The sequence below is a fragment of the Zea mays genome, chromosome 2 (genome assembly GCF_902167145.1).
Source record: "Zea mays cultivar B73 chromosome 2, Zm-B73-REFERENCE-NAM-5.0, whole genome shotgun sequence".
In the NCBI taxonomy this organism is placed as follows: Eukaryota; Viridiplantae; Streptophyta; class Magnoliopsida; order Poales; family Poaceae; genus Zea; species Zea mays.
In genome coordinates, this window is record NC_050097.1 from 13,525,777 (window position 1) to 13,597,496 (window position 71,720).

General features: G+C 47.6%; 1 protein-coding gene, 1 long non-coding RNA gene, 1 other non-coding gene and 2 pseudogenes across 5 annotated transcripts; all 5 read left to right on the plus strand.

Annotated features, from left to right (window-relative positions):
• Positions 1-11,299: 11,299 nt before the first annotated feature.
• On the plus strand, positions 11,300-13,132 carry LOC103645996 (uncharacterized; annotated as a pseudogene). Its single transcript, NR_157402.1, has 5 exons — positions 11,300-11,358; positions 11,662-11,740; positions 11,951-12,030; positions 12,129-12,258; positions 12,813-13,132. The product of NR_157402.1 is annotated as an uncharacterized protein (transcript).
• Positions 13,133-13,714: 582 nt separating this feature from the next.
• On the plus strand, positions 13,715-13,788 carry TRNAV-CAC (transfer RNA valine (anticodon CAC)). Its single transcript has one exon. It is a non-coding gene; the product is annotated as a tRNA-Val (tRNA).
• Positions 13,789-15,610: 1,822 nt separating this feature from the next.
• Positions 15,611-16,648, plus strand: LOC103645997 (uncharacterized). Its single transcript, NR_157403.1, has 4 exons — positions 15,611-15,660; positions 15,742-15,795; positions 15,883-15,979; positions 16,259-16,648. It is a non-coding gene; the product is annotated as an uncharacterized lncRNA (long non-coding RNA).
• Positions 16,649-25,548: 8,900 nt separating this feature from the next.
• Positions 25,549-29,319, plus strand: LOC100382258 (60S ribosomal protein L3 pseudogene; annotated as a pseudogene). Its single transcript, NR_164614.1, has 7 exons — positions 25,549-25,875; positions 26,881-26,943; positions 27,103-27,211; positions 27,736-27,845; positions 28,005-28,299; positions 28,387-28,793; positions 28,876-29,319. The product of NR_164614.1 is annotated as a 60S ribosomal protein L3 pseudogene (transcript).
• A 2,617-nt stretch (positions 29,320-31,936) lies between these two features.
• On the plus strand, positions 31,937-38,726 carry LOC103645999 (importin beta-like SAD2 homolog). The gene is made up of 4 exons (XM_008670743.3): positions 31,937-32,138; positions 37,463-37,609; positions 37,760-37,883; positions 38,511-38,726. The coding sequence occupies exons 2-4, from the start codon at positions 37,540-37,542 to the stop codon at positions 38,707-38,709; spliced, it is 393 nt and encodes a 130-aa protein (XP_008668965.1). The 5' UTR covers positions 31,937-32,138; positions 37,463-37,539; the 3' UTR covers positions 38,710-38,726.
• The last annotated feature ends 32,994 nt before the right edge of the window (positions 38,727-71,720 follow it).

Genomic DNA, 71,720 nt, shown 5'->3' on the forward strand with positions numbered 1-71,720 from the left:
GTGAATTCTCCTAATCTTGCTCTCGGGATAACCGGCAGGGTACAAAATGTAACCCTTGTTATCCTGAGGCATGGGAGCCTTGCCCTTAACAAAATTAGATAATCTTTTAGGAGGGGCACTAATTTTGACATTGTCTCCCCTTTGGAAGCCAATGCCATCCTTGATGCCAGGGCGTCTCCCATTATAGAGCATACTTCTAGCAAATTTAAATTTTTCGTTTTCTAAGTTATGCTCGGCAATTTTAGCATCTAATTTTGCTATATGATCATTTTGTTGTTTAATTAAAGACATGTGATCATGAATAGCATTAATGTCAACATCTCTACATCTAGTACAAATAGATACATGCTCGACGATAGATGTAGAGGGTTTGCAAGATTTTAATTCTACAACCTTAGCATGTAACATGTCATTCTTAGTTCTAAGGTCGGAAATGGTAGCATTGCAAACAACAAAATCTTTAGCCTTAGCAAGCAATTTTTCATTTTCGATCCTAAGGCTAGCAAGAGAAATGTTCAATTCTTCAATCCTAGCAAGTAAATCATCATTATCATTTCTAAGATTGGGAATTGAAACATTACAAACATGAAAATCAACCTTAGCTAATAAGTTAGAATTCTCATTTTTAAGGTTGTCTATAGTCTCATGGCAAGTACTTAGCTCACTAGATAGTTTTTGACATTTTTCTACTTCTAGAGCATAAGCATTTTTAACCTTAACATGCTTATTATTTTCTTTAATAAGGAAGTCCTCTTGAGAATCCAAAAGGTCATCCTTTTCATGAATAGCACTAATCAATTCATTTAATTTTTCTTTTTGTTCCATGTTAAGGTTGGCAAAAAGGGTACGCAAATTATCTTCCTCATCACTAGCATTATCATCACTAGAGGATTCATATCTAGTGGAGGATTTAGATTTAACCTTCTTTTTGCCGTCCTTTGCCATGAGGCACTTGTGGCCGATGTTGGGGAAGAGAAGTCCTTTGGTGACGGCGATGTTGGCGGTGTCCTCATCGTCGGAGGAGTCGCTAGAGCTTTCGTCGGAGTCCCACTCCCGACAAACATGGGCATCGCCGCCCCTCTTCTTGTAGTATTTCTTCTTCTCCTTCCTTCTCCCCTTCTTGTCGTCGCCCCGGTCACTGTCACTAGATATAGGACATTTTTGCAATAAAATGACCGGGCTTACCACATTTGTAGCAAACCTTCTTGGAGCGGGGCTTGTAGTTTTTCCCCTTCCTTTGTTTGAGGATTTGGCGGAAGCTCTTTATGACGAGCGCCATTTCCTCATTGTCGAGCTTGGAGGCGTCGATTGGTTGTCTACTTGGTGTAGACTCCTCCTTCTTTTCCTCCGTCGCCTTGAATGCGACGGGTTGAGCTTCGGATGTGGAGGGATCATCAAGCTCGTTGATCTTCCTCGAGCCTTCGATCATGCACTCAAAACTTACAAAATTCCCGATTACTTCCTCGGGGGTCATTAGTGTATATCTTGGGTTGCCACGAATTAATTGAACTTGAGTAGGGTTAAGGAAAATAAGAGATCTTAGAATAACCTTAACCACCTCGTGGTCATCCCACTTTTTGCTCCCGAGGTTGCGCACTTGATTCACCAAGGTCTTGAGCCGGTTGTACATGTTTTGTGGCTCCTCCCCTTTGCGAAGCCGGAACCGACCGAGCTCCCCCTCGATCGTCTCCAGCTTGGTGATCTTTGTGAGCTCATCTCCTTCGTGTGCGGTTTTGAGCACATCCCAAACCTCCTTGGCGCTCTTCAACCCTTGCACTTTGTTATACTCCTCTCTACTTAGAGAGACGAGGAGTATTGTTGTTGCTTGAGAGTTGAAGTGCTCGATTTGGGCCACCTCATCCTCATCATAGTCTTCATCCCCTACGGATGGTACCTGTGCACCAAACTCAACAACATCCCATATACTTTTGTGGAGTGAGGTTAGATGAAATCACATTAAATCACTCCACCTAGCATAATCTTCACCATCAAAAGTTGGTGGTTTGCCTAATGGGACGGAAAGTAAAGGTGTATGTTTAGAAATGCGAGGGTAGCGTAGGGGAATCTTACTATACTTCTTACGCTCTTGGCGTTTAGAGGTGACGGACGCCGTGTCGGAGCCGGAGGTGGATGTCGATGAAGAATCGGTCTCGTAGTAGACCACTTTCCTCATCCTCTTTTTCTTGTCCCCACTCCGTTGCGGCTTGTGAGAGGAAGACTTCTCCTTCTTCTCTTTGTGTGAAGAAGATTTCTTCTCCTTCCCTTTGGAGGAGTCTTTCTTCTCCTTCCTCTTGGTGCGGGACTCTCCCGATGAAGTGCTCCCGTGGCTTGTAGTGGGCTTTTCGCCGGTGCTCCCGTGGCTTGTAGTGGGCTTTTCGCACCAAGAGGAAGGAGAAGAAAGACTCCTCCAAAGGGAAGGAGAAGAAATCTTCTTCACACAAAGAGAAGAAGGAGAAGTCTTCCTCTCACAAGCCGCAACGGAGTGGGGACAAGAAAAAGAGGATGAGGAAAGTGGTCTACTACGAGACCGATTCTTCATCGACATCCACCTCCGGCTCCGACGCGGCGTCCGTCACTTCTAAGCGCCAAGAGCGCAAGAAGTATAGTAAGATTCCCCTACGCTACCCTCGCATTTCTAAACATACACCTTTACTTTCCATCCCATTAGGCAAACCACCAACTTTTGATGGTGAAGATTACGCTAGGTGGAGTGATTTAATGCGATTTCATCTAACCTCACTCCACAAAAGTATATGGGATGTTGTTGAGTTTGGTGCACAGGTACCATCCGTAGGGGATGAAGACTATGATGAGGATGAAGTGGCCCAAATCGAGCACTTCAACTCCCAAGCCACAACCATACTCCTTGCCTCTCTAAGTAGAGAGGAATATAACAAGGTGCAAGGGTTGAAGAGTGCAAAGGAGCTTTGGGACTTACTCAAGACCGTGCACGAGGGTGATGAACTCACCAAGATCACCAAGCGGGAAACGATCGAGGGGGAGCTCGGTCGCTTCCGTCTTCGCCAAGGGGAGGAGCCACAAGACATGTACAACCGGCTCAAAACCTTGGTGAACCAAGTGCGCAACCTCGGGAGCAAAAAGTGGGATGACCACGAGGTGGTTAAGGTTATTCTAAGATCTCTTATTTTCCTTAACCCTACTCAAGTTCAATTAATTCGTGGCAACCCAAGATATACACTAATGACTCCCGAGGAAGTAATCGGGAATTTTGTGAGCTTTGAGTATATGATCAAGGGCTCGAAGAAGATCAACGAGCTAGACGATCCCTTCACATCCGCGGCACAACCGGTCGCATTTAAGGCGATGGAGGAGAAGAAGGAGGAGTCTACATCGAGTAGACAACCAATCGACGCCTCAAAGCTCGACAACGAGGAGATGGCGCTTGTCATCAAAAGCTTTCGGCAAATCCTCAAGCAAAGGAGGGGGAAGGATTACAAGCCCCGCTCCAAGAAGGTTTGCTACAAGTGTGGTAAGCCCGGTCACTTTATAGCTAAATGTCCTATTTCTAGTGACAGTGACAGGGGCGATGATAAGAAGGGGAGAAGAAAGTAGAAGAAGAGATACTACAAGAAGAAGGGCGGCGATGCCCATGTTTGTCGAGAGTGGGACTCCAACGAAAGCTCTAGCGACTCCTCCGACGACGAGGACGCCGCCAACATCGCCGTCACCAAGGGACTTCTCTTCCCCAACGTCGACCACAAGTGCCTCATGGCAAAGGACGGCAAGAAGAAGAAGGTTAAATCTAAAACCTCCACTAGATATGAGTCCTCTAGTGATGATAATGCTAGTGATGAGGAAGATAATTTGCATACCCTTTTTGCCAACTTAAACATGCAACAAAAAGAGAAATTAAATGAATTGGTTAGTGTCATCCATGAGAAGGATGATCTCTTGGACTCCCAAGAGGACTTCCTAATCAAGGAAAACAAAAAGCATGTTAAAGTTAAAAATGCTTATGCTCTAGAAATTGAGAAATGTGAAAAATTATCTAGTGAGCTAAGCACTTGCCATGAGACAATAGACAACCTTAGAAATGAAATGCTAATTTGTTAGCTAAGGTTGACTCTCATGTTTGTAATGTTTCAATTACCAATTCTAGAGATAATGATTTACTTGCTAGGATTGAAGAATTGAACATTTCTCTTGCTAGCCTTAGAATTGAGAATGAAAAATTGCTTGCTAAGGCTAAAGATTTTGATGTTTGCAATGTTACTATTTCTAACCTTAGAAGTGAAAATGATATACTACATGCTAAGGTTGTAGAACTAAAATCTTGCAAACCCTCTACATCTATCGTTGAGCATGTATCTATTTGTACTAGATGTAGAGATGTTGATATTAATGCTATTCATGATCACATGTCTTTAATTAAACAACAAAATGATCATATAGCAAAATTAGATGCTAAAATTGCCGAGCATAACTTAGAAAATGAAAATTTTAAATTTGCTAGAAGTATGCTCTATAATGGGAGACGCCCTGGCATCAAGGATGGCATTGGCTTCCAAAGGGGAGACAATGTCAAACTTAGTGCCCCTCCTAAGAGATTGTCTAATTTTGTAAAGGGCAAGGCTCCCATGCCTCAGGATAACGAGGGTTACATTTTGTACCCTGCCGGTTATCCCGAGAGCAAGATTAGGAGAATTTACTCTAGGAAGTCTCACTCTGGCCCTAACCATGCTTTTGTGTATAAGGGTGAGACATCTAGTTTTAGGCAACCAACCCATGCTAAGTTGCCTAAGAAGAAAACTCCTAGTGCATCAAATGAACATAGTCTCTCATTTAAAACTTTTGATGCATCTTATGTTTTGACTAACAAATCCGGCAAAGTAGTTGCCAAGTTTGTTGGGGGCAAACACAAGGGCTCCAAGACTTGTGTTTGGGTACCCAAAGTTCTTGTTTCTAATGCCAAAGGACCCAAAACCGTTTGGGTACCTAAAGTCAAGAACTAAAATTGTTTTGTAGGTTTATGCATCCGGGGGCTCAAGTTGGATACTCGACAGCGGGTGCACAAACCATATGACAGGGGAGAAGAAGATGTTCTCCTCCTATGAGAAAAACCAAGATCCCCAACGAGCGATTACATTCGGGGATGGAAATCAAGGTTTGGTCAAAGGTCTTGGTAAAATAGCTATATCTCCTGACCATTCCATTTCCAATGTTTTTCTTGTTGATTCTTTAGATTACAATTTGCTTTCTGTATCTCAATTATGCAAAATGGGTTACAACTGTCTTTTCACTGATGTAGGTGTCACTGTCTTTAGAAGAAGTGACGATTCAATAGCATTTAAGGGAGTGTTAGAGGGTCAGCTATACTTGGTAGATTTTGATAGAGCTGAACTCGACACTTGCTTAATTGCTAAGACTAACATGGGTTGGCTCTGGCACCGCCGACTAGCCCATGTTGGGATGAAGAATCTTCATAAGCTTCTAAAAGGAGAGCACATTTTAGGACTAACCAATGTACATTTTGAGAAAGACAGGATTTGTAGCGCATGCCAAGCAGGAAAGCAAGTTGGTGCCCATCATCCACACAAGAACATCATGACGACCGACAGGCCGCTTGAGCTACTCCACATGGATCTATTCGGCCTGATTGCTTACATAAGCATCGGCGGGAGTAAGTATTGTCTTGTAATAGTGGATGATTATTCTCGCTTCACTTGGGTGTTCTTTTTGCAGGAAAAATCTCAAACCCAAGAAACCTTAAAGGGATTCTTGAGACGAGCTCAAAATGAGTTCGACTTAAGGATCAAGAAAATTAGAAGCGACAACGGGACGGAGTTCAAGAACTCACAAATTGAAGGCTTCCTTGAGGAGGAGGGCATCAAGCATGAGTTCTCTTCTCCCTACACGCCACAACAAAATGGTGTAGTGGAGAGGAAGAATCGAACTCTATTGGACATGGCAAGGACCATGCTTGATGAGTACAAGACTTCGGATCGGTTTTGGGCCGAGACGGTCAACACCGCCTGCTACGCCATCAACCGGTTATATCTACACCGAATCCTCAAGAAGACGTCTTATGAACTCCTAACCGGTAAAAAGCCCAATATTTCATATTTTAGAGTCTTTGGTAGCAAATGTTTTATTCTTATTAAAAGAGGTAGAAAATCTAAATTTGGTCCTAAGACTGTAGAAGGCTTTTTACTAGGATATGATTCAAACACAAGGGCATATAGAGTCTTTAACAAGTCCACTGGACAAGTTGAAGTTTCTTGTGATGTTGTGTTTGATGAGACTAACGGCTCTCAAGTAGAGCAAGTTGATCTTGATGAGATAGGTAATGAAGAGGCTCCATGCATCGCGCTAAGGAACATGTCCATTGGGGATGTGTGTCCTAAGGAATCCGAAGAGCCTCCAAATGCACAAGATCAACCGTCCTCCTCCACGCAAGCATCTCCACCGACTCAAAATGAGGTTGAAGCTCAAGTTGATGAAATAGAAGATCAAGCAAATGAGCCACCTCAAGATGACGGCAATGATCAAGGGGGAGATGCAAATGATCAAGACAAGGAGGATGAAGAACAAAGACCGCCACACCCAAGAGTCCACCAAGCAATTCAACGAGATCACCCCGTCGACACCATTCTCGGCGACATTCATAAGGGGGTAACTACTAGATCTCGTATTGCACATTTTTGTGAGCATTACTCCTTTGTTTCCTCTATTGAGCCACACAGGGTAGAGGAAGCACTCCAAGATTCGGATTGGGTGGTGGCGATGCAAGAGGAGCTCAACAACTTCGCTAGAAATGAGGTATGGCATTTAGTTCCACGTCCTAATCAAAATGTTGTAGGAACCAAATGGGTCTTCCGCAACAAGCAAGATGAGCATGGTGTGGTGACAAGGAACAAAGCTCGACTTGTGGCCAAGGGATACTCCCAAGTCGAAGGTTTGCTCCTAAGACTGTAGAAGGCTTTTTACTAGGATATGATTCAAACACAAGGGCATATAGAGTCTTTAACAAGTCCACTGGACAAGTTGAAGTTTCTTGTGATGTTGTGTTTGATGAGACTAACGGCTCTCAAGTAGAGCAAGTTGATCTTGATGAGATAGGTAATGAAGAGGCTCCATGCATCGCGCTAAGGAACATGTCCATTGGGGATGTGTGTCCTAAGGAATCCGAAGAGCCTCCAAATGCACAAGATCAACCATCCTCCTCCACGCAAGCATCTCCACCGACTCAAAATGAGGATGAAGCTCAAGTTGATGAAGTAGAAGATCAAGCAAATGAGCCACCTCAAGATGACGGCAATGATCAAGGGGGAGATGCAAATGATCAAGACAAGGAGGATGAAGAACAAAGGCCGCCACACCCAAGAGTCCACCAAGCAATCCAACGAGATCATCCCGTCGACACCATCCTCGGCGACATTCATAAGGGGGTAACTACTAGATCTCGTGTTGCACATTTTTGTGAGCATTACTCTTTTGTTTCCTCTATTGAGCCACACAGGGTAGAGGAAGCACTCCAAGATTCGGATTGGATGGTGGCAATGCAAGAGGAGCTCAACAACTTCACTAGGAATGAGGTATGGCATTTAGTTCCACGTCCTAATCAAAATGTTGTAGGAACCAAATGGGTCTTCCGCAACAAGCAAGATGAGCATGGTGTGGTGACAAGGAACAAAGCTCGACTTGTGGCCAAGGGATACTCCCAAGTCGAAGGTTTGGATTTCAGTGAAACCTATGCACCCGTAGCTAGGCTTGAGTCAATTCGCATATTATTAGTCTATGCTACTTACCATGGCTTCAAGCTTTATCAAATGGACGTGAAAAGTGCCTTCCTCAATGGACCAATCAAGGAAGAGGTCTACGTTGAGCAACCTCCCGGCTTTGAAGATAGTGAGTACCCTAACCATGTTTATAGGCTCTCTAAGGCGCTTTATGGGCTCAAGCAAGCCCTAAGAGCATGGTATGAATGCCTTAGAGATTTCCTTATCGCTAATGGCTTCAAAGTCGGCAAGGCCGATCCTACTTTATTCACTAAAACTCTTGACAATGATTTGTTTGTATGCCAAATTTATGTTGATGATATTATATTTGGGTCTACTAACGAATCTACATGTGAAGAATTTAGTAGGATCATGACACAAAAATTCGAGATGTCTATGATGGGGGAGTTGAAGTATTTTCTAGGATTTCAAGTGAAGCAACTCCAAGAGGGCACCTTCATTAGCCAAACAAAGTATACTCAAGACATTCTAAACAAGTTTGGGATGAAGGATGCCAAGCCCATCAAGACACCCATGGGAACTAATGGGCATCTCGACCTCGACACGGGAGGTAAGTCCGTGGATCAAAAGGTATATCGGTCGATGATAGGTTCTTTACTCTATTTATGTGCATCTCGACCGGATATTATGCTTTCCGTATGCATGTGTGCAAGATTCCAAGCCGACCCTAAGGAAGCTCACCTTATGGCCGTAAAACGAATCTTGAGATATTTGGCTTATACTCCTAAGTTTGGGCTTTGGTATCCTAGGGGATCCACATTTGATTTGATTGGTTATTCGGATGCCGATTGGGCGGGGTGTAAAATCAAAAGAAAGAGCACATCGGGGACTTGCCAGTTCTTGGGAAGATCCTTGGTGTCTTGGGCTTCAAAGAAGCAAAATTCGGTCGCTCTTTCCACCGCCGAAGCCGAGTACATTGCCGCAGGCCATTGTTGCGCGCAATTGCTTTGGATGAGGCAAACCCTGCGGGACTACGGTTACAAATTAACCAAAGTCCCTTTGCTATGTGATAATGAGAGTGCAATCAAGATGGCGGATAATCCCGTCGAGCATAGCCGCACTAAACACATAGCCATTCGGTATCATTTTCTTAGGGATCACCAACAAAAGGGAGATATCGAGATTTCTTACATCAACACTAAAGATCAATTAGCCGATATCTTTACCAAGCCTCTTGATGAACAAACTTTTAACAAACTTAGGCATGAGCTTAATATTCTTGATTCGCGCAATTTCTTTCGCTAACTTGTACACATAGCTCTTTTATATACCTTTGATCATGTCTCTTTCATATGCTATGACTAATGTGCTTTTCAAGTCTATTTCAAACCAAGTCATAGGTGTATTGAAAGGGAATTGGAGTCTTCGGCGAAGACAAAGGCTTCCACTCCGAAACTCATCCTTCGCCGTCACTCCGAGTCACTCTCCATCTTTGGGGGAGAAAGCAAAAGGACTTCGTCTTTGGTATAATCTTAACTCATTTATTTATGACCAAAGGGGAAGAAAGTACTTCGAGGGCTCTAATGATTCCGTTTTTGGCGATTCATGCCAAAGGGGGAGAGAGTATGAGCCCAAAGCAAAAGGACCGCACCACCACCAATTTCAAAAACTTAGTTTTTCAAAAGAGTATTTTCAATTGGTATCTTATTGTGTTCAAAAAGGGGAGAAAGTAGTATTTCAAAAAGGATATATCAAAACCCTCTTGAACACTAAGAGGAGGATCTCATTTAGGGGGAGTTTTGTTTAGTCAAAGGAAAAGCATTTGAAACAGGAGGAGAAAATTTCAAATCTTGAAAATGCTTCGTAAAATCTTATTCATTTACCTTTGACTATTTGCAAAAGAACTTTGAAAAAGATTTACAAAAGAATTTGCAAAAAACAAAACATGTGGTGCAAGCGTGGTCCAAAATGTTAAAAATGAAGAAGCAATCCATGCATATCTTGTAAGTATTTATATTGGCTCAATTCCAAGCAACCTTTGCACTTACGTTATGCAAACTAGTTCAATTATGCACTTCTATATTTGCTTTGGTTTGTGTTGGCATCAATCACCAAAAAGGGAGAGATTGAAAGGGAATTAGGCTTTCACCTAGTCCCTAATTAATTTTGGTGGTTGAATTGCCCAACACAAACAATTGGACTAACTAGTTTGCTCTAAGTGTATAAGTTATACAGGTGTCAAAGGTTCACAACAAGCCAATTCAAAAGACCAAAGTTGGGTTCAAAATAAAGAGCTAAAGGCATCCCGAAAGGCTTTCTGGTCTGGCGCACCGGACTGTCCGGTGGCGCACCGGACAGTGTCCTGTGCACCGGGGGACCTCGCGCAGAACTCCTCAGCCTCGGGAATTTTCAGAAGCCGGCGCGCTATAATTCACCAGACTGTCCGGTGTACACCGGACAGTGTCCGGTGCTCCAAGAAGACGCGACTCTGGAACTTGGCAGCCTCGGGAAATCATAACGGCTGCTCCGCTATAATTCACCGGACATGTCCGGTGTACACCGAACTGTCTGGTGTAACTGCGGGGCAACGGCTACTCCGCGCCAACGGTCTCCTGCAACAGCAATAAATGCGCGCCAGAGCGCGCAGGCGTCAGGCACGCCAATGCTGGCGCACCGGACACTCTACAGTACATGTCCGGTGCGCCACCGGACATCCATGCTGGCCCAGAAGTCAGAACTCCAACGGTCGGCATCCAACGGTTTGATGACGTGGCTGGTGCACCGGACATGTCCGGTGTGCACCGGACTGTCCGGTGCACCATACGACAGACAGCCTCCACCAACGGTCATGTTTGGTGGTTGGGGCTATAAATACCCCAACCACCCCATCATTCATGGCATCCAAGTTTTCCAGCTTCCAACCACTATACAAGAGCTAGCATTCATTGCAAAGCACACCAAAGAGATCAAATCCTCTCCCAACTCCACACAAAGCTTTAGTGACTAGAGAGAGTGACTTGTAGTGTTCATTTGAGCTCTTGCGCTTGGATCGCTTCTTTTCTTTGACATTCTTTCTTGTGATCAAACACTCACTTGTAATTGAGGCAAGAGACACCAATTGTGTGGTGGTCCTTGCGGGAAGTTTGATTCCCAAGTGATTTGAGAAGAGAAGCTCACTCGGTCCGAGGGACCGTTTGAGAGAGGGAAGGGTTGAAAGAGACCCGGCCTTTGTGGCCTCCTCAACGGGGAGTAGGTTTGCAAGAACCGAACCTCGGTAAAACAAATCATTGTGCCACACTCCTTATTTGCTTGTGATTTGTTTTGCACCCTCTCTCGCGGACTCGTTTTTATTTCTAACGCTAACCCGGCTTGTAGTTGTGTTTATATTTGTAAATTTCAGTTTCGCCCTATTCACCCCCCCCCTCTAGGCGACTATCACCAGGTAAATTTAAATCTCACCTTCTACAGTTGTGACATTATGGATGCTTATGTTCTAAACATTGTATTATGATGAATTCAGTGCATTGGAGGAGAAATCTCCAGAATAAGCTATCAAAATGTATGATGAGGCTTGTTCAGTTCTAGAAGAAGATGGGAAGGAACATATGGCTTTTGACTTGTACCGTGTCGCAGCAGCTTTGTATATCAAGATGGAAAAGTAAGATCACTTTAATGCTTGCTTATATTAATTTCGATGTATAGCCTCACATTTTCATCTATGTGCTATCTCATTCATGATTTCCTTGGAACATTTTTTGTTCATTCTTCATTGTTCTTACATGTGAAGTAAGTGAACTTTTAAACAAAGAAAGACAAACAGAAAATGTTTTGAATATACACTTCTGAACCTAACACCTTGGAATCGTGTATACTGATAGATTTGTATGTTCTTATCATGTAGCATTGCAAGTAACTAACATGACCATCTTACAATTCACCCCCATGTTTGTCTGTTGGACAGATATTCAGATGTTGCTGCTTTGTTTTTAAGACTTGGTTCAGCTGCTGATAAGTGCAATGCCATCAATAGCCAATGCAAGGTAATTTTTTTTCTAACTAATAACTGAAATTGCTTATATATTTATTCAAAAACTACATGTGTATTATTGAATAGATCATTTTACAAATTAGCGCATTATATTTGTATCTTGCAGCTTTATCTGTGATCATGTCTTGAAAACAAAATTGCTTAGTCATTTATGTCTTCAACACAAAACTTGTCTGATCCAAAATTTGTTTCTGGCATTCAGGCCTATCTGAGTGCGATCATCATCTATCTTTACGCACATGATTTTCAGCAAGCTCAAAAATGCTACAATGACTGCTCAGAGTAAGTTGTACATCGGTGAATTTTGTCTAACAATATTTGTGCCATGTGCTATTTTGCCCCCATCAAACCATGAAGCGTAAAGTAAAGTCGTTTAACAGGGTTCAAGCCTTCCTCAATAGCGGACAGAATCGATGCACAACAAAGCTATTGTCTGCTTATGAGGAAGGTGATGCTGAAGAAATCAAACGCATTGCTCAATCAAGTGCCTTCAATCATCTTGACCATGTGGTAATTATTTTCATTTCCTATATAAAAAAGCATTGGATCGCTGAAATGTGTCGACACTGGTATAGTGTCTGAATGGATCAAAAGTTGCCATCTGGTGTCGCGTGTCCATAAAATGTTGAACAAAGAGCTGGGAATATTATTTGTAGAACATGTTATTTCTAATCTCCATATACACAACTAGACTTGATTCCATTGGGAAGTCATGCTCATGTTGTATCGTGTAGATCTTATGTAAGAGCTAGCATGCACAAAAAAATGATGCACAAATGGTGTATCTTCTGTTTCCGATGTTCATGGATTTCATCAGTGATGTGCATGGCGCCTTCATTATCTATAGAACCAATTGTGTGAGAAAAGAAACACTGATTAACTGTGTTTCCGTACAGTCTTTCTACTTCATGATCATCAATCGTCCCATATGTTCTCTAGTCTAGGACAATTTGCATTCACCCTGATGTAATGTTTGCCTGGCTGATTGTATTTTTATAGTACTTGTTTGGTGCTTGTCTATGCTTGGAATTGGTGGTTACAGTTGGTTTTGTACATTAATGCAGGTAATTAGGCTTTCATGGAAGCTACCAACAGGTGATCTGTAGGCCATCAAGAAAGCTGACGATGGCGAGGAATCCTTGGACGAGGATGATGTGACTTAAAACGATCTCCCGAGCCAAAAGGTGCATAGAGCAAACGTCATAGTTTGCCATCGGTGGGGGAACAGCTGTAAAAAGAAGTTATGCGAGTTACATACTAAAAACTTGTGGGCAGCATTCCCAGATCTATAAACATGAAATTTGTAGGGCCCAATTATGTTGTATCCGTACGGGTGGTTTGGTGTTACCGAAACTTTAGTGGTATGTTTATGGTGCCATGTGCTACATGATTCTTGCAAATCCAGCATGGTGTATATGTGTTGGCCAATAATTACTCCTACATTTGTAGCTGTGCAGTGACCCAAGTGGCCCACGCGCTTCCGTCGCAAGTATTCGGTTAACTCCGTGATGAAATCGGTTTCAGTGTTGACTAAATGTTATCCGAAATTGTTGCCAAAAACTAATAATTGACCAAATTTGGTGTCAATGTAGTCCAGGACGTTTCTCGATTCATATCTTATATGGTGTCTTATCTACTAATCTGGATGAAACTCTATTTAGGGTAATGTATCGGTTTCTAGAACATCTCTAAAATGACAATAGAAGATTAGCTTAGCTCATCATTGACGATAACTACCGCAACAACCTTTGCTCTATTGCCTAACACACATTCAACTCACATCTTGCAGAACACGGAGTACCACATGTCTCTCCGTCTCTGACTGATACAGCCTTGTGGTGGTTCACGCATGTCAAGCTGGAGCTCGGCCTTAGGGTGATCCGACAGCCAGCTGACTGAGATGGTGTAACATAGCACTTATGCAGACAACAAACATATTAAGTAATGGATCGCCTCTCGTCACAATGTCTGGGTGGTGTAGTTGGTTATCACGTTAGTCTCACACACTAAAGGTCCCCAGTTCGAACCTGGGCTCAGACATATTTTTTTTCACGTTGCCCTTTTGAACAGCTCTACCAACTGGTACACATTTTATCACAACACTGTCCTTTTTTGTGTTTAGTCAAACACTGTCATTTTCTGCCCCATCCAGAGATGTACCTGTCAGTCTGTCACACACACTAGCTAGTCCGGACTGTCCGGTAGTCACAAACTGGCACTATTTAGTTTCAGGAGGGTAGAAGCAAAACAGCATGGGTTTCAACTTTCAAATGCAACCTGCACCGTTCAAATGTTCACCAAGTTAATAAAAAATTGCCAAGAAAACTAAAAAGTGCCACAATATAGGAGTTCATTCACTGAAATTGCTGAACTTAGGTGAGGAGCTAGAACCTACTGTCCGTCCGTCCGTCCACTGAGGAACGAACCATGCAAGATTTTTTTATTCAAGTTAATAAAAGAAACTAATCGCGCTACGAATCAACGCGTTATTAGGCAGAATGCCACCAACGGAGACGGGGTGTTGAATTGAGAACTTGAGATTTGAGAAGCGTGCTAGTGTGCTACTACTGCTCAGACACGGGGTCAGTTGTATTTTATTTAAATTTCAACAGAAACGGGCATGTCATCAACCATCAGACTGCAGCAGTTGCAGTAGAGACTTTCCTGCAACTTGTGCAGGTGTGCATCGCATCATCATCACTGTTTGCCGGAAACCACAAGTACTGTAGGTCCTGCAATCATCCCTTGAAAATTGAGCATACGCTTTCAACTGTCCACACAGAATCGATTTCCAATCCGCGCTCCATGGATCGAGACGCATTGCAACAAAAGAAAAATGTACTCTACACGCATTCGACAAGCAGGGTACATCTTCCTAGACACTTCACCTGGCAAGTACAATTTCCGTGCTAATTCTACGAAACTGCATTCCCCAGCTGGTGATGGTATATATATGCAGCCTTGATCGAGTCCAATGGCTGCACTGCACTGCGCTGCGCTTCGAGCCTTCGAGCATCGCGGCCGTTCCGGAAAACAATCAGCCGCAGCCGCAGGTGTGGAGGAGTGCCCACCGCCACCAGCGTGCCGTCAGCCAGCCGCACGCCGACGCTCCGGGACGTACGAGCGCATGGACCGCGCGGGAAACGGGCGCGCCGACTTCGCCGGCACCGGGCTCGCTGCCGTGGCCACCGCCATGTCGTACCTCCTGCCCACCGTCTGCGGCACGCCTCTCGACCTCTTCACCACGTGGCAAGTCACCCTGGCGTTCGGGCTCATGTCCGCCGGCCTGCTGCTGGTCATGTACGGCGTGCGGGCGCCAGGCGCGCGGCCTCCCGTTCTCGTCCGCCGCGCCGCGGGCGCCTTGCTGTGGTACGCGGCTGGGCCTGAGAGGCTTCTGCCCCTCACGCTCCTGCTCGTGCTCCAGGCCTGGTTCGATTTCTTCTGACGACGACGACGCCCGTACAAAGTACAGTACATCTTACCTTGCCACTTTGTCCCTATCTGGTTCATACCTTATTTTTAAGATCTCATTCTAGAATTTTGTTACACTACATCCAGTTTTCCCTGCAGTAAATATCATTTTTAGATTCATTTGAGTCTGCCCTCGGTGTTCTTATCTGCTTGTTGGACCAGGCTGATATTTGTGTATTGTATGTCATGTGATATTTTGGCTGGAGAAGGGGACTAAGTTCTGTGTTCCTTGCTGTGTCTGTGAACTTGAGCATGACAGCCACGTAGGTGTGTCCATGTGCTGCTGGCGCCCTGGGAGTACATGCACACTGAGTTTTTGACAAGTGCAGGGGCATATCCCATAGTTCAGCTGCTTAAAGGGCATAGTCTAGTAGAGTTTCTCTCCTGCCTTAAGCTCTAACCGATGACCACAGTGAGGATGTGGTGATTCTTGTGCTCATGGTGATGCTAACCCTCTCCTCAGTCTCTTAGTTGGTCAGTTCCAAAGCTATGTATGCTGTCCTCATGTGTCCATGACCACAGCCGCAGATGTCTCACCTCACTGTGGCCAGCGCAGTTGGAGCAGTTGCAACCCAAGTAAGGCTTGTTCTGAGGTGCCTACGTGGCAGTGATGCTCACCGAGGTGAGTTCCCTAATTTTACCGGGGTCTGCTGCTCGGAACAGGGCCACGTCGCCGCAGAACGCAGCCGTGGACAGCTCCACCGCTGGCCGTCCAATCCATGTTGATTCCGACTGATCTTGCGCGAGCACTGAAGGCGTGGTGAGTCACCGGTACTCCTTGTATCTTTGATTAGAGCTCTATCGTAGGGGATGCCTCGGGATCGAGTTGCCGGGCCAAGAGGGTCATCGGCGTCGTGCCCAGCGTGGGTGGGTGTTTGGCTCGGGCATGAAAGCCTTGGAGCTTGTTCACGTTAGTCATGGGCGCATGCGAAGACACATGCGAAGAGATGTGAAAGTGGAGAACGTGCGAAGGGACACGTCCCATGACCATTCGTTTCATGCGACTAGTACAGTAATAACTGCTTACATCATGTAACAGGATCATCACCTGCAGTAGTGCAAGCAGCTCGGTCAAGGGCTCATCAAGGATCGGGGTGCGGATATATAGCGGTGGCGAGCTGTCAACGTGCGAAGCGGTCGGAATGCATGCCAGTTGATTGGGACGGAGTACCCGCGTTTCGTTGAGTCGCTCGGGTCTTTCAACCATAGCCCGGTTTTTTATATTGTTTTTTATGCGGGCACGGGGCTAGTACACATAAACCATGTGGCGGAAACAGGGCACTACCGTTTACTAACCATTAAACCATGTGGCGGTTTAGTCCAACCACAAATCCAGACAAAGACCCGACCCGGGCATCTGAATCGATTTAGGCCTTGTTTGTTTGTGTCGAATTGCACCCGGAATCGTTCCAGCTAATCAAAGTTTATATAAATTAGAAAAGCAATCCGATTAGGAATTGTTCCGACCCACCAATTCAGTACAAACGAACAAGACCTTTTTTTTCAAACACACTAGTTTCATATATGTGCTACCAAATTAGCCGCCGACCGCGTCTGGTGGCAGTAGGCCTGCAAATGGGGTGGGTATAAATGGGTATTTTAGGTGGGTTTAAGAAATGGTTTTGTTTTGGTGGGTTTGTGATGGGTTTAATTATTAACGGGTTGGGTTGGGTGGGTTTATTTTATATTGCGGGTCAAAATGGTGGATACACATGGGTATAGATGGATTTGTATAGGTATGAGTTTCCATGGGTATTCACCAATCAGACTACCACCTTAATCAGTACCATTTTATTTCAGGTTTAGAGAAGTCTTTGATTTCTTTAGTCACACACAACACACTATACTATATCATTTTATCAGTACCATTTTATTTAAAAAATATGACCAACTATAAAGTTGTATAACTTTTTGATATCTACAAATTCTATTTTAATAGTTTCTACGTCCGAGACCGTTTACAAAATTTGAATTTTAAATTTGAAAACTTCACACGAATTTTTCAATTATAAGATGATTTCAAATAAAAAAGTTGACAATTACAAAGTTTCATAACATTGCAAGACCTACAACTTTTATTTTGGTGGTTTTTCCATCCGAGGTAGTTTGAAAAATTCAAAATTCAAACATAGTTTTGCATGGCAAGATGATTTCAAACCAAAACATTGTCAACTACAAAGTTTCATAACTCTTCAATACCTACAACTTTCATGTTGGTGGTTTTTTATTTCGAGGTTGTTTTCAAAATTCAAATTTTAAATTTTTTAAATTCAGGCATAGTTTTCGTTGACAATATGACTTCAAATAAAAAAGTTGTCAACTACAAACTTCTATAACTTTTTACGATCTACAAAGTTTATTTTGGTTGTTTGATCATTTGTTCATCTCACATGATAGTTCTAACAATATGCACAAATTCTATACATATCTCTCGTAGTTCCATAAACTATGAGAGAGATATAGGTTTTATGAACAAATATATTTTTAGTTTATCATATGAAGAAATGTTCAAAATATAAAATGTACATCATGATGAGTTATACAAATTTGTAGTTGAAAACTTTTTCATTTGAATTATTTTACTGCTTTAAAATGTGATTTTTAAAATGTGTATGCAGTTGGCTTGATGTGAGACAATAAGCTAAACCCACGGGTTTTCCATGGGTTTCCACCCAATTACGGGTTGGTTTGGGATCAATAATGTTATTGGATGGGTTGGGTTTAACTTCCCTCTAGTATTTTTTGGTTGGGTGTGGGATGGATATCAAAGTAATTAGATTTGGGTATGGGTGGGAGTGGATTGGATTTTTTGCCATTAGCAGGCCTAGGTGGCAGTGCGAAAGCAGCGCTGGGCATTGTTGATCCGAGAGGAGGCAGGCACGGCAGATGATATGCTCCCGACAAGGGCTGCTGCCCGAAATCCCTTAGCTCAATCACGCTGGGACAGTGCGCCTTGCTGGAAAGGGTCTCCGTCGGCATTAGGAACTCTTCGTGGTAGATGGCCGGTGATGGAGCTGACGACCGTGACGGTGGAGACATCTTCTTTGAAGGCAGGAACTTTGCTGGTAGTAGGAACTCGGATCCAAGTGCATCTTCCTTCTTCGAACGCAGTGACGGCCTTGCTGGATCATTTGTGCCGCCAAACGGTATGTTTCAGACTTCCTTGAAGGCATTGAATTGTATGATTTCAGTCGTTGCCACGACATAGTTTAAATTATAATCAAATACTTGTAGAGTTTGACACAGGATCACGGTAATCTAAAACATGTAGCTTCTTGCAAGTGATACTCACCTCAACATGGCAGTGTTAAATAGCAAACCACCAAAATATAAACGATCAACATGATAGACCAATAGAGGTAGCATGTAGGAATGTGGTCCGGAGGCCCAAACACACACACACAAGTATAGATGAATTTGTTTTTTTAATTTAGCTTAGTTTACTGTATTTTAGCATTTGTTTGAAGAAACTGTTGGAGTATATACCATATTTCACCTCTATTTTTTTAACATGCCCCTAATAATAATGTTTTGGAAAAACTTTTTTAGCATCTTTCTAGAGTTGCTCTTAAACTATTTATCTTGAATGTCTTGGTTGGCTACTACACATTTAATTAGCCGAAGACTCCACACTCTTCGTTGTGCACCAAGGTATATATATATAAGCGAAACCATTTTTTATTAAGGAAAATATAGACGAAACCAATGTAAAGGGTGCTATTTATTTATTGTATTAGTGACGTCTTTTCCAGCTCTGTTAAAGAAGCAACATGTTAAAGACACAATAATTGAACAAACTTTCGCAATAGATGGTCTCGAGAAAGTTTGCTGCGATGTGGTACCAGAATATAGGTTTTGCCAAAACCATATGCCACTTGCCCACTTCCTCACCCAAAATTCTACAGTGCTCATTTTTTTTTCTCTCCCCCTTCTCAAGTTTTTCATTCCTGGTTTGGAGGATATACAGTTATACACAAATTTACCATTTCCATTAGCAAAGAAAGACATTGGGCTCAAGCCCAGCCCAAACCGATGGGATCGGTCGACACCAAGCGAGGCAGGCTGTGTAGGGCTTGGCATTTTAAACCCCATGAACCGAATCCGAACCCGAATAGATCGAATTGGTCGGTTTTTCGGGTTCGATCCACATATCGTACTTATTCGGTTATCGAGTTAGGGTTCGGTTTTTATATCGCGTAAGCCGAATGTAAAAAAAAAAGAACACACAACAGTCACCAGTCAGCCCAATAGCCACTTGCCCACTTAGGAAGAATATCCAACAGCGACGCCGCCCGAGACCATCACCATCCGCGCGGCGGAGATGCCCGAGGAAGAGCAGCGCTCGGGGAGAGGAGCGGTGGTGGATCCGTGGTAAGAAACGGACTGCCGTAAAATTACGAGGATTACTGCGGCTAAATCTGTCGTAGATCGTATAATTCCAAAGTTCAACTAATTATAATACTAAAATTTTAATTATTCTGTTTGAGATACCTATTTTCAGAAGTCCAGTATCGACGATATCACGGTTCCAAAAAAAAAAAAAGCTCGTCTCCCTGACCCTGACCGCACTACCGCAGCCCGCAGGCAGCCGAGACCGCCCAGGCGCCCACCAGCCAACCTAGAGCCTCTCCACTGCTCGGCCGCCGCCTGCCGCAGCCCGCCATCCACTGCTCCCGCCTCCCGGCGTCCGGCGTTCTGCTTCTGCGTAGGCGCGGCTGCGCTCCAGCTCCAACTCCGGCGTCCGGCCTACTGCTACTGCTCCAGCTCCAGCTCCCAGCTTCCCCCGCCCGCCTATGTCCAGCTCCAACTCCAGCGTCCGCTCTAGCTTCGGTGTACCGCTCCAACTCCCCCGCTGCAGCTCCGGCCACAACGCAAGGTACGCCCATCGGAAATTGCCGTGTCCTGATCGTGGATCTAATTGTTTTATCGGAAATGATTGGAATTCACATGAGTTAATGATATATATCTAAATTTTCAATCTTTTAATAGTATAGATACTATTATTCTGAAAAAAGAAAAAAAAATTAAGTCTGAACTGTTTGTGCTTCTTTGCCTCTTCCGCTGTTCAGAGTTCAGACTCCAGCGCCGTCTTCTTCACGGTCGCCTTTTGCGCTCCATCCCCTGGGCTTTCCGTCACGGTGGCCGCAGCCATGGTGGAGATGCGGCAGCGGAGGAAGCCGCTGGTCCTCGCCTCCACGCAGGCGCTCCTCGACTCGCTTCCGGGGGATCGCCCGCCGCCACCGCCGCAGGAGCCGGTGCGCCTTAAGGCCGGCGTCCTCCGATTCCCCTCCGGAGGTGGTGGCGCCGAGTTCGGGGAGCTCGCGTCTTTCGTCGGCATCCCTGCCCCCACTCTCCGACGGCTCGCGGTCGTCACGGGTACTCCTGTGAGTCCTCTAGTTTCTGTCATTTGTTTCGAATTGGAGAGTCGTGCTGGGAAATTCGATCGGTTAGGCTTCCACCTAATAATCTGTGTTGTTTGTTTGCCCCTTAACTTATTTAAGCTGGATTATATAATCTAGAGGGTAAACAAACATGGCCTTAGCAAGTTCATCTCTGACATAATTCAGGTGCAGCTTTTCGTGCTTAGATGGTAAATGGGTACTGTGTGGGATTCTGTTCTGTTCATTTTAGTGAAATATGATATGCATCTACTGATCTGCAGGTGCTTGTCAAGAATACTGACAATAATGTTGGGAGGATTGTCAAAGCAGTATTGTTTGGTAACCCGTCCCTTGACAAGTCCTGCTCAGAACATACTGACCAAGTGGTCTCTGGTCATGCAATGGGCTTCTTACCTTGTCGCACGTTCCCTGCTACTGGTTTTACATCCATGGATGAAGATGTTGGTTATGTTAGCCCACTTTTGGCATTCAACTTGGGATTGCCTGTTTCTTGCCTTAAACTACTTATTCAAAGAGAAGGGCAGCCTTTCAAGTTCTGTTCTCGAGCTGAAGAGATGGATGCAACTGCCAGTTCTGGAAGTGATCTTTCTCTTCACTTAGACCTTCTTCCATGCCCTCAAGTGCCTAAATATGCGTTGCATTTACGAGTTTCTGTTGTGAGGATTCCTGATTGTGGTGTGCTTGCTTCTTTAAAGATAAATTCATCCTTTGGAGGAAGTGAGTACCAAGACATGGTAGATCAAGCTTTGAACGAGTACTTTAAGTTTGATAGGTTCCTAGCAAGAGGAGATGTTTTTGGTATACAAAACAGTTGGAAGTGTGGCTCAAGCTGCTGCCTGGCATGCAATAAGCAGGATAATAAACTGAATCCCCGTAATATGATCTACTTTAAGGTATACCTATGTTTCATACTTAAAATTACTTTAGTCCATAAGTTCTTCACAGGCGATTGAACTTATAGCTCATATCTAACTGCATTTGCTCATAATTGTAACTATTTTATAGGATTGCTGCTTGTTTGTTGATATTTTAATTAATTGTTAGGTGACTGGCATGGAACCATCAGATGAACCTATACTTCGTGTTAATTGCAATGAAACAGCCCTTGTACTTGGTGGAGCTGCTTCTGCTGCAATCCCCCCTTATTCCTTTTTTGCTTCTTCTGGTAATTCAGTACCATTGCACAGTGAAGTAGTGGAGCATTTAGCATCTGTCATTGCACCAGCATTGTGCCCTTCGGATATTTTACCAAAAATCAAGTTTTCCACTTTTTTATATGGCCCGCCAGGTTAGTGCACTTCAACTATGACTTCATGAAATGTGTATTCCCATACTACTCAACCTTCAACAGAACTCGACTCTCAAAAAACGACCGCTTTGTAGGATGTGGAAAGCGCACAGTGGTTAGGCATGTTGCTAACCATCTTGGTCTGCATGTGGTCGAGTGTAGCTGTCATGATCTGATGACATCATCAGAAAGTGGGGCACCTACTGCACTTGCAACTACCTTTAAAGAAGCTCAGAAGTACTCATCTTTTTTCTATCTTTCCCCTTATTCTATGTCGCTTAAACTTATTCCTGTTTTCAGTTATGAAAATATCTTTATATTTGTTTCGTTTTCTTATGGGAACAACTATATTTCCAGATTTACCCACTCTCCTGGTGATGTTGTTTACCCCTTTGACATTTATTTTGAAAAACTTTTTTTTGTGAAGGTATTCTCCTTGTATAATACTTCTTCGCCACTTTGATGCAATTGGGAATGCATCCTCAAACGAAGGTCCACAGTCTGAGCAATCTGGGATTGCATCGAACATTGAATCTGTCATTAAGCAGTACATTGGACAACGTTGGGTTGCTAAGGATTCGCTGCCAGGAAAAGATGTAAATGGGAGCTCAGTAAGTTTGGATTCCTTACTTTAATGAGATCTAATGATATAAGACCTTCTATATATCACATTTCTTATTATTAACTCACCTTTTTGCAGTACCTCGTGGAGCCTGAATGTGTAAGCTCTCTTCAAATCATACTAGTTGCAACTGCGGACAGTTCTGAAGGAATGCAACAGTCAATTAGAAGATGCTTCCGCTATGAGATCGACATGAAGACTATGAATGAAGAACAGAGAAACAAACTGATATCTGAGACACTTCAAGGCATTCCTAAAGTTGCTGATGAGGTGTCTTTTGGTCATTCTTTGGCCCAAAACTTATTTACCATCTTATAGTTCACCTCTCACTTATACGTTTCCACTTTTCAGAGTATTTGTGACAAGTTCTTAAAAGATTTAGCAGCGCAAACGTCAGGTTTCATGCCCAGGGACATACTTGCATTGGTCGCAGATGCTGGTGTGTCTTTTGCGCATAAAATTGCAGCAGGGAATGATAGCAAAGCAATCAGTAAGCATACGGAGGTCCTTCCAGAAAGCTCTTCTGCCACTCAAAATGAGGAACACCATTTCAGCAAAGAAGATATTATGTCTTCCTTGGAACGAGCCAAGAAACGGAATCGTGCTGCACTGGGCACACCCAAAGTAAACATTTTAATTCTAGCTTTCAGGACTATCAGCTCATAGGCCATGAATCGTACGTAGTGATTTTAACTTGCCTCTGAGAATAAATTGTTTTTTAGGTTCCTAATGTCAAATGGGAGGATGTTGGTGGGCTAGAGGATGTGAAAAAGGTTATTCTAGATACTATTCAGGTAAATTGGACTTGATTCAACTGTAAGTATCGACAGCCCCAATAGTACTCGCAATTATGGGTGAAAACAAGTTTTTGCCCCTACAGTAGTTTCAGCACTAGAAGCTGGCTCGTCAATTTTGGCCTTTTGCTGGATATTGACTTTTTCTTTCACTTGATATTTCAGTTGCCTCTGATGTACAAGCACCTGTTTTCTTCTAAATTGCGCAAGCGATCAGGTGTCCTGCTATATGGACCTCCAGGAACAGGGAAGGTAGGTTTGAAAAGGTTTCATCCGGATTCAATTGTATTTTTGTTTAGCTACCAATAACAAGTGCATCCAGAAGAAACATGACACGAGATCGCTAAAATAATTGTCCCTTGGACTTCTAGACTTTACTTGCGAAAGCAGTAGCAACAGAATGCTCATTGAACTTTCTTAGCGTCAAAGGTCCAGAACTGATAAACATGTATGTTGGAGAATCAGAGAAAAATGTTCGGGATATTTTTGAGAAGGTACAGAATTTACACAGCCATGTAATTGTGTGAAACGTTCATAGTTTTTTTTTCAGTTTTTCACTGTCAATCTCAGGCTAGGTCTGCACGCCCATGTGTCATTTTCTTTGATGAGCTTGATTCCCTCGCTCCTGCACGAGGATCCTCAGCAGATTCTGGCGGTGTCATGGACAGGGTTGTTTCCCAGGTATCATTAGCTTCGTCCCTGAGGCGGTGTCACAACTTCTCACAAGTCTTCTGTTAAATTACTGGGCCAGTGTCTTCTCACTTCCACCCTTTTCGTGTCTACTAGTTACTTGTGGAGATCGATGGGTTGAGTGACAACAGCCAGGTGTTTCCCTACTCCATGTCATACTTGTTTTTAATTGCCATTTCTTCGACGCTTGACATGGAGACAAAATTGATTGTAGGACCTTTTCATTATTGGGGCTACCAATAGGCCTGACCTTCTTGATTCTGCCCTTCTTCGCCCTGGTCGGTTTGACAAGCTTCTTTATGTCGGTGTAAATACTGAGGCATCATACAGGGAAAGGTCATTATTTCGGTTTGCTAATTCCAAATTCACCGCAACTGTGATCTCACTGCGATTTCTATACAGGATCCTTAAAGCACAGACGCGCAAGTATAAGCTGCACAAGAACGTTTCTCTCTTGTCAGTTGCGCAGCGTTGTCCACCAAACTTCACTGGTGCTGATATTTACGCGCTGTGTGCGGATGCATGGTTTCATGCAGCAAAGCGATCAGTGAGTACTTCTGCCGACCCGTTACGCCATATGTTGGGCTCTTCCTAGCCTTGCTCCGTTGATCTTACGTGTGGTATTTTTTAGGTTGAAACATTCGAAACCGATCCTTCAAGAAGTAATGACGCCAGTGCCGAAGAAGTCATTGTCGAGATCGACGATTTTATCACAGTAAAACTCTAAATCACTTTGAGTAAGCACAGTAATAGCCTTTGTGGTCGCATGCTGTGGAGATAAGTTGTTGTGTTTGTACGCAGGTGTTAGGAGATATCGCACCGTCGCTCTCTCTGGACGAGCTACAAAACTATGAACAGTTGAGGCAGAAGATCGAAGGACCTTCTAGATGAAGTTGGGTTTCCACTCCCTGCTGACATTCTTAAACTGCTAACACACCAAAACATTCCCTGTCTTACATTTTCGTTCGTACACAAGTTTTCCTCCCTGAAAACTTGGGCACTTCTATATCCATTCCTGATTTATACAATCACATCCTTGTAGCAGCATCTGCATTGACATCAGAATGACATTTTCTCTGAAGAGAAACATCCTGTCATTCTTCGTTAGCAGCTCTGCAACTATTTTGAAGCCTTTTTTTTGCAGATGATGCGAATCAACTTTGTATAGTTAGTTTCGTTGATGTACGCCTGTACCATGTTGTAGTAAATGATAAAGAGAATAGGAGTCCTCGGATCATCTGCTCGTTTGAACCATTCAGTCATCAGCCATCGAAAATAGCTGTCTGCTATATTTTTTTTCGTCAGCGACGATCTGTCAGGGTCAGGGACTTTTCATTGCAACGAGTGGGACGAACTTGTCCACTGAAAATGATGAGGCCCGACCCGAAGGGACGCATCAAATCCGAATGAGCCTGTGAAGTCAAGCACTCGAAGCCTTATCTGGGAAACAAAATGCTATTCCTGATCTGACGGAAGCATCCACCAATACAGCTAGTTTGGGTACACACGCTGAACCAGCTAGTTCGCCTGGGAGAGGTCTCTGTCTTGTTTACATGCCATCGTCTAGAAGTTGTCTCGGAAAAATTTTAAGCGAATGTTGCAATGAACAGAGTTCCTTTTGTTGCTGTGATTTGTCATTGGTCGAAGAGGACTAACTGCAGCGTTTGTCTACCTACAATACTTGTTTCTTTGTTGTTGCTGTCTTGTAGTGCCAGCAGCGATGCCTCCTTGTTCGTGCTCGGCAAGTCGGCCGGTGTGAGCAAAATCCGTACGTCATCGTCTCCAGTGGTGCCATTCTCCGTGGCTCTGCACACGGTCGGGGACTCGGCGGCCTTGCTGGATCATTTGTGCCGCCAAACGGTATGTTTCAGACTTCCTTGAAGGCATTGAATTGTATGATTTCAGTCGTTGCCACGACATAGTTTAAATTATAATCAAATACTTGTAGAGTTTGACACAGGATCACGGTAATCTAAAACATGTAGCTTCTTGCGAGCGATACTCACCTCAACATGGCAGTGTTAAATAGCAAACCACCAAAATATAAACGATCAGCATGATAGACCAATAGAGGTAGCATGTAGGAATGTGGCCCGGAGGGCCAAACACACACACAAGTATAGATGAATTTGTTTTTTTAATTTAGCTTAGTTTACTGTATTTTATATACCATATTTCACCTCTATTTTTTTTAACATGCCCCTAATAATCATGTTTTGGGAAAAACTTTTTAGCATCTTTTTAGAGTTGCTCTTAAACTATTTATCTTGAATGTCTTGGTTGGCTACTACACATTTAATTACCCGAAGACTGCACACTCTTCGTTGTGCACCAAGGTATATATATAAGCGAAAGGTATATATATAAGCGAAACCATTTTTTTATTAAGGAAAATATAGACGAAACCAATGTAAAGGCTGCTATTTATTGTATTAGTGACGTCTTTTCCAGCTCTGTTAAAGAAGCAACATATTAAAGACACAATAATTGAACAAACTTTCGCAACAGATAGTCTCGAGAAAGTTTGCTGCGATGTGGTACCAGAATATAGGTTTTGCCAAAACCATCTGCCACTTGCCCACTTCCTCACCCAAAATTCTACAGTGCTCATTTTTTTTTCTCTCCCCCTTCTCAAGTTTTTCATTCCTGGTTTGGAGGATATACAATTATACACAAATTTACCATTTCCATTAGCAAAGAAAGACATTGGGCTCAAGCCCAGCCCAAACCGATGGGATCGGTCGACACCAATCGAGGCACGCTGTGCGTCCCGCCACTGCAGACCGCAGTCCTAGGGTCGAGGGCATTTTCGTCCGACTCTGCCAAACCCTCACACTGACGACCACTTATAAATTCGCTCTCTAGGGTTTACCTGCTCCGCCTCCGCCCAGCCAGCGCCGCCGCCGCTGCCGCTAGCGCTCCCCTCAGGTAACCAAGAAGAAGAACGCCCTTTCCCCTCGTTTTGAGGTCGACTTCGCGTTGTTCGTCTGCTATTTCATCGCCCGAATCTGTGCAACCCTCCAGATTCTAGAAATCGTCGTGTCCTGATCCTGGATCTAATTGTTTTATCGGAAATGATTGCTTCAGGTAAGGAAGGAGGCAGGCGAGGATGTCGCACCGTAAATTCGAGCACCCGAGGCACGGTTCCCTTGGCTTCCTCCCCAGGAAGCGATCCTCTCCCGCCACCGCGGAAAGGGTACGTGTTGCAGCATCGATGCATTCAACTAGTTGTTTCTTCTTTCGTCCATCGATTGCTGCTGCTGATCTGCGTAGTAGTGAGCAACGGGCTGCACGTTCATTGGTTGTGCAGTTTCTGCAAGAACTGCTTTAGTGGTCTTAGTAGCCCATCTCGTACGTTTCCTGTGTGCTAGCACTATTTGGATTGTAACAAGATTGGTAGTCTTTGGAGATTTTTCTTGCAAAAACTGGCTGTCGTGCAGTTTTTGTAAGCAGCGCAAATGCGTTCGTGACTAAAATATACCACTGGGCGTGTCTGGTACAGTGGTTGTGTGTGTGTGTGTGCTCCAAACGTTAAAATTGCGGCATCCCAATGTTGAATTACTAAATTATGAAGCTGTTCGTAAGTTATTGTCAAGTCTTTCCATCTTTAAGTATACATACATATATTTTCAGTCTAGTGCAGTACTAGCTGTATATGTGCAACTCAATGCACACTAACCCCGTCGTTTATGTATCTGATGTACCTTTTTTTTGCTGCAGTGAAGTCCTTCCCGAGGGATGACCCAAAGAAGCCCTGTCACCTCACCGCCTTCCTTGGCTACAAGGCTGGAATGACACACATTGTGGTGAGGTCGAGAAGCCTGGCTCCAGTAAGTTCAATCATCATCATAGGTCGCGGTTTTTACGTCACGTTCTCTATGTATGAGACAACTACTGTTGCTTTTGTGGCTAACATAAATAGTCAACAACGAGACTAAGGATTGCTATGGGTTGTGCATGAGAGTAGTAACACTGTTGATTTTGTGCAGAGCTCCACAAGAAGGAAACTTGTGAGGCTGTGACTATCATTGAGACTCCTCCCCTTGTCATTGTCGGACTTGTGGAATGTGAAGACCCCCCGTGGCCTACGAACCCTCAACTCTGTCTGGGCCCAACACCTTAGCGAAGAAGTGCGGAGAAGGTTCTACAAGAACTGGTGCAAGAGCAAGAAGAAGGCTTTCTCCAAGTATGCCCTCAAATACGACAGCGACGCAGGCAAGAAAGAAATCCAGTTGCAGCTTGAGAAAGTATGCTTCAGTTATCCGTGTTATTGCCCACACTCAGGTGAGGTTTGAATTTACTTGTCATTGTACGACAGTTTAGTTATAAATTGTGCTATGCTCACATGCTATATTCTTTATCTGATTTCAGATTAGAAAGATGAAGGGTTTGAAGCAGAAGAAGGCTCACCTCATGGAGATCCAGGTCAACGGTGGCACTATAGCAGACAAGGTGGACTATGGTTACAAGTTCTTTGAGGAGGTCCCTGTTGATGCTGTGTTCCAGAAGGACGAGATGATCGACATCATCGGAGTTACCAAGGGCAAGGGTTATGAAGGCGTGGTCACTCGCTGGGGTGTTACCCGGCTTCCCCGCAAGACCCACAGGGGCCTCCGCAAGGTTGCCTGTATCGGTGCATGGCATCCTGCTAGGGTGTCGTACACTGTTGCTCGTGCTGGTCAGAACGGATACCATCACCGCACTGAGATGAACAAGAAGGTTTACAAGATTGGCAAGGCCGGACAGGAAAGCCATGACGCCTCAACTGAGTTTGACAGGTATCCTTGATTCACTGCAGCAGTAACATTGTTCACAATCTTGAGTTTGCTCCTTCAGTTTCTGAATGCTGGTTGTTTACAGGACCGAGAAGGACATCACTCCCATGGGTGGTTTCCCCCACTACGGTATCATCAAGGGCGACTACCTGATGATCAAGGGTTGCTGCGTCGGCCCCAAGAAAAGGGTGGTGACTCTCCGCCAGTCTCTGCTGAAGCAGACGTCTCGGTTGGCCCTGGAGGAGATCAAGCTCAAGTTCATCGACACCTCGTCCAAGTTTGGACATGGGCGCTTCCAGACCACAGACGAGAAGCAGAGGTTCTTTGGCAAGCTCAAGGCCTGAGTTGCTGATGGTGTCAAGCGAAATGGAAATGTATTACCAGATAGTTTTTTGTTTTTCAGATTCAGCTTTGTTGGAGATATCATAAGAACATGTTTGATTTGCTAGTCTGAGTTGATTCTATTGCGGGCGGCTGAAGTTATATTACCTAATGAACTCGAAAGTCAGCTTGCTAGTTGCGTGACTTTACCTGCGCTAGCACTTGCCAATTTTGATGGAATCTCAAATCTTCCCGCACGCAATATGCTCTTGCTCAATTCAGCCGTTTTTTTACTGTAATCGTTGTCAGCACATCTGTCTACAGTGAATTAACGCTGTAATTGTTCTGAATTTTTAAAACAATTATCTTATTATTCCATAAAAAGTGCAAAGTGCTTCATGTATGCTCCCTATCGCACCTCCTTCCTATTTTAATTTTGCACGGCTACATGAGCACGACCTTATAATATGGCGCTGCGGCGTACGTGAGGAGTAACGTATGGGTCAGTTGTATAAAGGTTCTAACCTACACAGCATGAGAAAAATCTTATCATAATTGTGGCTACAAACCAATTATACGTCTAATCCGATCAAATCTGTCTAATCTTAAACGTTGTGACAAGTGAGCCCGCGAACCAAACAAACCAGTTGGTTTGCGATAAACTACTCGACAAACTTAAAAGATCTCAATACGAACATCAAAATATGTACTTGACTTTCATGTATAAGAGACCGCATCACGATTTTCATGTATAAGAGACCACATGATATAACTTTAAGCTCCAGATCAGAAGATATATAAAAAGAGTCGTGTGAGTCTTTTTTTTTCCTTTAGCACTTTAAAGACCTATAAGTGATCCTGTATCAAATGAGATTGTACATGTCTTCATGATTAGAGCAGCAGTAGCAAATAAATATGCGCTTTTACTCCGCTAAGTGTTGATGGTAGCTAGCAAATGGATTAATTGTTGATTATTTGAAGCGGAGGTTGTAGAATAGTGTGTGTCGTCCCGTCCCATGTCGAATCTGGCTATGCCTGAACGTCTCGACCAATATACCAGCACTGTGTGTCTGAGTCTGCTGGTGGCGCATCAAGCTGGCCGGCGGCCGGCCGGAGTCAGCTCGTCAAGTCAAGAACGGTTTTAAAAAGAAGAGATAATTAAGAAATGCATCATCTCATCCTACGTGACCCGCGAGCATTCTGGGTTCAGAGTTGATTGGGTAATCCAAACCCTTGTGTATATGTGACAGGATAATCGGTGTGTGAACCATCAAAACTCGGGCCGGGCTAACTGTAAGCATATTAGAATGTTTTGTCAAGGTTCGTGCTTGTCGATCGTAGAAACAGAATGCTCATTGAATTTCTTAGTGTATCTAGACTTTACTCGGGCCGGGCTAACTGACTTTACTCGCGAAAGCAGTAGCAACAGAATGCTCATTGAACTTTCTTAGCGTCAAAGGTCCAGAACTGATAAACATGTATGTTGGAGAATCAGAGAAAAATGGTCGGGATATTTTTGAGAAGGTACAGAATTTACACAGCCATGTAATTGTGTGAAACGTGCATAATTTTTTTTTTTTCAGTTTTCCACTGTCAATCTCAGGCTAGGTCTGCACGCCCATGTGTCATTTTCTTTGATGAGCTTGATTCCCTCGCTCCTGCACGAGGATCCTCAGCAGATTCTGGCGGTGTCATGGACAGGGTTGTTTCCCAGGTATCATTAGCTTCGTCCCTGAGGCGGTGTCACAACTTCTCACAAGTCTTCTGTTAAATTACTGGGCCAGTGTCTTCTCACTTCCCCCCCTTTTCGTGTCTACTAGTTACTTGTGGAGATCGATGGGTTGAGTGACAACAGCCAGGTGTTTCCCTACTCCATGTCATACTTGTTTTTAATTGCCATTTCTTCGACGCTTGACATGGAGACAAAATTGATTGTAGGACCTTTTCATTATTGGGGCTACCAATAGGCCTGACCTTCTTGATTCTGCCCTTCTTCGCCTTGGTCGGTTCGACAAGCTTCTTTATGTCGGTGTAAATACTGAGGCATCATACAGGGAAAGGTCATTATTTCGGTTTGCTGATTCCAAATTCACCGCAACTGTGATCTTACTACGATTTCTATACAGGATCCTTAAAGCACAGACGCGCAAGTATAAGCTGCACAAGAACGTTTCTCTCTTGTCAGTTGCACAAGAATGGTTTCATGCAGCAAAGCGATCAGTGAGTATTTCTGCCGACCCGTTACGCCATATGTTGGGCTCTTCCTAGCTTTGCTCCGTTGATCTTGCGTGTGGTATTTTTTAGGTTGAAACATTCGAAACCGATCCTTCAAGAAGTAATGACGCCAGTGCCGAAGAAGTCATCGTCGAGATCGACGATTTTATCACAGTAAAACTCTAAATCACTTTGAGTAAGCACAGTAATAGCCTTTGTGGTCGCATGCTGCGGAAATAAGTTGTTGTGTTTGTACGCAGGTGTTAGGAGATATCGCACCGTCGCTCTCTCTGGACGAGCTACAAAACTACGAACAGTTGAGGCAGAAGGTCGAAGGACCTTCTAGATGAAGTTGGGTTTCCACTCCCTGCTGACATTCTTAAACTGCTAACACACCAAAACATTCCCTGTCTTACATTTTCGTTTGTACACAAGTTTTCCTCCCTGAAAACTTGGGCACTTCTATATCCATTCCTGATTTATACAATCACATCCTTGTAGCAGCATCTGTATTGACATCAGAATGACATTTTCTCTGAAGAGAAACATCCTGTCATTCTTTGTTAGCAGCTCTGCAACTATTCTGAAGCCTTTTTTTTTTTGCAGATGATGCGAATCAACTTTGTATAGTTAGTTTCGTCGATGTACGCTTGTACCATGTTGTAGTAAATGATAAAGAGAATAGGAGTCCTTGGATCATCTGCTCGTTTGAACCATTCAGTTATCAGCCATCGAAAATAGCTGTCTGCTATATTTTTTTTCGTCAGCGACGATCTGTCAGGATCAGGGACTTTTCATTGCAACGAGTGCTAGGTCATTTTTTTTGCCAAACTCAATTTATGATATCCCTTGCTTACGTGTTATCCAACTTGGTGATTTTAGAAATGCTTATCAGTATGGTAGAAACACCTCGGCTGCGCAGATTATAGGAGTGAGTATCAAGTTGGCTGGACGAGCGGGAGCGAAGGGGCGCCGTGCTGCCGCTCGGCTCACAGGTGAGGCAGGGAACAATCACTTCTTAGATTGATCAATGCTTCCAATTGATTACAGACGCCTGGACTTTATAGTCCAACTCTAAACAGACTCCTTAATCTTAGGAACTCTAACAGACTCTCCTTAAAAACAGACTCCTTAATATTAGGATCTCTAAACAGATTCTCCTTATCTAAGGATCCTCCTAATCCTTATCTATATGTCCCTCTATAATGGGCCGACTAGAGGGCTGTTTAGGCCGCCTACTATAAACCATAACATTTCTCCCTCCCTCGACGAACAGCTCGTCCTCGAGCTGAAACTGCGGATATGAAGCCTTGAACTGTTGTAAAGGTTCCCATGTTGCATCTACTGGCTGAGTACCATTCCAGTGCACCAACACCTGCCATTGTCCGTGATGCATCCTTGCTCTTATTATCTTCTCTGGCGATGGCAGAAGCCGGCCATTTTGCATAGGTGGGAGGTCTGGGGGCAGGGCAGGAGGGGTACCCCGGAAAGGCTTAAGGAGTCCCACGTGAAAGACATCATGAATTCGTGCCCCTTCTGGTAACTCCAGACGATATGCTATTGTGCCCACACGCTCAAGAATACGAAATGGTCCCGCATATCGCGGTCCCAATTTCCCTTTGGGTCGTTCGACCAGTGACTGAGCTTGTCGATTGAGGAGACGAAGCCAGACCCAGTCATCCACATCGAACTCGAGATCCCGGTGTCGGCCATCATAAAACTTTTTGGCATGCTCTTGAGCTTGCAGCAGCCTATCTCTGACTTCCCCTAGAAATATATCTCTTTCCCGTAGCATATCATCCACAACTTGAGTGTCTGCTGTCCCCTGCTTATATGGAATGAGAGGTGGTGGATCCCTGCCATATACTACACGAAAAGTTGTCTTCAATGCTGAGTGGTATGATGTATTGTAACAGTATTCCGCCCATGCAAGCCAGTCCACCCAAGCTCTTGGCCTGTCTCCCATGATGCACCTCAAATACATGGCAATAGTTTTGTTGACTGCTTCCGACTGACCATCAGTTTGGGGGTGAAAAGCAGTACTCATTCTTAACTTGACACCTGTTAGCTTGAACAGATCCCTCCAGATATGTCCGGTGAAAACTGGATCTCTATCGCTGACTATGGAACTTGGGAACCCATGCACCCGCACTATGTCAATAAAAAATGCCCGTGCCACGGTCGCAGCTGTGTAAGGATGACTGAGGGCAATAAAGTGGGCATATTTAGAGAACTGATCAACCACAGTTAATATGACAGACTTACCATGGACCTTTGGTAAACCCTCAATGAAATCCATTGAGATGTCTGTCCATATTTGTATTGGGACTTCCAGCGGTTGGAGGAGCCCTGCGGGATGCAGCGACTCTGTTTTGTTCCTCTGACAGATTGCACATGATTTGACCCAATCCTGTACCAGTGTCCTATCCTTGTGAATGAAGAAATCAGCTCTTAATCGATGCAGCGTCTTTTGTACTCCACCATGTCCTACTGAGTGTGCGGCCTCCAGTATTGAGGGAATGAGTTTGGATGATGTTGGGATAAACACCCTGCGGCTGTGCAGTATCAAGCCTTCCCGTATCTGCCATGGGGCCTCTAGGGATCCCTCTGTAATCTGAGCCTGGAGGAGTTTCCACTCATCATTATTAGCACATTCTGCCCGCAATTCTTGGTACAGCTGGAATGTTGGGGTTGATATGGTATGGACTGAACTTTCAGTTGTGTCCCTGCGAGATAAAGAATCAGCCACTGTGTTGAGTCGTCCTGCCCGATATTCCACTGTGAAGTCAAAGCCAAACAACTTACTAATCCACTGATGTTGTGGTACCGTGGATAGTCGTTGATCTAGTATGAACTTGAGACTGAAATGGTCAGTTCGTACCACAAATCGTCTGCCCCATAAATAAGGACGCCAGTGACGTATTGCCTGTACCAACCCAATGAGCTCGCGCTCATATGCTGCCAATTTTATGTGTCGGGCTGCAAATGGCCGGCTAAAAAAAGCTATTGGGCCGTGATCTTGGTGTAGGACAGCACCAAACCCTGAGCCCGAGGCATCACAATCCACAGTGAAAGTCCGTTTAAAGTCAGGAAGCTGCAGGACTGGTGCTGATGAGAGTGCCCGTTTGAGCGCTTGGAAGGCGGAGTCGGCTTCTGGGGACCACTGAAAGCCTTCTTTCTTTAGGAGTTTGGTTAACGGTGCAGCGATTAACCCAAATTCTTTGATAAATTTCCGGTAGTAGCCTGCCAATCCCAGAAATCCCCGCAGTCCTCGTGGTGCCTTTGGGATCGGCCAAGAAGTAATTGCTTCCACCTTGCTGCTGTCCATAGCCACTCCTTTAGTTGAGATGATGTGCCCTAAATAAGCAACGGATGTCGCGCCGAATTCACATTTGGACTGTTTGACAAACAAATTGTTGGTCAGCAGGGTCTGTAGGACAACCTTGACATGTATGAGGTGGTCTGACCATGTGGCACTATAGATGAGGATGTCATCAAAGAATACTAGGACAAACCGGCGAAGGAACTGACCCAGTACTTCATTCATCAACGCCTGAAATGTCGCTGGGGCATTTGAGAGACCAAATGGCATAACCAGAAACTCAAAGTGCCCATGGTGTGTCCTGAAGGTTGTTTTGTGTACGTCTTCTGGATGAACACGGACTTGATGGTAGCCGGATCGGAGGTCCAATTTAGTGAAGAAATGTGCGCCTTGCAGTTCATCTAGCAGCTCATCAACCACGGGTATAGGGAATTTGTCTTTGACTGTTTTCTCATTCAGTGCCCTATAATCAATGCAGAAGCGCCATGATTTGTCCCTCTTTTTCACTAGGAGTACTGGAGCTGAAAAAGCTGATGTGCTGTAGCGGATAATCCCCTGTTGTAACATTGTTGTGCATTGTGCCTCCAATTCATCCTTTTGAAGCTGTGGGTACCTATATGGCCTAACTGCAACGGGTGCTGTTCCTGGCAAAAGGTGGATCCTGTGATCACACCTTCTTGCTGAAGGAAGGTCACTGGGCGTAGCAAACACCTTCTGAAATTGCAGGAGCAGACGATCCATCATCGGTTTGGTGGTTGCGATATCTGTGCTAATTGTTCTCACTGCTGGGTACACATTAATGGCCTTCCGGTCTGATCCCAGTCCTTTCCACACAATCTGTTGTCTCCTTCTCCAGAAAGATAGGCACAGGTTCTCGAGGTCCCAAAGTGTTGGCCCCAAAGTGCGCAAAAATTTGACCCCGAGAATGATGTCGAAAGAATCAATTGGGATGGCATAAGCATCCATCAGAAAGTCTTCCTGGCCGATAGTCAAGCTGATGTTGTTGGAGAGCTTACAACACATGATTTTATCCCCATTGGCCACAGATGCCTGGAGGGCTGGGCTTGGTTGGTAGTCCAGTTTCAGAGAGCGTGTCGTGTCTTGGTTGATGAAGTTGTGAGTAGATCCTGTGTCCAACAGGGCTGTAAGAGCTTTCCCCATGATATGTACTTCCAGCTGCAAGGTACTCTCAGAATGGATACCCGTGAGGGCATGTAAGGAGATCACTGGTGTTGGGTCCCCTGGAACTGAATCAGCCTCTATAGATTCATCTTCCTCATAGTCCGTGACCTCAAGATAGAACAATTTAGGGCAGCGATGTCCACGGACATACTGTTCATCACAATTATAACAAAGTCCCTGGCGACGCCGCTCAGCCATCTCGGCAGGCGTCAACTTCTTGAATGTTCGCTGCTGTCCTGTACTGGGAGCTGTAGGAATCGCTGGTTGAGGTGCTGGTACTGGTACAGACGGGCGCTGGGGTTGACGCATGGTCTTGTTGGTGGTTGATGTCGGCTGGTGATCGAGCACTTGTGACCTCCGTTCATATGCGCGCGCCAAACTCAAGGCGTGATTGATATCACGTGGTGCCATGAGTTCCACATCGATCTTGATACGCTCCGGAAGTCCAGCCGTAAACAGATGTACCTTCTGCTCCTGTGACAGTGGAGCTGTTTGGGCTAGCAGGTCCCAAAACCTCTCCTGGTAGTCATCCACTGTCGTGCGGAATGGAAGGCGTGTCAGTTCGCCGAGAGGATTGCTGCGTAATGGGGGCCCAAAGCGGAGTTGGCAATGCTGCTTGAAGAGTTCCCATGACATGGAGGGTTCGTCACGCTGCAGCTGGGTGTACCACGTCCGGGCAATTCCTGTCATGTGATAGGATGCGAGCCAGACTTTCTCATCCTCCAGCGTGCGCTGACCTTCAAAGAATTGTTCGCATCGATTGAGCCACTGGAGGGGGTCTTCCTTGCCGTCAAATAGGGCAAATTCGAGGCGATGGAAGCGAGGAACTCCTGCAGTAGGAGTATGGGGAATGGTGTTGAGAGATGGCAGTGTAGGTGGTGGATAATGTGGGATGGGCGAAGGGGAATGTGGCAATGGTAGAAGATGGATTGGGAGCTGGGTGGTGGTGGGTGGTGGCACATCATCAGTTGGCGTCGTGGTGGGGGGTATGCCTCCATACCCGGGCAAGCCATAGGGGCAGCTTGCTGGAAGGGACAGCGCCGTTGATGCAGGCGGAGTCTCCACTGCTGCAATGCGCGAGGACATAGAGGACATCTGCGCTGCGAAGGCCCCTAGTTGGCGCTGGACTTCGGCAAGGGCGGTGGTGATCGCTGCCAACTCCGACGCCTGGGTGGCGGACGCTGCACTGTCGTCGGTGTTGGATCCCGGCATCTCCGATACCAAATTGGTAGAAACACCTCGGCTGCGCAGATTATAGGAGTGAGTATCAAGTTGGCTGGACGAGCGGGAGCGAAGGGGCGCCGTGCTGCCGCTCGGCTGGGAACTCAGGTGAGGTGCGGAACACAGGTGAGGCAGGGAACAATCACTTCTTAGATTGATCAATGCTTCCAATTGATTACAGACGCCTGGACTTTATAGTCCAACTCTAAACAGACTCCTTAATCTTAGGAACTCTAACAGACTCTCCTTAAAAACAGACTCCTTAATATTAGGATCTCTAAACAGATTCTCCTTATCTAAGGATCCTCCTAATCCTTATCTATATGTCCCTCTATAATGGGCCGACTAGAGGGCTGTTTAGGCCGCCTACTATAAACCATAACACAGTATTTGCTTGGTTTATATGTTGCAGTGTTACAAAGAACAGTATGTATCAGATGATGCAGCCTCAGATTGATATACTTCTTTTTTGAGATAATTTTTCCTCTTATGTGCTTCAATGACAATGACCAAAAGTTATGGGAAGAAGATCCCCATGAATATGTTCGCAAGGGCTATGGTGAATTTACTGCTCTCTGTATATCAATCTTGGTTAGAATGGGTTATTACTGATAAGAATCATGTGGTTTTTGTTTTTGTCTCAGTTCAGCAGTGTAACCAGATTACTCGTTGTATTTTGAATACTCATTGCTGTATTTCATGTTTACAGATATCATCGAAGATTTGTACAGTCCCCGAACAGCTGCTATGGACTTTGTGAGTGAATTGATTAGAAAGCGAGGGAAAAACAATCTCCAAAAGTTCATCCATTTCATTGTGGATATTTTTAGGAGGTAAGTTTGGCCTACCAACTTGTAACCGTTAACTTCTATGGACTTTTTAATCAATTTTGAAAATAGTAGGTTATAACAGTGTTATAGCGTTGCTATAGTGGCTGGAGCACCTTCTCTTTATGCTTTTGCTCTTTTTTTCTGTGCTATGGGGCTATGGGTGTGTGCTACTGGAGCTATATCAGGCAATAGCTGCACTAGACTGCCTAACAAACTATTTGTTTATAGACACTTAGCGGCGCTAAAGTGACTAGCGGGCTATTTATTTAACGGCGCTAAAGTGACTAGCGGGCTATTTATTTAACGGCGCTAAACAGATTTCACATGTTCTGTTAAGAATTTAAGCAACCAGCATTTGATTGTCTGGTTGGCGATTTGCTTATGTCTTGGGCTGTCGACAAGCACTTGTGTTATGTATATCTTATACCTACTTATCTCTAATGTTATGTGAGCAGTCATTTGAATTTCTGCTAGAATAATAGCTGTTGTGGCCTATAAATTGCTTGCATTTCCCAAAACACTAAATGGTAGAGTGACCACTATATCTGTCATAGTGGGTTGAACAAACCAAGCTAAATTTCATTGCCCACTATTTTCCACATTGTTTCTAATTGATGATATACTCAACAGGTATGATGAAGCACCTGCTGATCTTAAGCCATATCGCCAAAAAGATGGTGCTCTTCTCGCTATTGGGACACTCCGTGATAAACTGAAGCAAACAGATCCATATAAAACAGAGCTTGAGAGTATGCTGGTCCGACATGTCTTTCCTGAATTCAACAGTCGTGTTGGACACTTAGCTCTTCACTGGTCAATAATGATATAGAAGACTAAGTTAAATTACCATGAAGTACACTAAATCTACAATGTTACATACTTGGTACTCCATTTCAAAATGCAGTTTGATTTGGTGCTATACCTTCGCATTTGATTTATATTATATAGCATGCTGCTCGTGATAATAAAATCAATATTATAAAAAAACTGTTACCTCTTCTAAATGTGAGTTCCATGGTACCAATAATTATATTAAGGACAGATCCAGTGCTGGAGAATCCCACATGGGTGGGGTTTGGGAAAGGAATAAACGAGGCAAGCCTTACCCCTGCATTTTGTGGCGAGGCTGCATTGAACGCAGGACCTTTGGCTCAGTGGGAGTGTGGGACCAATAATTGTATAGCAAAAATGCTAGTTAGCGGGTAATTTTTTTAAAGTTTGAATTCTGAAATATGTGCATGTAAAAAACTATATAAATGCAGGGATTACCAAATATTAAACACCCATATTTTCATTAACACAAAGTTACAACTATTCTTTTTTCAGTGGTCGCATTAGTTGTAACAATGTCTTTAATCGATAAAAAACTATTGGGTACTATTGATCAAATGATCCGAATTGACCGGTGTATATTAATGAAATGAAAGCATTTGATGTATTTTTATATCTGTAGTAGGTACTCCCTCCGTTCTTTTTTATTTTATCGTATTTTAATTCAAAAATGAACTAGCGGGTGACAAATATTCGAGAACGGAGGTAGTACTAGGTTGGTGTTTTCTTCCTGGGACCTTCAAATATGTTCAAGGTCTTCTTGTCGTGATTAATTTCTATCTCATAAATTCATTTTACAGTAATGATCTGATATATTGAATTTTACAGGCAGCATGGGTTGCTGGGCAGTATGCCCATATCAACTTTTCAGACCAGAACAATTTTCGTCAGGCTATGCACTGTATTGTCTCAGGAATGTGTGATCCAGATCTTCCAAGCAAGAACTGTGTTCCAGACCTCATGAGCGAAGGGGCAGGTTAGGCATAGATGGAGTCCTGGTTCTATAGGTCCATTGCATAGGACACAAGATGGGTGGTGCGGCCATCCACGACGTGCTAGGTTGTCTGCTGTGAGGAGTTTATTTTGGATGAGCACCCAAGCGAAGAATTTACATTTGTTCTCTGTTCTAGCCCACCAGATGAGGCTGATCTTGTGGTTGATGTAGGAACCTAAGAATTGGGCTCTGTAGGCTGAGCTGGAGTAGAGACCGTGTTGTGTCCATTTCCAGACTAAAGTGTCCTCTACATCCGGCTACAAGCTCACCTATCGGATCCTAGTCCAGAGGTAGACAAATTTCTCAAGTTGCGTGGTGGTTGTGATTTTCCCTCGCAGAGACTGAATCCAAGCACTGTTAGTCAGTTCTTGGGCCACAAATTTATTCTTCCTTCTGACCAACTTGAAGAGGTGAGGTGCCAGGTTGCGTAGAGCCTCCCCATCCAGCCAGCTATGGTGCCAGAACTTTGCTTTGATGCCGTTCCCAATCACCACTGTGGTGGACGCCTGAAACAACAGGCGATCTAGCTTGTTGCAAGGGACCTGGAGCCCCTCCCAAGGTTTTGAGCTGTCTGTCCATTCTTGCCAAAGCTAACGGACCCGGAGGGCACGACTGAATTTCTCAAGATCGAGCACCCCTAGACCCCCTAGGTCCTTTGGTCTAGCCACCATTTTCCAATTAACAAGGCAGTGCCCCCGTGCACGTTATCCTCGCCTTTCCATAGGAAAGAGTGTCGAATCTTATCAATTTGCTTTTTAGTCCATTTCACAAGGGGGAATATGGTTAGGTGGTAGATCGGCATGGAGGAGAGCACTGAAGATACTAGGGTGAGGCGTCCTGCGCGGTTAAGCAGTGGACCTTTCCATCCGGCAAGTCGTTGTCCGATCTTCTCCACTAGTGGTTGGACATGAATTTTTTGGAGTGGGCGGGTGTGGAGTTGAAGGCCGAGGTATTGGCAAGGGAAGGTTTTGCAGCATCCCGGGAACGGCTGGAGGATGTTGGACAAATCCACATTTTCACAACGGATGGGGTGGATGGAGCTTTTCTCAAAATTTGTTGTTAGACCCGTGGCAGCTCCGAACGCATTGAGGATCTGTTTGACCGCTTGCAGGTCATTACGGGTTGGATTGATGAAGATAGCCGCGTCGTCAGCATAGAGTGAGGTTCTGAGCTTAGCTGCAGCAAGAGGGAGAGGTGTCAGGACGCCATGCTCTGAAGCAAGGTCTAAAATCCTTTGCAGTGGGTCAAAGGCAAGGATGAACAACATGGGAGAGAGGGGGTCTCCTTGTCTCACCCCACGCATGTGGTCGAAGCTTTCTCCTTGAACACCATTTATCAGGGCCCTAGAACTCGCCGTGCTAAAAAGGATGGTAATCCATTCACGCCAACGGTGTCCAAATCCGCGAGCTTGTAGATATTCTAAAAGGTAGCTCCAATTTATCGTGTCGAACGCTTTCTGGATGTCCAACTTTAGGAATAATGTCGGTGTTTTGGTCTTTTGGAATTGCCTGACAATATTTTGCACGTATAAGAAGTTATCCTGGATGCATCTCTTTTGAATGAAGGCACTTTGACACTTTGAGACAAGACCGTCTAGGTGGGGTGCAAGCCTGTTGGCCAATAATTTTGAGAAAATTTTGGCAACACTGTGTATGAGGCTGATGGGGCGGAAGTCGCTCACCCGCAAAGCATCCTTTTTTGGGGATGAGAACAATATTGCCTGCATTCAGTAGTTTGAAGCCTTGCCCATTTAAGTTGTGGAGCTAATTAAACGCTGCTGTTAAATCGTCCTTAATGATGTCCCAGCACGCCCTGTAGAAGGTACCTGTGAACCCGTCCGGGCCTGGCGCCTTGTCGCGAGGCATTGAGAGGATAGTCTCTTTGATTTCTTTCTGGGAGAAAGGAGCTTCCAGGGAGGAAAGATCAATGTGGTGGTAGCCTAGCGAATTCCAGTCGAACGTCCTTGCTCTAGGGGCCGTTGTGCCCAAATGCTGCTTGAAGTGGTCAGTGATGACCTTCTCCTTTCCTTCCTGTGTGATGACCAAGCCAGTCTCAGTTTGCAAGGCTTGGATGAAGTTCTTCCTTGCCCTAGAGCATGCCCGGAGATGGAAAAATCTTGAGTTGGCGTCCCAAGGCGGACGACAGTCAAGCGGGACCTTTGTCTGATTCGTGATTTCTTAACGAGTGCTAGTCCCAAGGATTTAGCTTTCAATCTTCTGAGGAGGTTCAGTTCGACAAGAGATAGAGTGCGCACTTCTTGAGCAGTTTCTAAGCGAAGAATCACTTCCTTGACTATGGTCAGTTGAAGTTTCGTGTCTCCTACTTTCACTCTCCTCCAAGCTTTGATGGCCTTGGCCGTCCGTGCCAGTTTGATGTGCAGGCGCAAGAGTGGTTGCTGGACAGAGGGTAACGGCTTATTCCAGGTCGAATAGACCGCTTCTTTGAATCCGTCAATGCGTGTCCAGAAGTTCTCAAAGCGGAAGATGTTGTTTGTTTTGCGCATTATCTCCCCCTGTAAGAGCAGAGGGGTGTGGTCCGACATGAGGGAGGGTAGGGAGTGGATGTAGCAGGTTGGGAAGAGAAGCTCCCAATTGGGCGTGCAGAAGAATCTGTCAATTCTTGTCATGGTTGGTTCAGCCTGCCCATTGCTCCAGGTGAATTGGCGGCCATTCAGACGAAGTTCCTTAAGGTGGATGTCATCTATGGTGGATTTGAATGAACCCATGAGGCGCCTATTTAGGTTTAGATTGTTCTTGTCTGAAGCCTGGTAAATGAGATTAAAATCCCCAAGGACTAGCCACCTATCGTGCCCCTGGGAGGCAATGGCCCTCAATTCCTAAAGAAACATGTCAGGGCCATAATTAGGGGTACCCCCAAGACTCCTAATCTCAGCTGGTAACCCTCATCAGCACAAAGCTGCAAAGGCCTGATGGGCGCGATTAAGGTCAAGGCTCAGTCCACTCAAGGGACGCGATCTCGCCTCGCCCGAGCCCAGCCTCGGGCAAAGGCAGCCGACTCCGGAGGATTCACGTCTCGCCCGAGGGCCCCCTCAAGCAACGGACACACCTTCGGCTCGCCCGAGGCCCAGTCTTCGCAGAGAAGCAACCTTGGCCAGATCGCCACGCCAACCGACCGTATCGCAGGAGCATTTAATGCAAGGATCGCCTGACACCTTATCCTGACGCGCTCTCTTTAGTCGATAGAGCCGAAGTGACCGCAGTCACTTCGCCGCTCCACCGACCGACCTGACAAGAAAACAGCGCTGCCTGCGTCGCTCCGCCTGCTGTGCCACTCGACAGAGTGAGGCTGACAGCAGCTAAGTCCAGCCTCGGGCGCCATAGGAAGCTCCGCCTCACCCGACCCCAGGGCTCGGGCTCAACCTCGACGCTGGACGACGGACTCCGCCTCGCCCGACCCCAGGGCTCGGGCTCAACCTCGACGCTGGACGACAGACTCCGCCTCGCCCGACCCCAGGGCTCAGACACAGCCACGGCCTCGGAAGACGGTCTCCGCCTTGCCCGACCCCAGGGCTCGGACACAGCCTCGGCCTCGGAAGACGGTCTCCGCCTCGCCCGACCCCAGGGCTCGGACTCAGCCTCGACCTCGGAAGACGGACTCGACCTCGACCTCGGAGGAGCCTCCGCCTCGCCCGACCTAGGGCTCGGACCGACCACGTCACAGGGGGCCATCATTACCCTACCCCTAGCTAGCTCAGGCTACGGGGAACAAGACCGACGTCTCATCTGGCTCGCCCCGGTAAACAAATAATGATGGTGCCCCGCGTGCTCCATGACGACGGCGGCTCTCAGCCCCTTACGGAAGCAAGGAGATGTCAGCAAGGATTCGACAGCCCCGACAGCTGTCCTTCCGCAGGGCTCCAGCTCTCCTCCGACGGCCACGACATCACATGAACAGGGTGCCAAAACCTCTCCGACTGCCACGACGGCATGTACTTAGGGCTCTAGCTCCTCTCTGCTAGACAAGTTAGCACACTGCTACACCCCCCATTGTACACCTGTACCCTCTCCTTACGCCTATAAAAGGAAGGTCCAGGGCTCTCGTACGAGAAGGTTGGCCGCGCGGGAGAACAGGCCGACGCATAAGGCTCTCGCTCTCTCCCACGCGAACGCTTGTAACCCCCTACTGCAAGCGCATCCATCCGCCCTGGGCGCAGGACAACACGAAGGCCGCGGGTTCCCCTTTATTGTTCTCCCCCCTTTGTGTCCCGTCTCGCGCCGACCCATATGGGCTGGGACACGCAGCGACAATTTACTCGTCGGTCCAGGGACCCCCCCGGGGTCAAAACGTCGACAGTTGGCGCGCCAGGTAGGGGCCTGCTGCGTGTTGACGAACAGCTTCCCGCCAAGCTCCAGATGGGTAGTCTCCAGCAACCTTTCCAACCCGGGACGATGCTCCGTTTCGGGAGTCTTGAGTTCATGTCCCTCGACGGCAGCTACGACATGATACTCCTTCCTCCGCCGCGCGACAGCGACAATGGCGGCCGTCAGCCCGCCCACCGGCGGCGGAATCAACGACGTCTTCCCCACGTGGCGGAAGAACAACATCCGAGTTTGTCCCGTCACCTCCCCCACTGACGGGGAGGAGGCGGGGCAACCATGGCCAAGCAGGAGGCGACGCCTCGTCGGCTGTCGAGCAAGTCGACGACGCCGGCGCCCCAGCGGGGGACACGTCGGGCTTCGACCTTGCGTCTGAGACGAAGACGAGCACCGTTTCCCCGCAACACGCCAACCCCAAGCAGACGAACGACGCTAGCACGCTCGCGAAGGACTTGCTGGGCGTCGCCCTCGTACCTGAGACAACGGTGCAGTCCGCCCCTAACGCGACTTCGTCACCGCCCGTCGACCAAGAGGTACCGACCGATTCCCATCTCGTGCCTTTTGGATTCAGCTTCGACCCACCAAGCGACCTCGCTTCGGTGGAAGCCTTCATAGAGGCATGTACCAACCCTCCGGGGTACCATATGCGGTCGCCCTGGGACAGACTGACGGCCGTCTCGACCTACGGACCCTCAGGCTCCGAGGAAGACGATGAGCCCAACTTTTGTTGGGATTTCTCCGGGCTCGGTAACCCCAGTGCCATGCGGGACTTCATGACCGCATGCGACTACTGCCTCTCCGATTGTTCCGATGGTAGCCGCAGCTTCGGCGACGAGGACTGCGGCCCAAGTCGTGAATGTTTCCACGTCGATCTAGGGGGTCCCGACGAAGGCAACCATCTTGGTATGCCGGAAAACGGCGATCCCCCTAGGCCTGCGCCTCGCGTTGACATCTTTTGGGAGCTAGCTGTGGTCCCAGTCCCTGCGGGGGGTCAGGACGCACAGCTCGAGCAAATCCGCGAGATGCAGGCCAGGCTCGACGAGGGAGCAAGAACACTTGAGCAGTTCCGCCGGAACATCGGGCAGGAATGGGCAGACCAAGCTCCGGCCGGAGAAGCGCGTCATCTACCCCAGGGCATCCAGCACCGCATTGCCGACGACGTCAGGGCAAGGCCGCCACCGGCTTCCAGTGGGGTCGGCCAGAACCTGGCTGCAGCAGCAATACTACTCCGCGTGATGCCGGAACCATCGACCACCGAAGGGCGGCGTATCCAGGGAGAGCTCAAGAATCTCCTGGAGGATGCCGCGGTCCGACGGGCCGAAAGCTCTGCCTCCCGAAGGCAGGGGTACCCCTCGGAGCATCGCGCCGCGACTTCCCGATTTATGCGGGAAGCCTAGGTCCACACCGGGCGCACGCGCAACACGGCGCCTGCGGCCCCGGGTCGCCTCGACAACGAGCACCGCCACCGCAACCGTCAAGCCCACCTTGACGAGAGGGTGCGCCGAGGCTACCACCCCAGGCGTGGGGGACGCTACGACAGCGGGGAGGATCGGAGCCCCTCGCCCGAACCACCCGGTCCGCAGGCTTTCAGCCGAGCCATACGACGGGCGCCGTTCCCGACCCGGTTCCGAACCTCGACTACCATCACAACCTGGAACTGTGGCTCGCGGACTACTGACTGGCCTGCCAGCTGGGTGGAACGGACGATGACAACCTCATCATCCGCAACCTCCCCCTGTTCCTCTCCGACACCGCTCGAGCCTGGCTGGAGCATCTGCCTCCAGGGCAGATCTCCAACTAGGACGACCTGGTCCAAGCCTTCGCCGACAATTTTTAGGGCACGTACGTGCGCCCTGGGAACTCCTGGGATCTCCGAAGCTGCCGCCAGCAGCCAGGAGAGTCTCTCCGGGACTACATCCAGCGATTCTCGAAGCAGCGCACCGAGCTGCCCAACGTCACCGACTCGGACGTCATCGGCGCGTTCCTCGCCGGCACCACCTGCCGCGACCTGGTGAGCAAGCTGGGTCGCAAGACCCCCACCAGGGAGAGCGAGCTGATGGACATCGCCACCAAGTTCGCCTATGGCCAGGAGGCGGTTGAGGCCATCTTCTGAAAGGACAAGCAGCCCCAGGGTCGCCAGCCGGAAGACGTCTCCGAGGCGTCCGCTCAACGCGGCACCAAGAAGAAGAACAAGATGAAGTCGCAAGCGAAACGCGACGCCGCTGACGCGGACCTTGTCGCCGCCGCTAAGTACAAGAACCCTCAGAAACCTCCTGGAGGTGCCAATCTCTTCGATAAGATGCTCAAGGAGTCGTGCCCCTATCATCAAGGACCCATCAAGCACACCCTTGAGGAGTGCGTCATGCTTCGGCGCCACTTTCACAAGGCCGGGCCACCGGCGGAAGGTGGTAGGGCCCACAACAACGACAAGAAGGAAGATCACAAGGCAGAGGAGTTCCCCGAGGTCCACGACTGCTTCATGATCTACGGTGGGCCAGTGGCGAACGCCTCGGCTCAGCACCGCAAGCAAGAGCGTCGGGAGGTCTGCTCGGTAAAGGTGGCGGCGCCAGTCTACTTAGAATGGTCCGACAAGCCCATCACCTTCGACCAGGGCGACCACCCCGACCGCGTGCCGAGTCTGGGGAAATATCCGCTCGTTGTCGACCCCGTCATCGGCAATGTCAGGCTCACCAAGGTCCTCATGGACGGAGGCAGCAGCCTCAACATCATCTACGCCGAGACCCTCGGGCTCCTGCAGATCGATCTGTCCTCGATCCGGACAGGCGCGACGCCTTTTCACGGGATCATCCCCGGGAAATGCGTCCAACCCCTCGGACAACTCGATCTACCCGTCTGCTTCGGGACTCCCTCCAACTTCCGAAGGGAAACCCTCACGTTCGAGGTGGTCGGGTTCCGAGGAACCTACCACGCAGTACTGGTGAGGCCATGCTACGCCAAGTTCATGGCTGTCCCCAACTACACCTACCTCAAGCTCAAAATGCCGGGCCCCAACGGGGTCATCACCATCGGCCCCACGTACCGACACGCGTACGAATGCGACGTGGAGTGCGTGGAGTACGCCGAGGCCCTCGCCGAATCCGAGGCCCTCATCGCCGACCTAGAGAGCCTCTCCAAAGAGGCGCCAGATGCGAAGCGCCACGCCGGCAACTTTGAGCCAGCTGAGACGGTCAAGTCCGTCCCTCTCGACCCCAGCAACGACGCCTACAAGCAGATAAGGATCGACTCCGAGCTCGACCCCAAATAGGAAGCAGTGTTCATCGACTTTCTCCGCGCGAACGCCGAAGTCTTTGTGTGGAGTCCCTCGGACATGCCTGGCATACCGAGGGATGTCGCCGAGCACTCGCTGGATATCCGAGCTGGAGCCCGACCCGTGAAGCAGCCTCTGCGCCGATTCGATGAAGAAAAGCGCAGAGCCATAGGCGAGGAGATCCACAAGCTGATGGCCGCAGGGTTCATCAAAGAGGTATTCCATCCCGAATGGCTTGCCAACCCTGTGCTTGTGAGAAAGAAAGGAGGGAAATGGCGGATGTGTGTAGACTACATTGGTCTAAACAAAGCATGTCCGAAGGTTCCCTACCCTCTACCTCGCATCGATCAAATCGTGGATTCCACTGCTGGGTGCGAAACCCTGTCGTTCCTCGATGCCTACTCAGGGTATCACCAAATCAGGATGAAAGAGTCCGACCAGCTCGCGACTTCTTTCATCACGCCCTTTGGCATGTACTGCTACGTTACTATGCCATTTGGTTTGAGGAATGCGGGTGCGACGTACCAAAGGTGCATGAACCACGTGTTCGGAGAGCACATTGGTCGAACGGTCGAGGCTTACGTCGATGACATCATAATCAAGACGAGGAAAGCCTCTGACCTCCTCTCCGACCTTGAAACGACATTCAGTGTCTCAAGGCGAAAGGCGTGAAACTCAATCCCGAGAAGTGTGTCTTCGGAGTCCCCCGAGGCATGCTCTTGGGGTTCATCGTCTCCGAGCGGGGCATCGAGGCCAACCCAGAGAAAATCGCGGCCATCACCAACATGGGGCCCATCAAGGACTTGAAAGGCGTACAGAGGGTCATGGGATGCCTTGCGGCTCTGAGCCGCTTCATCTCGCGCCTCGGCGAAAGAGGCCTGCCTCTGTACCGCCTCTTGAGGAAGACCGAGTGCTTCACTTGGACCCCCGAGGCCGAGGAAGCCCTCGGGAACCTGAAGGCACTCCTTACGAACGCACCCATCCTGGTGCCTCCCGCTGCCGGAGAAGCCCTCTTGATCTACGTCGCTGCTACCACTCAGGTGGTCAGCGCCGCGATCGTGGTTGAGAGACGAGAAGAAGGGCATGCATTGCCCGTCCAAAGGCCGGTCTACTTCATCAGTGAGGTACTGTCCGAGACCAAGATCCGCTACCCACAAATTCAGAAGCTGCTGTACGCGGTGATTCTGATGCGGCGGAAGTTGCGACACTACTTCGAGTCTCATCCGGTGACTGTGGTGTCATCCTTCCCCCTGGGGGAGATCATCCAGTGCCGAGAGGCCTCGGGTAGGATTGCAGAGTGGGCGGTGGAAATCATGGGCGAGACAATCTCGTTCGCCCCTTGGAAGGCCATCAAGTCCCAAGTCTTGGCGGACTTTGTGGCTGAATGGGTCGACACCCAGCTCCCGGCAGCTCCGATCCAACCGGAACTCTGGACCATGTTTTTCGACGGGTCGCTGATGAAAACAGGGGCAGGCGCGGGCCTGCTCTTCATCTCGCCCCTCGGGAAGCACCTCCGCTATGTGCTGCGCCTCCATTTCCCGGCGTCCAACAACGTGGCTGAGTACGAGGCTCTGGTCAACGGGTTGCGCATCGCCATCGAGCTAGGGGTCCGACGCCTCGACGCTCGCGGTGATTCGCAGCTTGTCATCGACCAAGTCATGAAGAACTCCCACTGCCGCGACCCGAAGATGGAAGCCTACTGCGATGAGGTTCGGCGCCTGGAGGACAAGTTCTACGGGCTCTAGGTCAACCACATCGCCCGGCGGTACAACGAGACTGCGGACGAGCTGGCGAAGATAGCTTCGGCGCGAACGACGGTTCCCCCGAACGTCTTCTCCCGGGACCTACATCAACCCTCAGTCAAGACAAATGACACGCCCGAGCCCGAGAAGGTCTCGGCCCTGCCCGAGGCACCCTCGGCTCAGCCCGAGGCACCCTCGGCTACCGAGGGTGAGGCTCTGTGCATCGAGGAAGAGCGGAATGGGGTCACGCCTAATCGAAACTGGCAGACCCCGTACCTGCAATATATCCACCGAGGAGAGCTACCCCTCGACAGAGCCGAAGCTCGGCGACTGGCGCGGCGCGCCAAGTCATTCGTCTTGCTGGGTGACGGGAAGGAGCTTTACCACCGTAGCCCCTCCGGCATCCTCCAGCGATGCATATCCATCGCCGAAGGCCAGGAGCTCTTACAAGAAATACACTCGGGGGCTTGCGGTCATCCCACAGCGCCTCGAGCCCTTGTTGGAAACGCTTTCCGACAAGGTTTCTACCGGCCGACCGCGGTGGCCGATGCCACTAGAATTGTCCGCACCTGCCAAGGGTGTCAATTCTACGCAAGGCAGACGCACCTACCCGCTTAGGCTCTGCAAACAATACCCATCACCTGGCCGTTTGCTGTGTGGGGTCTGGACCTCGTCGGTCCCTTGCAGAAGGCACCCGGGGGCTACACGCACCTACTGGTCGCCATCGACAAATTCTCCAAGTGGATCGAGGTTCGACCCCTAAACAGCATCAGGTCCGAACAGGCGGTGGCGTTCTTCACCAACATCGTCCATCGCTTCGGGATCCCGAACTCCATCATCACCGACAACGGCACCCAGTTCACTGGAAGAAAGTTCCTGGACTTCTGCAAGGATCACGACATCCGGGTGGACTGGGCCGCCGTGGCTCACCCCATGACGAATGGGCAGGTAGAACGTGCCAACGACATGATTCTGCAAGGACTCAAGCCGAGGATCTACAACGACCTCCGCAAGTTCGGCAGGCGATGGATGAAGGAACTCCCCTTGGTGGTCTGGAGTCTGAGGACAACGCCGAGCCGAGCCACGGGCTTCACACCGTTCTTTCTAGTCTATGGGGCCGAGACCATCTTGCCCACATACTTAGAATACGGTTCCCCGAGGACGAGGGCGTACGACGACCAAAGCAATCGAACCAACCGAGAAGACTCACTGGACCAGCTGGAAGAGGCTCGGGCATGGCCTTACTACACTCGGCACGGTATCTGCAGTCCCTGCGACGCTACCACGCCCGAGGGGTTTGGTCCCGAAACCTCCAGGTGGGCGACTTGGTGCTTCGGCTGCGACAAGACGCACGAGGGCGCCACAAGCTCACGCCTCCCTGGGAAGGCCCATTCATCATCGCCAAGATTTTGAAGCCCGGAACATACAAGCTGGCCAACAGTCAAGGCGAGGTCTACAACAACGCTTGGAACATCCGACAGCTACGTCGCTTCTACCCTTAAGATGTTTTCAAGTCGTTCATATACCTCGTTTACATACGCCAATAAAGTCTAACCATCAAGGAAGGGTCAGCCTTGCCTCGGCAAAGCCCGACCCTCCCTCGGGGGCTAGAAGGGGGGAACCCCCTCCGCGTCAAAATTTTCCTCGGAAAAAGTCTTTCTGCCAGAATATCTTTCGTGCTTTTTGACTACTTCGGTAGTGGGATTATGAAAACGACGGAGTACACGTAAGCAGGCAAGGCCGACCGAGCCGAGGGACTCCTACGCCTCCGGGATACGGATACCTCACTCATCGCCTTCTGCGAGAAGTAACTCGCGTTCGGATGAGCGATCCTGCTGACCGAACAAGCCTTAACGCTCAAAAGACTTTCTGCCGAAACGGTTTTTCGGGTTTTCTCGGCTACGTCGATAATAGAATCCCGTGGATGAGCAAGAGTACACGTAAGTGGCAAGGCCGACCGAGCCGAGAGATTCCTACGCCTCCGGGATACGGATACCTCACTCATCACCTTCCGTGAGAAGTAACTCTAGCTCGGATAAACGATTCTGCTGCCGACGAGCAAGCCCTGATACTCGACACAAGAGGAAAAGAAACACAACTTTACAACGCGACGATAGTATGTTTGGGCCTCGGCGGCCGCAAAAAACATACACACACTACAGACAAAGCTGATCCTGCAGGCTCAGACGTCGATGGAGGGGGAGCAGCAGCACCCTCGGCGTCAACTCCACCTTCGGCGAAGTCCGACCGAGCCTCGGACGGCAACACGGGCGAAGGATCTCCGCTCCGAAGGACGACGTCAGCACCACGCCCGGGCCATCGCCGCCAAGGTCTCCTCCAGGAACCCGGCCCGAGCAGACGGCTCGGCCGGTCGCCCCGAAGCCTCAGCCAGCTGTCCCCCGAGGACACCAGCCCGGCTCATGGCCTCGACAACCCGACTCCGGCGCTGGTCCCGCCAGTGGACGGCCCGGCCAGGCTCCGGCCGACGAAGTCTTCTTTTCGAGCCAACTCTGCCTCTGTCTGTGCTTGAAAGGGAATTAGGCTTACACCTATTTTCCTAATTGATTTTGGTGGTTGAATTGCCCAACACAAATAATTGGACTAACTAGTTTGCTCTAGTGTATAAGTTATACAGGTGCTAAAGGTTCACACTTAGCCAATAAAAAGACCAAGAATTGGGTTCAACAAAAGAGCAAAGGGATAACCGAAGTGTGCCCTGGTCTGGCGCACCGGACTGTCCGGTGTGCCACCGGACAGTGTCCGGTGCACCACCGGACAGTGTCCGGTGCACCACCGGACAGTGTCCGGTGCACCAGGGGACTTCACGCTGAACTCTTCACCTTCGGGAAAATCCAGAGGCGCTCCACTATAATTCACCGGACTGTCCGGTGTACACCGGACAGTGTCCGGTGCCCCAGAGGAGAGCGACACTGGAACTCGCCAGCTTCGGGAATTCGCTCCGCTATAATTCACCGGACATGTCCGGTGTACACCGGACTATCCGGTGAGCCAGCGGAGCAACGACTACTCGGCGCCAACGGTCACCTGCTACAGCATTAAATGCGCGCCAGAGCGCGCAGAAGTCAGGCACACGCGATGTGGCGCATCGGACACTCTACAGTACATGTCTGGTGTGCCACCGGACATCCAGGCGGGCCCAGCAGTCAGAGCTCCAACGGTCAGAACCCAACGGCCTGGTGACGTGGCTGGCGCACCAGACACTGTCCGGTGTTGTCACACCCGGTTTTGGAAGGTAAACCGAATGCGAACCATGTACGTGCCAGGATCAGAAATTCATGTACACCACGATTACATAAATGACTCATCATAGCACAATGCTTCGAATAACAATAAAGATAAGTAATAATATGAAAGACTAGAGTCATTTACATAATATAATCAAAGTACACAGAATAGAAACGTAGCCAACGTAAATAAACCCACCACAGGCAGCTGACTGGGGGAGGTCGCTAGCCTAATCCTCGAACTCGTCGAAGTCCTAGAACTCCTGGAGATCCGCCTCGACGCCTTCTTCTTTACCTGAGCATAGATTGCACCAAAGGCAACCTGGTGTTTTGTGAAAGCAAGGGTGAGTACACATCAACGTACTCAGCAAATGTCCCGTTTGGCTGAGGTGGACTAGCTTTATGTGGAGTTAAGCTCAAGCAGTTGCTTTTAGTTGGTCAGGTATTTATTATTAGTGGAAGCCAAGTTTTAGTAATAGCCAACCCGTGAACAACTTCCTCCTCGAGGAACATCATGATCATCATCGAACCAAAAAACATTAATAGAACCATTGAGTCTCGAACCAGTTGTATCTCTAATCAAAGAGGATCCCAAGGCTGCTCTTAACCGTGAGCACGGCTGATATATTAGTTTCATTACCCTCTGCAGAGGTCACACACTTTACCCATGAGCCGTGATTCCCGTTTTGCCCGGGGATCATGACTCCCCATAGATCACTTCCTAGGTGGTCCGGCAGGGTATCACTACGTAGCTTTTACAAAGATTCCCTAGAGGTCATAGCCGCCCGTTAGGTTTCTCCAGTTTGATAAACACAGTACCCCTCCCCGCAGGAGAGTGACTAACAAAAGCAAAATGAAAGAACCTCGGCACTCAGCCTCGGCAGAGCAAGCACTGTGCCTGGACCCCATTGACGGCACGACGGCGAAGCAACTACACCTCCAGTTCCTCTAATTAATTAGCTAAGGGCATCCCATTTCACCCTCATGGTTGCACTGTTATCCCGGGTGGTCTCTCAACGAACAGGTCCTTACAGAGAGGTACTCAAGGAAAAGGCCCGAGCCCCCTAGAGTATCACAATATCATCATTGGGATAACATCATTGTATCATAATATTCACATCATGTTCATTGATTAAAGTAAAGCAATAGCATAAAGCTAACCATGATAACCCAAAAGGGTAAACAAGGATAAGTAAATAGAAAGCTAGTCAATCCTTAGGTTGATCATTGTTTGCGGGACAGTGAATTATAAGTAGATAGGACATAATGGGTCAGAGGACACTTGCCTTCACCAAACAGATGCTCAGGGTCTTCGACATTGTAGAACTCAAAGAGCTGGGTTATTTGGTCGCCGAAGCTTCACCGTCGATTCCTCGAAGCTCAGAAACGAACCGCGATCTAATCGCAACGCGACGCGAAGACGAACATGCACAAGCAAACAAACATATACATATGCATAAGAACATTACACCATACAAGATAAAATGTTATAAAAGCGAGCAATATAAAATAGAGAGCGCCTCTACGGTTACGCGAGGAAAGGAACCACGATAGTTGAAGCTACGGTCGAGGGGTTAGCGCATTTACGTTAAACAAGTACTAATTAGAACATCCAATTCAACATACTTATATTAATTGATATTAATCAAATGTAAATTAATACTACTACTTAGTTTTGACTAACTTACTATTTTAATAGTTGACAGTTAAGCAAGTAACTTAATGAATATGAGCGATTCTAAGCGAGACGAATTAACGACGCACGACGTGCAAACACGATGTGCGCAACGCGCGGACACAAACGACTTAGCGCGCGGACAACGCGCGATACGCGTGAACGGCACGCGGCAAGGCGCCCAACACACGCGAACGGCACACGACAACGTGTGCGAACAACACGCGCGACACTCGCGAACGACACGCGACGACGTGCGCGAAACAGCACCGCGGCACGCGCGGACCGACATGCGAAACTAATAAATAAACAATGTGATTAAACTAAATAATTATTAATAAATAACATTTCAGTTAAGGTTAATCATATTGGTAACTACTTATAAATGCACAAATCGAATTCCTAAATTAGGTTTTTAAATTGAAACGTCGTTCTAGTAGCCACTGGTTAAACAAACGTTTAACTAAATTAAATAAAATATGTAAAAATTGGGATAAATATATCTAAATTAAGATAATTTTAATACGAATCTAACGCAACTTGAATGTATCGAATCGGATTTAAAACGCAAAAATTATGAATGTTTTAAACCATACTGTAATTCGCGCGGACTAAATTTACGAGACTGCCATCGTCTTCTTCCTCTCATCTTCTTCCTCCCATCTATGGAAGAGAGAGGAGGGGAAGAGGAGGGGGCTGCGCAGGGGAGGTCGGGCCGGGCTGGTCGGGGGCGGGCGCGGCCGCACGGGGCACGAGGGGTGCATCCCTCGCTGCCGGGGAGGGCGCGCGCGCGGGGCGTTGGAGCACGGGCGCCGTCGCCGGCCACCACCGCCACCGCCGGGGAGGGGGAAAGGGGCGCCGCCGGGGAGGGGAAACGGAGGGGGGAGGGGTGCCACCGCCGGGGAAGGTGAGGGGAGAGTGGGAGAGGCTCTGCACGGACGGGAAAACGAAGAAACGAAGAAACCCTAAGCCTAACAATGGAGGTTTCTCACCGGGGAAGAAGACCCTCGCCGGAGCCGAGGAGAAATCCGTCGATTGCCGGAGATTCGGGGATCCAATCGACGAACCGAACGCGCTGCGACGAAGCCCTCGACGAGACGAACGCAGCGGTACCCTCGGATTCGGCAGACGATGCACGGATTTGGAGTAATTGCTCGCCGGAGTTGTCGCCGGAGTTGGAACCGCCCCGAACTTCGGCGAGCAATACCGGGAGTTAGGGATTGGATTTGGGGGAAACGTTTTGTGTTCTGGAACGGGCTCGACGAGATGAAGCCGGACATGTATATATATCTAGGGTTTGGATGAGATGAAAATTCGGTTAAAATTCGGATTTTACTATTTTTAAAATTCGAAAAAAGCCTAGAAATCCATATTTTGTGCTTAAAATATTATATATGCTTTCAAAAATTCCAGAAAAATTCCTATAAATGTTTTGGCACCTAATGAACTCAAAAAACATAATTAGAATTTCTAAAAATATTTTTAAGTTCCACAAATAAATAGCTTTTGGTTTCCGGAAAATAGAAAAATATTCTGAAAAATATGAAAATTACCGAGCGCTTCTATAAGATATGTTAACATGTTTCAAACACATTTTGCACTTAGAAACACCATGCAACAGCATGAATGCAACAACCAAAGTGCCTCTAGGGCTCATTCCACTAGGTTTACGCTAATATAAAACAAAATAATTCTCCATTTTTAGGGAAAAGAGAAAGGAAAGCGAAGAACTGAGAGAGTAACACCTGAATTTGGTGGATATTAGAAAAGAAATTTTATACCCCCAAATTCAGGGTGTTACAAATCTAACCCCCTTAACAGAATCTCGTCCTCGAGATTCAAGAAGAGGCTAGCAGGAAAATGAGATTGGTTCATTAGTCTTTCATAGCTTTTTCTAACTCAACTTTGACTCCGCCGACTTGACTTGTGGATTGGTTGCTTTGACCATCAGATGCTTGAGACCGATTGATGCAATTCTTGAGGATCTCCTGGACCTGTGGGTTAGGACCCACACACTCTTTCGCTGCGCCAATCTGATCTTGTTGGTTGATGTTGATTGCATTGTCTTCATTGGGGTTAGCGGCTAACCCCCTTAACAAGAGCATTGATACATACTTGATGAAGATGTTGCCGACTCTGATCTTGACTGATTTGGAGGAGTTGGAGGTTGCCAAAAGGACAGGTGCAAGAGGAAAGAATAACGAGAAAAGGTAAGTATAGACAGATTAGAGAGAGCAGGGGGAGAACCCAACTACTTAACTCTATGGCACTCACCTAGTAAACAGATTCCATTACGGTCCAAGGGCCACAACACATCAACACTCATTCCAAAGAAGCAAATCAGTCATAGCAGAAGGACAAACATCATGAGCACACATCAACAAACATCTCGTTGATATACGTTCCTTTTAATTAAATGGTGGTCTTTCCTTAAAAAAGGGAAACTACTCTAAGGCCAACAAAAGGCAAGGGGAATAATAAGACATGGAGGCTAGGGGCATGAGCATAATAAAGGATGGAGCTAAAGCAATGATTGTAACCGACAAGGGAGAGAATGCAACCAAGGTCAGGATAGGTAAAACACCATTCTCAAATCGAGATGGAAAAGATGATATTTCAAAAGGTAGGCATAGGATAAGCATCGTGGAAAGATCCAGTGATGACAAAGGTAAATGAGGTAACAGATAAAGGCACATCAAAAGATCGAGTTAAGACAAGACTTGCAACGAGATAGAGAAATAGGGAACGAACAAGAGCGGGATGGGTAAGACATCACTCTTGAAATGAATTGGGAGAGGAGACTTTAAAATGCAGGTGCAAGATAAGCATCATGGTAAAGATCAAGGGATGACAAAGGTTAAGGTGATAATAGACAAACACAACCAAGGATGTATTTTAGACAAGACTTGCAAGGCGTCAAAGAAGGGGGAGCAGTCAATGGCGAAATAGGTAAGACATTATCCTCGAACAAGGATGGAAAAGAGAAGGCTTTTAAAGGGAGGTTCAAAGTAAGCATGAAGGTAAGGGTATGAATATTACAAGGGCTAAAGGTGATACCGAACAATAATGTAAGAGAGGAAGTAAATGTGCATAAGAACCAAGGATATAAGTACCACAAAGGATGAAGTTCAGACAAGATCTGCAAGTGGAAAAGAAGAGGATACGTCCAAGGGCCCGATAGGTAAACTATCACTCTGAAATTGAGGTGGAAGAGAGGGGGTTTTTAAGAAGTAGGAATAAAGATGAGTATCCAGGCAAGATCGATGGACGACAAGGTGAGGGTGATAGCAAATAAAAACATAGCAAGAGATGGAATTAACACAAAACTTGTAAGGCGACAAGAAGTGAAAAGAAATCAAGGGAGAGATGGGTAACTCGCAACTCTCAAACTAGGTTGAAAGGAAGGGGAGGCTTTTAAAGGATAATTTCAAGGTAAGCATTTAGGTGAAGATACATATATTACAAGGGTTAAAGGCGATAACAGACAAGGGCGTAAGGGAAGAGGTGAAAGTGCAGGGGAACCAAGGGTACGAGTACAATAAAGAATGAAGTTAAGGGAACCAAGGGTACGAGTACAACAAAGAATGAAGCTAAGGCCAGGCTGGCGCGTGGCAAATATGAGGATACGACCAAAAGGCGGGATAAGTAGAATACCACTCCCGAAATGAGATGACAAGTTGGAGATTTTAGATAACAGACATAATGTCATCACCAAGGTATGGTCGAGAGATGGGAAAGGTCAAGGCAACGCTAAATAGAGACACAACATAGGATGGAGTTGAAGATTTACAAGCGATGAGGAAGAGGATACGACCAAGGGAACAGTAGGTAAAGTACAATGCTCAGATTGAGATGGAAAAGAGGAGATTTTAAAGGGCCAGTATAAGATAAACATCAAGGTAAGATATAGAGGTGACAAGGGTAAAGATGATAATCGTGAAAAGCATAACCAAGGATAGAGTTAAGGCAAGCCTCACGAAGTGGCGAGGTGGAGGAAACAATCAAGGGTAAAATCAGTGAGGTTCCGACAGAAGAGTTGAAGTAAAAATTCATTACCGAAGGAAGTTACAAGAAATTAATGAGATCACCAGGAAGTGCAAAATAAAATGACCGCTCATGGATCATTAAGAAACAAGGGTGGTCATGGGCATGTTAACTGAAATGTCTTCAACAGTCATTGGGATATAAAGGTAAGCATATATAAAAATAAGAGTATGCAAGATTCCAATGGTACGAGCGTACCAAGACCAAGAGAATAGAAAAATCCAAAAGATAACGACTTCACAATGGAATAGGGAGGGTCTCAGAAGACGAGAAGTCCATGGACATATAAACTGAAATGTCTAAGTAGGCAGTAAAAATTTAGAGGCAAGTATTTGAAACAAGAGAATTGAAGAATTCAGGGATACGAGTATGTCAATACCGAAGGACTAGAGTTTGCCAGATGGTAACAATTTAATGATGAAAGAGGAAAAATCCCAAAAGGCAAGAAGGTTATGGTCAGGGGGCATCTACAAAGATGTCGCAAGCACAAGAGTGAGATCAGATCTAATAAATTGAAAGAAGTATAGACCATACTAGTATAAATATTTTTTTTGGCAAGGGGGCATATAGGAGCACAACATAAAATTAGTCGAGATGACTAATATTTTGAAGCAGAATCAAGGATGAGGTGAAGTAACAGTCAAGAAGTCCTTAAAACGGCCAATGCTACTCTACGTCAGCGGTCCTACAGTCAGCACGGCTTTGATACCACTTATGTCACACCCGGTTTTGGAAGGTAAACCGAATGCGAACCATGTACGTGCCAGGATCAGAAATTCACGTACACAGCGATTACATAAATGACTCATCATAGCACAATGCTTCGAATAACAATAAAGATAAGTAATAATATGAAAGACTAGAGTCATTTACATAATATAATCAAAGTACACAGAATAGAAACGTAGCCAACGTAAATAAACCCACCACAGGCAGCTGACTGGGGGAGGTCGCTAGCCTAATCCTCGAACTCGTCGAAGTCCTAGAACTCCTGGAGATCCGCCTCGACGCCTTCTTCTTTACCTGAGCATAGATTGCACCAAAGGCAACCTGGTGTTTTGTGAAAGCAAGGGTGAGTACACATCAACGTACTCAACAAATGTCCCGTTTGGCTGAGGTGGACTAGCTTTATGTGGAGTTAAGCTCAAGCAGTTGCTTTTAGTTGGTCAGGTATTTATTATTAGTGGAAGCCAAGTTTTAGTAATAGCCAACCCGTGAACAGCTTCCTCCTCGAGGAACATCATGATCATCATCGAACCAAAAAACATTAATAGAACCATTGAGTCTCGAACCAGTTGTATCTCTAATCAAAGAGGATCCCAAGGCTGCTCTTAACCGTGAGCACGGCTGATATATCAGTTTCATTACCCTCTGCAGAGGTCGCACACTTTACCCATGAGCCGTGATTCCCGTTTTGCCCGGGGATCATGACTCCCCATAGATCACTTCCTAGGTGGTCCGGCAAGGTATCACTACATAGCTTTTACAAAGATTCCCTAGAGGTCATAGCCGCCCGTTAGGTTTCTCCAGTTTGATAAACACAGTACCCCTCCCCGCAGGAGAGTGACTAACAAAAGCAAAATGAAAGAACCTCGGCACTCAGCCTCGGCAGAGCAAGCACTGTGCCTGGACCCCATTGACGGCACGACGGCGAAGCAACTACACCTCCAGTTCCTCTAATTAATTAGCTAAGGGCATCCCATTTCACCCTCATGGTTGCACTGTTATCCCGGGTGGTCTCTCAACGAACAGGTCCTTACGGAGAGGTACTCAGGGAAAAGGCCCGAGCCCCCTAGAGTATCACAATATCATCATTGGGATAACATCATCGTATCATAATATTCACATCATGTTCATTGATTAAAGTAAAGCCTAAACCCTAAACCCTAAACCCCAAACCCTAAACCCTAAACCCTAAACCCTAAACCCTAAACCCTAAACCCTAAACCCTAAACCCTAAAGCTAACCATGATATCCCAAAAGGGTAAACAAGGATAAGTAAATAGAAAGCTAGTCAATCCTTAGGTTGATCATTGTTTGCGGGACAGTGAATTATAAGTAGATAGGACATAATGGGTCAGAGGACACTTGCCTTCACCAAACAGATGCTCAGGGTCTTCGACCTTGTAGAACTCAAAGAGCTGGGTTATTTGGTCGCCGAAGCTTCACCGTCGATTCCTCGAAGCTCAGAAACGAACCGCGATCTAATCGCAACGCGAAGACGAACATGCACAAGCAAACAAACATATACATATGCATAAGAACATTACACCATACAAGATAAAATGTTATAAAAGCGAGCAATATAAAATAGAGAGCGCCTCTACGGTTACGCGAGGAAAGGAACCACGATAGTTGAAGCTACGGTCGAGGGGTTAGCGCGTTTACGTTAAACAAGTACTAATTAGAACATCCAATTCAACATACTTATATTAATTGATATTAATCAAATGTAAATTAATACTACTACTTAGTTTTGACTAACTTACTATTTTAATAGTTGACAGTTAAGCAAGTAACTTAATGAATATGAGCGATTCTAAGCGAGACGAATTAACGACGCACGACGTGCAAACACGATGTGCGCAACGCGCGGACACAAACGACTTAGCGCGCGGACAACGCGCGATACGCGTGAACGGCACGCGGCAAGGCGCCCAACACACGCGAACGGCACACGACAACGTGTGCGAACAACACGCGCGACACTCGCGAACGACACGCGACGACGTGCGCGAAACAGCACCGCGGCACGCGCGGACCGACATGCGAAACTAATAAATAAACAATGTGATTAAACTAAATAATTATTAATAAATAACATTTCAGTTAAGGTTAATCATATTGATAACTACTTATAAATGCACAAATCGAATTCCTAAATTAGGTTTTTAAATTGAAACGTCGTTCTAGTAGCCACTGGTTAAACAAACGTTTAACTAAATTAAATAAAATATGTAAAAATTGGGATAAATATATCTAAATTAAGATAATTTTAATACGAATCTAACGCAACTTGAATGGATCGAATCGGATTTAAAACGCAAAAATTATGAATGTTTTAAACCATACTGTAATTCGCGCGGACTAAATTTACGAGACTGTCATCGTCTTCTTCCTCTCATCTTCTTACTCCCATCCATGGAAGAGAGAGGAGGGGAAGAGGAGGGGGCTGCGCAGGGGAGGTCGGGCCGGGCTGGTCGGGGGCGGGCGCGGCCGCACGGGGCACGAGGGGTGCGTCCCTCGCTGCCGGGGAGGGCGCGCGCGGGGCATTGGAGCACGGGCGCCGTCGCCGGCCACCACCGCCACCGCCGGGGAGGGGGAAAGGGGCGCCGCCGGGGAGGGGAAACGGAGGGGGGAGGGGTGCCGCCGCCGGGGAAGGTGAGGGGAGAGTGGGAGAGGCTCTGCACGGACGGGAAAACGAAGAAACGAAGAAACCCTAAGCCTAACAATGGAGGTTTCTCACCGGGGAAGAAGACCCTCGCCGGAGCCGAGGAGAAATCCGTCGATTGCCGGAGATTTGGGGATCCAATCGACGAACCGAACGCGCTGCGACGAAGCCCTCGACGAGACGAACGCAGCGGTACCCTCGGATTCGGCAGACGATGCACGGATTGGGAGTAATTGCTCGCCGGAGTTGTCGCCGGAGTTGGAACCGCCCCGAACTTCGGCGAGCAATACCGGGAGCTAGGGATTGGATTTGGGGGAAACGTTTTGTGTTCTGGAACGGGCTCGACGAGATGAAGCCGGACATGTATATATATCTAGGGTTTGGATGAGATGAAAATTCGGTTAAAATTCCGATTTTACTATTTTTAAAATTCGAAAAAAGCCTAGAAATCCATATTTTGTGCTTAAAATATTATATATGCTTTCAAAAATTCCAAAAAAAATCCTATAAATGTTTTGGCACCTAATGAACTCAAAAAACATAATTAGAATTTCTAAAAATATTTTTAAGTTCCACAAATAAATAGCTTTTGGTTTCCGGAAAATAGAAAAATATTCCGAAAAATATGAAAATTTACCGAGCGCTTCTATAAGATATGTTAACATGTTTCAAACACATTTTGCACTTAGAAACACCATGCAACAGCATGAATGCAACAACCAAAGTGCCTCTAGGGCTCATTCCACTAGGTTTACGCTGAAAAAGAGAAAGGAAAGCGAAGAACTGAGAGAGTAACACCTGAATTTGGTGGATATTAGAAAAGAAATTTTATACCCCCAAATTCAGGGTGTTACAGGTGTGCACCGGACTGTCCGGTGCACCATGCGACAGACAGCCCCACCAAACGGCTAGTTTGATGGTTGGGGCTATAAATACCCCCAACCACCCCACATTCAAGTCATCCAAGTTTTCCTACTTCAACCACTTACAAAAGCTCTAGCATTCAATTCTAGACACACCCAAGTGATCAAATCCTCTCCAAATTCCACACAACGCCTTAGTGATTAGTGAGAGAGATTTGCTTGTGTTCTTTCGAGCTCTTGCGCTTGGATTGCTTTCTTCTTTGATTCTTTTTTGCGATCAATCAATTGTAACCAAGGCAAGAGGCACCAATTGTGTGGTGGCCCTTGCAGGGAAGTTTTATTCCCGTTTGATTGAGAAGAAGAAGCTCACTCGGTCCGAGGGACCGTTTGAGAGAGGGAAAGGGTTGAAAGAGACCCGGTCTTTGTGACCACCTCAACGGGGAGTAGGTTTGCGAGAACCGAACCTCGGTAAAACAAATCCACGTGTCACGCTCCTTATTTGCTTGCGATTTGTTTTGCACCCTCTCTCGCGGACTCGATTATATTTCTAAGGCTAACCCGGCTTGTAGTTGTGATTAACTTTGTAAATTTCAGTTTCGCCCTATTCACCCCCCCTCTAGGCGACTTTCAATTGGTATCGGAGCCCAGTGCTTCATTAGAGCCTAACCGCTCGAAGTGATGTCGGGAGAACACGCCAAGAAGGAGATGGAGACCGGCGACAAGCCCGCTACAAGCCACGGGAAGGCTTCATCGGAAGAGTCCCGCAACAAAAAGAAAGGGAAGGAGAAGAAAGCCTCCTCCCACAAGTCGCATCGGAGTGGCGACAAGAAAAAGAAAATGAGGAAGGTGGTCTACTACGAGACCGACACTTCATCACCTTCCACCTCCGGCTCCGACGCCCCCTCCGTAACTTCTAAGCGCCATGAGCGCAAGAAGTTTAGTAAGATCCCCTTACATTACCCTCGCACTTCTAGACATACTCCACTACTTTCCGTTCCATTAGGCAAACCGCCAACCTTTGACGGTGAAGATTATGCTAGGTGGAGTGATTTAATGAAATTTCATCTAACCTCACTCCACAAAAGTATATGGAATGTTGTTGAGTTTGGAGCACATGTACCATCTGTAGGGGATGAGGATTATGATGAGGACGAGGTGGCCCAAATCGAGCACTTCAACTCCCAAGCCACAACCATACTCCTCGCCTCTCTAAGTAGGGAGGAGTACAACAAGGTGCAAGGATTGAAGAGCGCCAAGGAAGTTTGGGACGTGCTCAAGACCGCGCACGAGGGTGATGAACTCACCAAGATCACCAAGCGGGAAACGATCGAGGGGGAGCTCGGTCGCTTCCGTCTTCGCCAAGGGGAGGAGCCACAAGACATGTACAACCGACTCAAAACCTTGGTGAATCAAGTGCGCAACCTCGGGAGCAAAAAGTGGGATGACCAAGAGGTGGTTAAGGTTATTTTAAGATCAGTTATTTTCCTTAACCCTACTCAAGTACAATTAATTCGTGGCAATCCAAGATATACACTAATGACTCCCGAGGAAGTAATCGGGAATTTTGTGAGCTTTGAATTTATGATCAAGGGCTCACGGAAGATCAACGAGCTTGACGGTCCTTCTACGTCCGAAGCTCAACCAGTCGCATTCAAAGCGATGGAAGAGAAGAAGGAGGAGTCTACACCGAGTAGAACACCCATCGACGCCTCCAAGCTCGACAACGAGGAAATGGCGCTTGTCATCAAAAGCTTTCGCCAAATCCTCAAGCAAAGGAGGGGAAAAGATTACAAGCCCCGCTCCAAGAAGGTTTGCTACAAGTGTGGTAAGCCCGGTCACTTTATTGCAAAATGTCCTATTTCTAGTGACAGTGACAGGGGCGATGACAAGAAGGGAAGAAGAAAGGATAAGAAGAGGTACTACAAGAAGAAGGGCGGCGATGCCCATGTTTGTCGGGAGTGGGACTCCGACGAAAGCTCTAGCGACTCCTCCGACGACGAGGATGCCGCCAACATCGCCGTCACCAAGGGACTTCTCTTCCCCAACGTCGGCCACAAGTGCCTCATGGCAAAGAACGGCAAAAAAGAAGAAGGTTAAATCCAAATCCTCCACTAGATATGAGTCTTCTAGCGATGATAATGCTAGTGATGAGGAAGATAATTTGCGTACTCTTTTTGCCAACTTAAACATGCAACAAAAGGAGAAATTAAATGAATTAATTAGTGCCATCCATGAGAAGGATGATCTCTTGGACTCCCAAGAGGACTTCCTAATCAAGGAAAACAAAAAACATGTTAAAGTTAAAAATGCTTATGCTCTAGAAGTTGAAAAATGTGAAAAATTATCTAGTGAGCTAAGCACTTGCCATGAAACTATAGACAACCTTAGAAATGAGAATGCTAATTTGTTAGCTAAGGTTGATTCTACTGCGTATAATGTTTCATTTCCCAATCTTAGAAATGATAATGATGATTTGCTTACTAGGATTGAAAAATTGAACATATCTCTTGCTAGCCTTAGAGATGAAAATGAAAAATTGCTTGCTAAGGCTAAAGATTTTGATGTCTGCAATGCTACCATTTCCGACCTTAGAAGTAAAAATGATATATTGCATGCTAAGGTTGTAGAATTAAAATCTTGCAAACCATCTACATCTACCGTTGAGCACACTACTATTTGCACTAGATGTAGAGATGTTGATATTAATGCTATACATGATCATATGGCTTTAATTAGACAACAAAATGATCATATAGCTAAACTAGATGCAAAAATTGCCGAGCATTAAATTGAAAATGAAAAATTTAAATTTGCTCGTAGTATGAGACGCCCTGACATTAAGGATGGCATTGGCTTCCAACAGGGAGGCAATATCAAACTTAATGCCCCTCCTAAGAAATTGTCTAATTTTGTTAAGGGCAAGGCTTCCATGCCTCAGGACAACGAGGGTTACATTTTGTACCCTGCCGGTTATTCCGAGAGCAAAATTAGGAGAATTCACTCTAGGAAGTCTCACTCTGGCCCTAATCATGCTTTCATGTATAAGGGTGAGACATCTAGCTCTAGGCAACCAACTCGTGCTAAGTTTCCTAAGAAGAAAACTCCTAGTGCATCAAATGATCATAACATTTCATTTAAAACTTTTGATGCATCCTATGTTCTAACTAACAAATCCGGTAAGGTAGTTGCCAAGTATGTTGGGGGCAAGCACAAGGGGTCAAAAACTTGTGTTTGGGTACCCAAAGTTCTTGTATCTAATGCCAAAGGACCCAAAACCATTTGGGTACCTAAAGTCAAGAACTAAACATGTTTTGTAGGTTTATGCATCAGGGGGCTCAAGTTGGATCATCGATAGCGGGTGCACAAACCACATGGCAGGGGAGAAGAAAATGTTCTCCTCCTATGAGAAAAACCAAGATCCCCAACGAGCTATGACATTCGGGGATGGAAACCAAGGTTTGGTCAAAGGATTGGGTAAAATTGCTATATCTCCTGACCATTTTATTTCAAATGTTTTTCTTGTAGATTCTTTAGATTACAATTTGCTTTCTGTTTCTCAATTATGTCAATGGGCTACAACTGTCTATTTACTGATATAGGTGTCACTGTCTTTAGAAGAAGTGATGATTCAATAGCATTTAAGGGAGTGTTAGAGGGTCAGCTATACTTGGTAGATTTTGATAGAGCTGAACTCGACACTTGCTTAATTGCTAAGACTAACTTGGGCTGGCTCTGGCACCGTCGACTAGCACATGTTGGGATGAAGAATCTTCATAAGCTTCTAAAGGGAGAGCACATTTTAGGATTAACAAATGTTCATTTTGAGAAAGATAGGATTTGTAGCGCATGTCAAGCAGGAAAGCAAGTTGGTGCTCACCATCCACACAAGAACATCATGACGACCGACAGGCCACTGGAGCTCCTACATATGGATCTATTCGGCCCGATCGCTTACATAAGCATCAGCGGGAGTAAGTACTGTCTAGTTATTGTGGATGATTATTCTCGCTTCACTTGGGTGCTCTTTTTGCAGGAAAAATCTCACACCCAAGAGACCTTAAAGGGATTCTTGAGACGGGCTCAAAACGAGTTCGGCTTAAGGATCAAGAAAATTAGAAGCGACAACGGGACGGAGTTCAAGAACTCTCAAATTGAAGGCTTTCTTGAGGAGGAAGGCATCAAGCATGAGTTCTCTTCTCCCTACACGACACAACAAAATGGTGTAGTGGAGAGAAAGAATCGAACTCTATTGGACATGGCTAGAACCATGCTTGATGAGTACAAGACATCGGATCGGTTTTGGGCCGAGGCGGTCAACACCGCCTGCTACGCCATCAACCGGTTATATCTACACCGAATTCTCAACAAGACATCATACAAACTCCTAACCGGTAAAAAGCCCAATATTTCATATTTTAGAGTCTTTGGTAGCAAATGCTTTATACTTGTTAAAAGAGGTAGAAAATCTAAATTTGCTCCTAAGACTGTAGAAGGCTTTTTACTAGGATATGATTCAAACACAAGGGCATATAGAGTCTTTAACAAGTCCACTAGACAAGTTGAAGTTTTTTGTGACGTTGTGTTTTATGAGACTAACGGCTCTCAAGTAGAGCAAGTTGATCTTGATGAGATAGGTGATGAAGAGGCTCCGTGCATCGCGCTAAGGAACATGTCCATTGGGGATGTGTGTCCTAAGGAATCCGAAGAGCCTCCAAATGCATAAGATCAACCATCCTCCTCCACGCAAGCATCTCCACCAACTCAAAATGAGAATGAGGCTCAAGTTGATGAAGGAGAAGATCAAGCAAATGAGCCACCTCAAGATGACGACAATGATCAAGGGGGAGATGCAAATGAGCAAGACAAGGAGGATGAAGAACAAAGGCCGCTGTTGGAACTTGCGCTCAGTTGCAAGGGGATCCAACAAGGGTGAACAGTGGCGTTAACAGGGTTCTCGCGCAAGATGGCAATAGCTCTGTTAATCTGGCCTCTCACGGGCACTGTGCGGGGGTATTTATAGGTATCTGAGCGCCCAGCGTCTTGTGTTAAGGACGCATGTGCCCTCAGACACCTAGGTTATCCCCAGAATATTCCCATAAAGCAGGGTTACAGACTGTAATTACATGAATGCCTTTACAAATTAGGCCCGTAACACGCAGCGGCCACGCATGGCCCGTTACAATGGGCCGGATCGCACGTGGGCCTCCGAGCTGGACGAGGCCGCACGGTGGGATGACCTCGTCGCAGGCCTTCGTCTGATGTCGTATCGAGCGAAGGGTGTCCCTGCCCGTTTTATCTCCGTCGGACCAACGACTGCAGCGAAGGCCTCGAGCGAAGGGTGGCGTCTTTGCCTTCGCCCCAACATTTGCCCTCCGAGGGACCAGTTCGATAAAGTCATCTGGTGCCGAAGACGTCGCTAGATGGCGGAGACGCTGCCCTCGCTTGAAGTGGTTCCGCGGGGGTTTTTGACATGACCGTTGATTGACACCGTACTGTTGGACTGCGGGTTTCCCGAAGCGCCGCGCCCTGTGTATAAAAGGGGGCGGGGGTCGGCGCTTTTTGAACTCTACTTTCCGCGCTCCGTGAAAACCCTAGCCGCCTTTTCCACTGTCTTGCTGCTCGCCTGCCCTCCCTGCTCTTGTTCGCCGGAGATCTGGCTCGAGTGAAGCAAACCGCCCGCCGCCGCCGACGGTACGTAGCGATGCCGACCTCTTCTTCTTCTGCTGCTGCTACGCCGCCGGCCGACGCCTCGCCGCCGGCTGACACCTCGTCTGAGGAGACACTGAGTACTTTGGTGGCGGAGGAGTTGCGCGCCGGCGATACAGTGGATTTTGGTGTGTCGCAGATGTCGTCGGTCCGCGTGCAAGATATGCAGCGGCTGGGTTACTTTGGCGGCGGAGTTGCTCGCGTCCCGGGGACGGAGGAAGTTCCCGAGCCGGAAGGAGAGTTGGTTGTGTTCGAGGCGTTCTTCGCCGCCGGTCTCCGCCTGCCTGCGCACCGATTTGTTGGAGAAGTGCTGCGCAGATTCAACGTTCAGATCCATCAGCTGACTCCAAATGCCGTGGTGGCTCTGTCGAAGTATGTTTGGGCGACGACTTCGTACGGCGGACAACCATCAGTCGAAGTCTTTGCAAAGTACTATTGCCTGCACTGGCAGAAGAGGATGATTGGAGATGAAGTTGCCCAGTTTGGGTCCTATACGTTTACGCCGAAGACCGACAAGACCACGATGGAGGTAGTCGAGTTGGTTCCTTGTGCCCGCAACAAGTGGGGCAATTGGAATGAGTTTTGGTTTTACGTCGTGGAGGGTACCGTCGAAGACCATGGGGGGCTCCCCGTGTCCGAGATGTGCTCGCATTTTTACTCAGCATACCCGCCATTTGAGGTGGCGGAGGAGGATGCGGACGAAGGGGCCCTTCAGTGCGCCGTCGGCCTGAGCAGTGGGCGCGATTTGGTTGAAGAATTCGTGGCGTACGGGGTATGGCCCTTGGCTCATGGCTGGGCGTTGGGCGAAGTGTGCCCTCGCCAGATGCCTTCCCATGGTGGGAAGCTGGTGCGAAGTCCTGCCTTCACGCTGGATCTGCAAAGCCGTGATCCGGCCGCCTTTGTGCGTGAGGCGGAGGATGGGGCGGTGCGGATCGTTGGTCGGTACGTGCCGAGGACAGAGGGCCAGCGTAGCTGGGATATCCGCGGGTCGAATGACCGTTTGAACAGGGTCTTTGAATTAAATCGACTGCCGTATAACGGCTATCCCGGCCAAGACGATGTGGACCGCCGCGGGAAGAAGCCGGTGGTAGAGTCTGGAGACGACCCTGCGCCGACGGCCGCCACATCCTCTAAGAAGAGGAAACTAGGTACTGCTATGGGAGGACTTGGGGTTTCCGATGGTTTTGCTAGAGAATTGATGAGGACATGCGCGGCCCCGGGGGGAAGGATGTCTTCGCCCGAGCTCCGGGAGTCTTCGGCGCGGATGCTGAGGGTTACCGGGGGTTGGTGGCCTAGGAATGTTCCTATCCCCCGCACGGCCGGCGAAGACTCTTTTACATCTCGCATGGTTCGTGAATGGAAAGTGTTTCCTTACGGGCGGAATATTGTTGCTGTTGTGTCGTCAGTGATGGACAAGGATCGCCAGGGAGCTGCACAGAAGCGCCAGGCGGTTGTCAGGCTTCATGAAGCCAGGCCGAAGAGGCAGCGAGGGGCTGCGAAGGCTGCTGCCCCCGGTGGAGGCAAGCCGCCGCTGGCGACGAAGTCGGCCGTTCCTGCATCTAGCAAGGCGCCGGAGGCTGCGGCTGGCGCCGGTGGTTCCAGGCCTGTGAAGGCTGTGCCGGCGTCCAGCAGGGTGCTGGAGGTCGCGAAGGCAGCCCGAGGGTTGCCGTCGCCGGGCAAGGGCGTCGCCGACTTCGCCACCGATATTAGTGTGGACGACTATCTTGGTGGTAAGCCGTTGGCTCGTTTTTTTTCTAAGTTCGTTGATACGCCGCAGGGTCGGACGAAGGCCAACTTGTTATTGTTGCGCCTGCCGCGGCGACCACGGCGGCTGCCGTAGTGCCGAAGGCGAAGGGCGGTGCGCTTAGTGCCGGAGGCGAGATGCCGGCACTCGCTGCTGTCAGGGACGAGGCGGGCGCTGTGTCCCGCCGGCTGAAGGAGATGAAGGAGGCACTAAGTCAGGTACGTTGAGCTAGACTTCGGTTTTCGGTTTTTTTACAGGGTTTTGTTGGGGCCGTGGTCTTACGTGTGTTTTGCAGGCGGCTGACTTCGCAGACCGCGCGGCGTCGGGGGCCCTCACGGCAGTTGTGTCTGCCAAAGTCGAGAGACTTCGGACGCAACATGCTGACGCCGTCCGGGAAAAATCGGCCGCCGACAGTAAGTGCCGCAACCTGGCGGACAAGGTGGTCGCACTGGAGGGGGAGAACACTGACCTCCGGCGCCAACTAGCGGGGGAGAGGAGGGAGGCCAATGAGGCCCTCACCAAGGCGCAGGCTGCGCTGGCGGAGGCCAATTTGGCGCGGGCGGAGGGCAATCTTGCCAGGGAGCGCGCCGAGCAGTTGGAGGAGCGGCTCAGCGCCCTGCAGAGCCGTGTGGAGAGGGCCGAGGCCGCGACGCGCGCGGAGGCTGAGCGGACGCGCAAACAGCTTATGGATTCATACCATGAGCTGGGCGCGTGGACCAGTGACTTCGAAGTGCCGGACCGAGAGCCCGGTCTTCGCTGCCTGGAGTGGGTACAGGAGGAGTTGCAGGCACTCCCTACTATCGTGGAGGGGTTTATGTCTTATGCTTCCCTGGTCACCTGCGAGGGGGCGATGAACGCGCTCTCTCGCGAAGGGTGCCGGCACTTTGAGGTCTTCGACCAAGCTGATGAGGATTTTGAGCGAGATATCTACAAGGTTGAGGACCCTATAGTGAAGGAATCCGCCGGAGCCATCTACGACCGGATGTGGGGTCCGCACGGTCGCGAGGTGGTCAGGGAGCGGGCCGAGACGGCGAGGGCTCAGGTAACGTTTGGCTTTTGTTTGACGTTTGCTGGATGTGGGCTATGTGTGGGTTTGCTGAATTTGTGTGCTGTGTCTTAGGCGGCGCGTGGCGAGAGGGTGGATGACTTCGGGGCGTTGAACAGCGCGCTGCCTGACCCGGAGCCAATCCCGGCGGAGGCCGTGTCCGGGGCCGCCCTGGAGCCGCCCCCGGAAACTGCGGAAGGCGCTCCGGATGCCCCCGCAGCTGCTGCGGCCGGCGGGGACCCGCCCCCAGAGACCGCCGAAGGCGCTCCTGGTGCCCCCGCAGCCGCTGCGCCGAGGGCTGAAGATCCTGCGACGGTGGCGGCGGAGGCGACAGCGGAGGCAACGACGGAGGCTCCCGCGACGGTTGGGTCTTCGCAGGTGGCGTAGTGGGTGTGGATAGTTAGGTAATTTTGGATATGTTGCTGAATTTTGGTTGCTGCGCAGGTTCAAGATTTTGGGCCTGCGCACGCAACCGCCACTACTAACTTTTTGGCGGCTTCGACCGTGGATGATGGTAATAAATATGATGGGTCTGCATCTGAGTTTTTTGATTTTGCTGACTCTGGGAGCTCGGTTGAGTGGACTGAGGAGTCGTCGGAGGAGGACATGGACTACTTCGCGGCCTTGGATGTGGCAGCGGCGGAGGCTTCACCGCACGCTACGGACACAGAAGATGCGCCTGGTCCAAGTACCGGGCGCCGGCAGCGAAGGGCGGTTGCGAAGCGTAGAGTGAGTGGGGCGGAGGGAGGCCGACTTCGTGTGAGTAGGGCTGGCCGGCAGGAACTGTTGTCCTTGCCAGCCGCCGTGAGTACAGGTGAAGGGGAATTGCGAAGTCTTTTTGCGGGTGAGGAGCTTAGGATAATGTTATTTAACTATAGGGAGATGGGAATTATTCCTAAGGTTGAGCCGATGTAGAGTGTGGTGCCCTCGCTTGTACATGTGTAAAGGCTTGTAT

What these genes read in the sequence shown, in the direction of transcription:
- LOC103645999 (XM_008670743.3), top strand. Translation starts at nt 37,540, where the DNA reads ATGTGCTTCAATGACAATGACCAAAAGTTATGGGAAGAAGATCCCCAT. An exon ending in ATATGTTCGCAAGGGCTATG is followed by an intron (nt 37,610 to 37,759) that starts GTGAATTTACTG and finishes TCATGTTTACAG; the next exon opens with ATATCATCGAAGATTTGTAC. An exon ending in ATTGTGGATATTTTTAGGAG is followed by an intron (nt 37,884 to 38,510) that starts GTAAGTTTGGCC and finishes TATACTCAACAG; the next exon opens with GTATGATGAAGCACCTGCTG.